Source organism: Sphaeramia orbicularis, chromosome 6, assembly GCF_902148855.1.
Source record: "Sphaeramia orbicularis chromosome 6, fSphaOr1.1, whole genome shotgun sequence".
Classification (NCBI taxonomy): domain Eukaryota; kingdom Metazoa; phylum Chordata; class Actinopteri; order Kurtiformes; family Apogonidae; genus Sphaeramia; species Sphaeramia orbicularis.
The window spans coordinates 33,000,489-33,072,130 of NC_043962.1; the positions used below are offsets into that span (position 1 = coordinate 33,000,489).

The 71,642-nt window shown below is 38.0% G+C and overlaps 4 protein-coding genes across 9 annotated transcripts; 3 read left to right on the forward strand and 1 right to left on the reverse strand.

Moving 5' to 3' along the window:
• The first annotated feature begins 15,543 nt into the window (after positions 1-15,543).
• ftsj1 (FtsJ RNA 2'-O-methyltransferase 1) lies at positions 15,544-42,464 on the forward strand. Of its 3 annotated transcripts, XM_030135921.1 has the most exons (12): positions 15,544-15,550; positions 16,742-16,744; positions 36,378-36,505; positions 36,965-37,034; positions 38,142-38,262; positions 38,445-38,523; positions 38,615-38,667; positions 38,758-38,811; positions 39,627-39,729; positions 41,336-41,419; positions 41,578-41,681; positions 41,850-42,464. In XM_030135921.1, the coding sequence occupies exons 3-12, from the start codon at positions 36,385-36,387 to the stop codon at positions 42,018-42,020; spliced, it is 960 nt and encodes a 319-aa protein (XP_029991781.1). In that variant the 5' UTR covers positions 15,544-15,550; positions 16,742-16,744; positions 36,378-36,384; the 3' UTR covers positions 42,021-42,464. The 3 variants fall into 3 exon arrangements, with proteins under 3 accessions (XP_029991781.1, XP_029991780.1, XP_029991779.1); XM_030135920.1 differs by lacking the exons at positions 15,544-15,550; positions 16,742-16,744 and adding an exon at positions 35,769-35,871; XM_030135919.1 differs by lacking the exons at positions 15,544-15,550; positions 16,742-16,744 and adding an exon at positions 35,823-35,871 and having other exon boundaries at positions 36,375-36,505.
• kbtbd13b (kelch repeat and BTB domain containing 13b) lies at positions 20,169-22,928 on the reverse strand. The gene is made up of 2 exons (XM_030135916.1): positions 22,839-22,928; positions 20,169-21,888 (listed from the first exon to the last, which is right to left on the reverse strand). The coding sequence occupies exon 2, from the start codon at positions 21,736-21,738 to the stop codon at positions 20,299-20,301; it is 1,440 nt and encodes a 479-aa protein (XP_029991776.1). The 5' UTR covers positions 21,739-21,888; positions 22,839-22,928; the 3' UTR covers positions 20,169-20,298.
• LOC115420567 (serine/threonine-protein kinase pim-3-like) lies at positions 27,380-33,660 on the forward strand. 2 transcript variants are annotated; one of them, XM_030135917.1, is made up of 6 exons: positions 27,380-27,644; positions 28,395-28,504; positions 30,317-30,367; positions 31,254-31,617; positions 32,082-32,258; positions 32,727-33,660. In XM_030135917.1, exons 1-6 carry the CDS (start codon positions 27,563-27,565, stop codon positions 32,912-32,914), a joined length of 972 nt encoding a protein of 323 aa, XP_029991777.1. In that variant the 5' UTR covers positions 27,380-27,562; the 3' UTR covers positions 32,915-33,660. The 2 variants fall into 2 exon arrangements, with proteins under 2 accessions (XP_029991777.1, XP_029991778.1); XM_030135918.1 differs by having other exon boundaries at positions 27,380-27,639; positions 28,393-28,504.
• Positions 42,465-43,596: 1,132 nt separating the features above from the next.
• LOC115420565 (bromodomain-containing protein 1-like) lies at positions 43,597-55,504 on the forward strand. 3 transcript variants are annotated; one of them, XM_030135913.1, is made up of 12 exons: positions 43,597-43,905; positions 45,229-46,619; positions 46,727-46,883; positions 46,969-47,100; positions 48,094-48,222; positions 48,502-48,814; positions 49,373-50,125; positions 50,270-50,396; positions 50,486-50,616; positions 51,624-51,718; positions 51,958-52,103; positions 53,974-55,504. In XM_030135913.1, exons 2-12 carry the CDS (start codon positions 45,247-45,249, stop codon positions 54,161-54,163), a joined length of 3,546 nt encoding a protein of 1,181 aa, XP_029991773.1. In that variant the 5' UTR covers positions 43,597-43,905; positions 45,229-45,246; the 3' UTR covers positions 54,164-55,504. The 3 variants fall into 3 exon arrangements, with proteins under 3 accessions (XP_029991773.1, XP_029991774.1, XP_029991775.1); XM_030135914.1 differs by lacking the exon at positions 51,624-51,718 and having other exon boundaries at positions 50,258-50,396; positions 53,974-54,126; XM_030135915.1 differs by lacking the exon at positions 51,624-51,718 and having other exon boundaries at positions 53,974-54,126.
• The last annotated feature ends 16,138 nt before the right edge of the window (positions 55,505-71,642 follow it).

Below are 71,642 nucleotides of genomic sequence, written 5' to 3' on the forward strand. Positions count from 1 at the left end.
GTATCTCACGGGGAAAATACGAACTGGCAATGAACAGGGGAAAACACAGGGCTTAAATACACAAAAGGGAGGGAAGACAATGAGACACAGGTGGAACAAATCAGGGCGGGGACAGGTAATCACACAGGTGAGACAGATTAGGGAAAGGAAGCAAAGACACCAGACAGGACACAAGAGGAGAACTTAACAAAATAAAACAGGAAATGACAAACACACAAGACAGACAAAACCAGACTAACGTCTGGTGGCAGGCATGACAGAGGTTTTAAAACGAAACATAGAAATGTTAATTAAATTAAACATAGGTGCATTTATTTTTAATTTAACATCTCACAGAGTTCACTTTTTTGAGTGTGTGTCTGTTTGTCTGTGTGTGTGTGTCTGTGTGTGTGTGTGTCAGTTTGTCTATCTGTGTGTGTGTGCGTGTCAGTTTGTCTATCTGTGTGTGTGTGTGTGTGTGTGTGTCTGCTTGTCTATCTGTGTGTGTGTGTGTGTGTGTCAGTTTGTCTATCTGTGTGCATTTGTCTGTCTCTGTCTGTCTGTGTGTCTGCGTCTCTGTGTGTGTGTGTGTGTGTGTCTGTCTGTCTGTCTGTCTGTCTGTCTGTGTCTGTCTGTGTGTGTGTGTGTGTGTGTGTGTGTGTGTCTGTCTGTCTGTCTGTTTGTGTCTGTCTGTGTGTGTGTGTGTGTCTGTCTGTCTGTCTGTCTGTGTCTGTCTGTGTGTGTGTGTGTGTGTGTGTGTGTGTGTGTGTCTGTCTGTCTGTCTGTCTGTTTGTGTCTGTCTGTGTGTGTGTGTGTGTCTGTCTGTCTGTCTGTCTGTGTCTGTCTGTCTGTTTGTGTCTCTGTGTGTGTGTGTCTGTCTGTCTGTGTCTGTCTGTCTGTCTGTTTGTGTCTGTGTGTGTGTGTGTGTGTGTGTCTGTCTGTCTGTGTCTGTCTGTGTGTCTGCGTCTGTCTGTGTGTGTGTGTGTGTGTCTGTCTGTCTGTGTCTGTCTGTGTGTCTGCGTCTGTCTGTGTGTGTGTGTCTGTCTGTCTGTGTCTGTCTGTCTGTGTCTGTCTGTCTGTTTCTGTCTGTCTGTGTGTGTGTGTGTGTGTGTGTGTCTGTCTGTCTGTCTGTCTGTTTGTGTGTGTGTGTCTGCCCGCGTCTGTCTGTCTGTCTGTGTGTGTGTGTGTGTGTGTCTGTCTGTCTGTGTGTGTCTGTCTGTCTGTCTGTGTGTGTGTGTGTGTGTGTGTGTGTCTGTCTGTCTGTCTGTCTGTTTGTGTGTGTGTGTGTGTGTGTGTGTCTGTCTGTCTGTCTGTCTGTGTGTGTCTGTCTGTCTGTGTGTGTGTGTGTGTGTGTGTGTGTGTGTCTGTCTGTCTGTCTGTCTGTGTGTGTGTGTGTGTGTGTCTGTGTGTGTGTCTGTGTGTGTGTGTGTGTGTGTGTATGTGTGTGTGTGTGTGTGTCTGTCTGTGTGTGTGTGTGTGTGTGTGTGTATGTGTGTGTGTGTGTGTGTGTGTCTGTCTGTCTGTCTGTCAGGGCCTTCTTGTGATTGTCACTCACATCACTGTAGGCCATTTTGCACTGAAAAAAAAGGAAGTTAAAGGGAAAACATAATTAGTTTTATTGAAGAAAAAACAAACAAAAAATATTAATCCATAAACAATGCCAAAAAGAGTATAGAAGACATATAATCTACTCAGTGGAGTTTTTTAGAGAAACATACTAAATCTAACACGACCTCATGGTGGAAGAAAAAAATAATAGTGGAGGGGTTTACATTTCAGTCTGACTACATACACAGCTGTTCTCATGTTAGCTGGTATTGTCCTGGTCTGCAGCTGCTCTGGGCTCCAGAGGCAGAGCACAGATACATGCAGTGGGTGAGTTTGATCTGACAGTCTGAGCTGAACTGCAACACAGACAGAATGGAGCAGAGAAATGAATGAGCAATGCTAGCTAAGCTAGCTATCTGCGTAAAGGAAGCTATCAATTCCTATTTCTTTCTATTACGTTCTCTCTGTGTTATAACATTAATACTGTAGTTTAATCTAATGGGCTGGATCTGCCTGTTTTGAAGAGCCAAGTTTGCAACCAGTTAGCTCGTTTGTTAGCCACCACACAGTTAGCCTACAGTTACAGTTTAACAACAGTAACCTCAAGGAAAACATCAACCTTATCAGATGTTTTAATGAGACAATGACAGAAAATCTGATTTTATAATTAACCTTTACTAAGTATACATTTATCATATTTTAATATGTACATACCTCAGTGTTGATCATGCTTTTAAAATGAAGTGGGGTTTTCTTCTGGGTAGAAATTCCTGCTCTTTGCGCAGTGTTTTGGCTTTACAGAAATATGCCAAAACGCAAACAAAACGCATCCATTTATGGAATAAGATGTTGCCTCTCTTTAGTCAATCTTCAGGCTTGCCATAAACATGCCATACCATCCCTACACCTGCTCCCGCTCTTTGCCTAGTGTTTTGGTTAACCAGACATATGCCATAACTCAGCCATATATTGCTGGTGCCTCCATATCAGTGGCGATTTCTCATAGACTGCAAGGGAAGCCCTGCTTCCCCTAAAATTATGAAAATTAAATGGTTAAATATGTTCGGTTGTGTTGACATTTCATTGACTACAAATGTGTTAGAACATGTTCATTTCAAGGACAAGTTTGTTCAGAATCAGCTTTATCACAAACCAACAGACTATGTTGTTCACTTCTCATACATTCCTGTTGCGCTGTTTTCTCATACGATCTCTGCTCAGTGCATTTGTCTGTAGACGCTCAGCGTCCATGCACTTCAGTGGGACTGAGTGGAACAGTTTTTTCAATGCCTCAAAACTGGACAGTAATTGGATAAATGCCACAATGTTGTCCTGCCCCCGGACGCCCAGTGTCTCTGGGAGTTAATGGAGCTGTGGGCGGGGCTCGGCTGGGCTGGACGCCAGGATTCCACGTGCTGATTGGAGGATCAGTCAAAAGGCTGAATCCTGTTTGATTGACAGCTATTTTGGAATATACTCCTTCACCGACAGAGTTCAGTTTAATACCGTCGCTCATTCCGCTTGTGAAATCAAGAGAGAAACCTCTACGAAATTACTTGTTAATTTCTTGCACTGTAAATAAAACACACTCATTGTACTTCCTTGTTTCAATTTAACATAATTTCAGTGTTTTCTTGTTTATTTGGTACAATAAGGTCACTGACCATTTTCTTAAAAAGGAATGGAGGACCAAGTTTATGTTTAAATAACCTGACTTTTTTTTTTTTTTTTTTTTTTTGATGTAAACCGACAAGGAGCCTCCCCTCTCTAAAAGACGAGCAGCCGCCACTGCTCCATATCTATTATGGATAACCTTAATCATACCACAGTTAAGCCTGAAGGTTTTCATAATGCTAAAAGAAAGCCAAAAATGCCAAATGTATGCCATAATACTGCCAAAATATTTACTATCTGGGTAGAAGTGGATGGTACTTTCACTGGAGGAGAACTCACCATATTAAATCAAAGTCCATGTATGACTTCCTATCAGTGCTCTATCAGGGACAGAGTGAAAAGTACAACAATCTGTCAAAGTCCAGAATCGACAGTCATCTGATGTGGTGAATCAGAAAGAAAATGTATTTTAAACTGAAAATAAATTAACTACTAGCTTTTCTTTTGTTTCTGAAAAGAAAATCCAGTTACCAAAAGATACACTGACCCGAACAGAAAAAAAAATCAACACTCAAAACTAGACTCTCGTCACTTTGAAATGCAATGGTCTCCTAGAATACTTCAATCCTGTAACAGCAGCATAAACCCCCACTGGGCAGAATACTGTAGGAGCAAGAGACAGACTGTTATTCTATTCTAGTTTTAAAGGCTACTTATTATTACAATTTATTAGATAGATTTTTCATTTTTTAGAGAGAGAGAAAGAGAGAGAGAAAGAGAGAGATAGAGAGAGATGTTTCACCATTTCATATGGTGAGTCTGTGTGAAAATATGACTGAAAATATCAGCCAAGCACATACACATGCTTCTCCTTAGACTACATAGACAAATAGTCTGAAAACATTAAGAAACAGAAGCAATCAGCAGCAAAGGAGATGAGTGGTGAATAGTTGTGGTGTGTCTCTGCTCTGTACCTGTTGGGTGATGACAGTTCAACTTTAGTGTGTGTAAGAGCCAGAGGGTGGAGATGGTTAGAATATAGGAAAACGCCGCTTTTAACACCCGAAGTGACACAGCGGTATAGTGTGGCTTATTTTCCGGTTTCTTGGACGGGTGTCTGTGTAATTCCCACAATGACTCTGTAATGCCCACAAAGCACCACGTCTCAGGTTTCACAAACCATTGGAATGTTTCCGATTGGACAAATAATACTAGAGTCACGGTCATCTGAACATGTGTAAGGCACAAGGGCGAAGGGCAGGGGGATGTCAGACCCAACAAAGTCAGATCAAACTGGATCCTAAAGAAAAAACTACTAATGCAAAACTTTGTAACGCAATACTTCTGCGTAGAATTCAGCACAGACCTACATTAGGAATAATTTACAAAAATACACAGTCTGCATAGAATTTCCATCCTAAATACTCGTGCCATGTCGATATAGCCTTTATCTAAATTTTACTTCAAAGTCCAAAAATCATCACATTTTTGGGATTTGAGTTGGTTAACTTACGGAGAAGAACCACGGTGAAGTCACTTTGATGTTCGATATTTGACGGATATCCATCCTCTGCACAGGCAGCAGCAGCAGCAGTCTGCTCAGGCTGATCCTGGTTCAGTAGATTGATGACTTCCCTTACCAAAAAGAAGTATGTTTAAGTGTACCGCAAGTATACTTTGTTTAAACTAAAAATAATAGAGTATGCGTTCAGTTTACTTTCTATGCACTTATCAGAGATATACTTAACAAAGTTAATGTTAAGTTACTTGGCTTGTACTAAAAATTATACTAAAAGTCTAAGTATATTGTTAGCGTGTTCTTTTGTTGGAAGCTCCAAGAATAAGTCCGGATTCTTTTAGGTTTCAGTTTTATTAATTTATTGTTGACTTCTTCTGATCAAAAACAAAACATAACTCAGCTGAGGATCCACACCCCAAGCAGGGAAAATGGATCAAGACATTTCAATGCACATCACTTTTATAATCCTTGTAAACTGATCTCCACACTGTGGGCTCACCCCCTTGTACTAGATGGGTTGGGTCACAGAACATAGACTGGTGTCATCTGACTCTAAAGTCAAGCAGACGTGAAACCTCAACTCTATGTAAAACCCCCTATTTACATTACTGGTAATATTTGTTTCATGTTTTCTCATTTTCTTATGCTTATATCCCCTTTGCTAAAATAATATTGATTTTTGACATTGCTTGCAGCTATTTGACTAGAATTCAGATGTCAGATAACCACAAGAGGTGGATTCACAACGTACTAAAAATTACACATAGTGTTGTGTTGCAAGAATGTCTAAGGACAGAGAATTACAGTACAGTACAGAACATACTATGTGTTAAAAGGTTTAGAACATAGTTCTAAATATCAGATCAATTTTATCTAAATCTCTGTTAGGAAATGACTTAATTGGTGACTATAAAATTGACATTTTGACTCTCACAGAAACTTGGCTTCAGCAGGAGGAGTATGTGTTGTACATATATGTAAGGGTAGAGACTGCGATCTGGTAGGATCGGCGATTCTACCAGTAGAAACTCCGATCAGAGTCTCTACTGGTAGAAACTCCAATCCTGCCAGTAGAAGGGTTAGGGTTAGGGTTAGGGTTCGGATCGGAGTTTCTACCAGTAGAGACTCTGATCGGAGTTTCTACTGGTAGAGACTACGATCGGAGTCTCTACTGGTAGATCCTACCAGATCGCAGTCTCTACCCTGACATATACATGTGTCAAGTACATGTTTTCTTGACTTGTGAATTTATGTCAAATATTTCCAACCATTTTTAAATTTGGAAAAGTCTATGCTTATTACATTACCGGTAATATTTGTTTCATGTTTTCTCATGTTCTTATGCTTATATCTCCTTTGCTAAAATAATATTGATTTTTGACATTGCTTGCAGCTATTTGACTAGAATTCAGACGTCAGATAACCACAAGAGGTGGATTCACAACGTACTAAAAATTACACATAGCGTTGTATGAAGAGAATGTCCAGGGACAGATAAATACAGTACAGTACAGCACATACTAGGTGTTTAAAAGGTTTAGAATGTGATATTTATCATTTAGCAGTGAAGCTGCAGATTGCAACCAACACAACTGTCTCAAGCTCACCTACAGTGGTTACTATAAACATAAAACCTAATTACCTAATTAAAGCTTGTGTTTGATTTATCAGTTCTGGATATTTCAGTTTAGGGATAGTAGGAGCTATTTGTCAGTTTAGTTTTTTGTTTAAAGTTAATTTACCTTTTTGTTTACTAACATAGTATTTTTCGCAAATTGTTTACTTTTTGTTTGTTTAATATTTAGAATATATATATATATATATATATATATATATATATATATATATATATATATATATTTTTTTTTTTTTTTTTTTTTTTTTTTTATTTTATTTTAATGGTTATTGCTTTCATTCTTTAGTATTTAGCACCTTTTGTTTTGTGTTTTCTTATTGGTTTAGACCGTGGGCACCTGGGTATAAACAGGGAGGACCAATTTAGACCAGCATGCACCTGGGTGGGCCTATGGTTTTTTATCAGACAGCCGGACAACCAGATAACCAGTCATTCAGACAGGATGAACAGGAGAGACAGCACAAAAGGCCTTGGTTGTTGTTTGCCTGCAAAATCCTGAAAATAAACCACTTTAAATATATCTACGGAATGGACATTGTATTTTTGACTGCGTAAACCACAAACCCATGGTGCATCTAGTGGTTATTTGAGTTATGATGAAGTCTTAAGTTCAGTCACCTTTAAGTTGATTTAATTTTGACGACAAATAGCCGCTGCAGGTATAATAACACAAACATTTCAGGTTATTTTAATTCTGGATGCCACTGGACATGAAACAGAAAAGAAGATAAGAAAAGGTCTGGTCTGATGTGATTATTGACAGTATTAACTTTCTGCAATGTCAACCCCCTTTACCTTACATACAGAACCTTTGAGTACTGTATTTGAACAAAAGTACTAGATCCCATCCCTCTAGTCCTACCTGAGCCACAGTTTGCTGCCTGGAACTGGTCTGAGGCTCCACAGTAACCCCATTGGCTCCACACCAGAATAAGTCCCACCCACACTGTGATCCTGAGAAACTGTAAAACAACAACAAAACATTTATGGATTTGTGTGAGTGAAACATGTTCCTGTACATTTCAGATCTGCAGTGAGACCTAATTCACACCATTTACTGTTCCAGTGGTGTCTGCAGTGTAGAGACCAAATGCCTCCCAGCTGTGTCCGTCTTCACTGTGGTGGAGGGAGTGAATGGTCAGGTGGCAGCTTACCGAGAAACCTTAAATTAAGCAAAAAAAAATCTTGAATTAAGCAAAAAAAAAAATCTGCCAGTGGAACAAGTGAAAATTATCTTGGTAAGATTTCTTGAAATATGATTTTTAAGATCTATTGTCTAAAAATAAGTTCTTATATCTCACTGAAAAGTTACTCTTTAGGTGATTTTTTCTTATTTTTTCTATTTCTTTGACTAGAAATGAAAAAAAAAAAAAAAAAAACACTTGGTAAGATTTAGATTTTTGCAGTGCTGCCTCAAGAGGCTAACCCACAAAGCAGTGGGGCTATTTGCCCATTGCTGGGGCTGTGGTTAATGGGCGTTCGAGCGTGTCCACTGTACAGTGAGCCTGCACACCACATCTCTGTGGCCCACTGCTGCTCTGAGATCCCCTGCAGTTCAGCTCAGGACTGTGAGGAACCCAATTACCATGGATTGCCACGAGGGGGCACTGCAGAAGTCTTGGTGGTGGAGGAGGCTTATGCACTTGGCTCCTGTTTTCACCCCATGAGGAGGATAGTCAGCAGTGGTGGCTGAAAGCAGAAAGATGCAAGCGTAGAGCAGCATGCACCTACTCCCAGCACCTCTACACTACTGCTCTAGACACTTCACACACACCCTATGTAATACTACACACACGCACAACTGAATGGTATAAAACCTGTATATGTCATTTCTTACATTTCTATTTGGGACAGGTGAATGGAAGAGATGGAAAATGGAAATATTAAAGAGTTTGTTTTAAAGTATTTTGCTAAAAAAGCCTTTATAACCTTAATTTGCCACAAGAGAGCGCTATAACCCTACACTTTCTGCCCATGCTCTATGACACAGGTATCAAACATGTGGCCCGGGGGCCAAATCCGGCCCGCCAAAAGGTCCAGTTGGGATCCCCTTGGGATGAATTTGTGAAATGCGAAAATTACGTTCGAATATTAGCAATCCTTTTAGTTCAAATTCCACATTCAGAGCAATCTCAAGTGGATGGGACCAGTGAAATACTATCATAATAACATATAAATAATGGCAATTCCAAATGTTTCTCTTTGTAAATGTAAATATTTTCATGTATTTACACTAAAACAAAGTATAACTTTGTAAAAAATGTGAATAACCTGAACAAATATGAACAACCTGAAATGTCTAAAGAGAAGTAAGTACAATTTTAACAATATTCTGTCTGTTACTAAATGTTTTGTGTATTTGTGGAGCCACTGTGATCTGTAAGTTCTAACGTGTAAATGATAATATTGTTCAAATTACACTTATTTTTTCAGTTTGTTCATGTTATTCACATCTTTTGAAAAGATAGTTTGCAGATGTAAACCTTTTCATAATGTAAATTTACTTTTTTTGCTCTAAAACACAGAGAAAAGTTTGGAGTTGACATTATTTATATATAACTATGTTATTATTTTACTGGTTCGGCCCACATCAGATCAAATTTAACTGAATGTGGCCCCTGAACTAAAATGAGTTTGACATCTCTGCTCTATGAGGTTTGTAATTTTGGATATGAAAGTTTTAACTCACTTTCCGCTCCTATTATTCTTTCATCTCACATGTTAAATTGTGGGTAATATGTGTAATATATATTATGTTGAATTATTTCATGTTAGCTTTTAATAAAGCTCCAATTTTTCCATATGACACAAAATCAGAGCAAATCTAATTATTCTATATTATCATCATTATAGCTCAATTTTTATTTCATTTTTGTTTGCAAAGTTACAGAAAGCTTCACTGAAAACAAGTAAGAAATGTAAACAATTTAAACAAACACAAGTCATAAAGTATTGGCAAATAAAATATGATGACAGAAATAAAAACTCAGTCAGTCTCCACATGGCCACACGCCCTCTGACCTTTGACCTCTGGAGAGAATAGGGTGGTTGTTACTCGACTGAACGAACAACAACAAAGTGTCGTCGTCTGGTTGTCAGTCAACTCCAACACATGCATCTGTCCCCTGGGGCCCTCTGACCGACGGAGGTGAAATCAGCGTGTAACATATGTTGTTATTCATCCAGCTCCTCAAACCTGATTTCATCTTTGTGAAGCTGCACCAATGTTTTCCTCATTATTTCTCTTTGCAACTCAGACAGTATTTTGTGTTGCCTGTGAGCTGGATCTGATGTCCAAGGCATTCATATGTTTTGCTAAATAACTCCCAGTACCTCTTTCTTTATTGTTTTTCTTTCTCTATCCCACAGCGTCTTTAAATGAGCTCTGATTTAATTCATTTCATGGGGAAATAGCTCTGGAAAAGAAATGGATATAAAGACTGTCACGACAAGAGGGACTTTATAGTATGTGTGTACGTATGTATGTTTATGTTGAGTGCTGCGTTGAGTCAAAAGCACAAAAAGTACTGAAAATAATGGTGTGAGTGAATCCAAAACATGAGGCACTCATTTGGGACAGGGTTAAATCAAACAAGCCAAGGTATTTATTTATCCATGGGGTAATACAGGAGTTATTGGACTCATCTTTTATTCCTACAAACCAGAAGAGGAAGAGATACATTTACACCTGGGTGAACATGTTAAGGAACGAGCATTTTATAGCACGTTTTATACACAATGGCAGTTCAATGTGCGGTGTGTGTGTGTTGTGTGTGTATTCATTGTTTAAGCAGTTTTGTATTTTTTTTATGCGTTTATTTCCTTCCTTCCATTTTGCAGGGTACATAGAAACGTTTTAGAAAAGTATAAATGAAAGTATAGTAAAAAAATAAAATGCATAGAATAGAATAGAATAGAATAAATAGAATAGAATAGAATAGAATAGATAGAATAGAATAGAATAGAGTAGAATAGAAAGAATAGAAATTATAGACTTCATTCATAGGCACATGAAAGGAGAAATGTTTTCTGCTCGGCTCTACTAACACTTTGTTCCAGTTGTTTTCAGTGCAGTATTCAAAGACTGTTCCTCCATGTTGGTGTAGATGTATTATAAATGTATAAATCCCACATCTGTACTCAGATCTGAGTGAGTTTTCAGGGTGTGTAGTCATTTAAGTAAAATTGACTGAGGGGACTGTGTAAGACCCCAGCTGGTGTCATAGATATGATACGTACAGGTCTGAAATAATAAAATAATTCAATAATATTTGACTCATTTCATGTGAGATGATTGCAGAGACATACATTTCCCTCCAGGATTGTTACAGTGCCTTTATTTGGTTCTTTACCTCCTTCATAACACTCAAACGGGAACTACTCAAGGAAATGCAGTAATGCAAATGATTATTTTGACTCTCACAATCCAAGATGCTGCAAAGGCAAAAGTTTAAATGTTTTAAATTTTATGTGTTAAGATGAAATTTTCAGCTTGCTGATGATAATAATGAATTGTAAACTTGTTTTTAGCCTACCGGCCGACAGGCCATAAGCTATTGTCGTCATGCGGCATCCGTTGGCGTCGTCTGTCGTCTGTTACAAAAATTTCAATCGTCTTCTTCTTCAAAACTACAATTCCAATCGACTTCAAACTTGGTGTACAACTTCTTTATGATGATGTCAACAAAAGTTAGTGAAATTATTTGGATCTGGATCTGATTCTGGATTTGGTGCGACTTTGAAAAATGTCCCCATTATAAGTGATAGGAAGTGGATCGATGCAATAACTCAGTAAATATAAATGATATCAAGTGTAAATTTCTCCAGTCCAGCCCTGATGGGGAGATGACCAGAACATAATGGCCACATGCTGATCAGGATCTTCTTCTGGATCTGGGAACTTATGGAAAATTTAACATGGGCTCTTATGGGGGAAAAAAATTTCAATTGTCTTCTTCTCCGAAACTCCAGTTCTGATTGACTTCAAACTTGGTATACAGCTTCTGTATGATGATGTCAACACAAGGTATTGAAATTACTTTGATCCGGATCTGATTCTGGATTTGATGCGACTTTGAAAAATGTTCCCATTATAAGAGATAGGAAGTGAACTGAATCAGTAAGTATCAATGATGTCAAGTTGGAATTTGAATTTTTTACAGATCTGATTGGAATATGACCAAAACATGGGCTATTTCTGTAATATAATAAATACACATAACTGGGTGATAATAAATGGCATCTGGATACATTTCCCAAAGCTTTTAATTTGGCCGGTAAGCTACAGGGTCATTGGTCCTATTTTAATTTATGTATGTATTTTGTGACTGTATTTGTATTTTAACGGACCCCAGGAAGAGTAGCAACCAGTATGGTGGAAGCTAATGAGGATCTGTGTAAACAATAAAAAATAAACAATAACCACATTTATTTATATCAATTTGGATAAAATTTTTATGAGGCAGAAAAATCAAGATATAAACTGAAACCCAGATACATTTAGAGTCACAGTTTACATATTTCTGTCTATTCTATCAGCTGTTTACAACAAAACACACATTTACTCCAATGGGCAGAATAAGAATATAGATCCTCTCAAAAAGAACAGAAAACATTAGGATCAGAAGACATTTCTGTGCCAAACCACACCCATCAACTTTTGCACAGTTTACACTTGGAATGAGGCTGTGATAATATTAAAGCGAAACATTTCTTGTTTCATTTTTAAAGCTGTTTAATAGTGAAGAAACTGGAAGCTTTTATCATTAAGGAGCTGTTGGAAAATGTTGTATTTATTTTTTTCAACAGGGACAGAAGACTACTGGTTTTGACTATGAACACTGTATCAATCAATCAATCAATCAGATTATATTTATATAGCGCCAAATCATAACAAAAGTTATCTCATGACACTTTACACATAGAGGTGGTCAAAACCAGACTCAGATCAGCTGGTGCTAGTATAATAACCAATAGCCAGAACAAATGTTCGTAACTGTTAATACTGCTACTACAAGAACAAGTATTGGCAGTGGATATATAATACTACAATAAACACTATCACAACTAGAGGTGGGTAATCCCAGCTCCATAGAGTAAAAATCCAGCCATGAATTGGTTCTACCTGTTCTCTTGACACAGGTGATTCCATTAATTATCCCTTCATCTACCTGGATGAGGAGTTGTGCTCATCAAACTGGGCTGGTTCAGTGAGTGGTTGGAACAAATACATGGCAGGACTTTTACTCTATGGAGCTGGGATTGCCCACCTCTGATCACAACTGTATAAATGTTGCCACAAAAAACACATTTACACTGTGTTAACCCATAAAGACCCAAACAGCCACCGACAACCAAAACCATGTAAAGTGATCTGATCTAAAATGTTTAATAACTTCTGAACCATTAATTCTATCAATACATGTAAATAATTGGTGTAAAATACAGTTTGTCATCTTTTCATGGTCATCAGATATGACCCATTTGGACATTCAGAGGCTCCATAGTTACCGTGGAAACACCGTCATCTTCTACAACATTGATTCACCAGTAAAACCCATGGAGTTGGATCAATGACAGTGGATGGACACACTGTGTTTATGTTCAGTAAATGACAGATTTGCTGATGAAGTCACTTTTTCTTCAGTTTTCCATATTTCTGACATAACCCTCAAATGTTTTCTGAGCTTTCATGAATATCAACATGATTAGCCTATTGAACATGATTAACCCTGAGCTGAAAAAGATGCTTTTTCTTTAGTTTTCTCTGTTTTTGATGTAATAACCCTCAACTTTAATCTGAGCTTTTATGAGAATCTTTATGATCAGCAAATAAAATATAAGAAAATACCTGATGTTCACTGAAAAAATGCAAAATACAGAGGATAATGTCATAATAAATTGTGACAAATCACTTATTCATATTTTGGAAATGCCACAAAAGTAACACTGGGTCTTTATGGGTTAAAGTCACTAGATAAATATGGTGCTTCAATCTGATAAATGATGATTAATCAAGTCGTGAATAAGCAGTTAAAATCACATTAGAAGGGCAACAGTGAGTAACTGCTTTCCAAATAGTGAGATCTTAAATTTAATAACACAGATTTAAAGTGCAGACCTGGACAAATCCAGAATCGATGAAAACCTGTTATAACTTTGTCATGATATTCTTAGTTATTGCTGTGAAATCCTCCATAAGAACAGTGTAATTGTAAGTGGTTCCAGCTGTTTATCTTTTAACGATTCTGAACAAAGACTGATTAGCATGATTAGCATCGTAGCGTTCAAGAGGCTGCTGGAATAAAGCCAATAACAACTCAGTGTGAAGAAAACATATTGAGACGAGTTAATAGGTCAGAGGTCGACTGCTTCCGTCACACTGAAAAATGTCTCTACCCACGCCTCCACGCACACACAGACTGGACAAAATAAATCAGACTGAAACACTGAGCTGCTTTAAAACAAATTCATATATTTAATATTCATGGGAGTCACACATCATTGTCTGCTTATTCAGAGGGTTCGGGAGGGGGGATTTGGGGGGGTGGGAGGGTGTCGTATTCAAATCAACGAGACACAAAGGATGGGACACCTGTTAGTATCAGGACTGAGACGGCTTGAGTGTTTCTGGAGGGAAACACGACAGAAATTTAAATGAAGTGATGCGTATAAAAACACTGAACCCCATGATTTTTTTTTGTTTGTTTGTTTTTTTCATTTGTTTTTTATAGTTTTTACACAGTTAACAAGCCACTATGAAACATATCACAGGACTAACACTTCACCGTGGACTAATAGCAATTTTTTTTATTTATTTACATTTTATTTAACGGGGATTGTACATACAAGCATTGTTACATTTAACAACCAGTGCAATGTGTATAGCACTTATAGCCATGGCAGCTAATTTGTAGATAGCAGAAGTGTAAAGCAAAGAAGTACAAATACTCAATTACCTTACTTAAGTAGAATTTTTTTGGTTATTTATACTTTGCTGGAGTAATTATTTTTCAGCTGGCTTTTTACTTCTACTCCTTAAATTTTCATGCAATTATCTGTACTTTCTACTCCTTGCATTTTAAAATACTTCATTCCGGCTTGTCATTGTTCAAATAAAAACATAACTTTCCAGATAAATCGCCCCATCCAGATAGAGTGAGTTTGATTATGGTTGGATGAGAAGTGTAAACATATACCATTCCAACACAACCCATGACACCTGACTTTTTTGCATCATTCCAATACTTCTATTCAACTAGTCATCATGTCTTCTGCTCCTTGAATCACATGTTAATGTTCAGTAGTGCACATATATGGTTCTTTAATACATTTGCATTGGACTCAAATGTGTTCATTTTTAATGGGCATATATGTGGCTGAAACAGGTAGACTAGTGCATCCCAAATGTTTCAACATTAACATTTTAATAGAACATTATAGTCATTATAACCTTCAGAAACATGTTTTTTTGGGGAGGTGGGGTAGTGCACTATAGGCCCCCGTGGCACCGCCTAAGCTTTTGTCCTTATGGCATTTTTTCCCTTACATTTACTTTTATACTTTAAGTATTTTTGAATCAGTGCTTTTACACTTTTACTTGAGTAAAAACCTTGAGTTGCACAAATGTCATCAGCAAAATCAGACTGAAATTGTCCCTTCTCTCTTCCTGCCCTCCACCTTAATATTAAATCAAAATTAATGCCTTAATATGATTTATTAACGCCTGACTTGACTTGCCCATAAAGTTGGAATAAATTTATTTTCAGACACATTACTGTTTTTATTTCTATTTATACACATCTGTACAAGCATTTCATGAGAACAGTTTAAAAATATTTCAGTCCAACTTCATGCAGTTAAACGCTTAAGAAATATGAATTTCTTAAATACAGTGTTAGCTTTTTTTTCATTACAATATTTTATTACAACTTTCTATTTCTGTATGTGATGTTGGCCTGTCTTGTGTTTTCTGCTGTGTAAATTCCAGGAATAATTGTACTGGGGTGATAACTGATGGATATCTTTAATAAAATACACATTTTAATGATTAATATATCTATTTACTGTATGCTGAGACAAATATCCATCATTACTACTTCTCCAACTTCTCCAAACTTGTTTATGCTTCTTGTGTGAAAAGCTGAACTGCCAGTCTGAGAAAGTCAACATTAACGTCAGTGATCGTCATTGCTCCTAATCCTTAATGATAAGTTTGTTTAAAGAAGAGCAACTTCATGTTACGTCACTCTGCAGTCTATAAACAGGCTGTTTTTCCCCTCAGAGATGCTGAAAGCTGAACGTCTGAACACTGGGCTCAGTGTTGAATCTGTAAGGAGTCATTGGTGAGTGGTGGGATTTATCTCCTGATGGATGAATGTCTTTACTTCTTAGTTCAGACTTGGGAAAATACTCACTTGTTCCTTGTTGAACTGTTCTTAATGGAGCAGTTCACGAATAATAAGCTAATGAGCACTAATAGGCACAACCTGCTAGTCTCACTGATGATGTGATTGAATTATATGTATTTAACACATAAAGAGCCAAACAGCCACTGGTGACCAAAACCATCTATTGAAAATGTTAATAACTGTTAGTAATAGTAGTAGTAGTAATTTATTCATCCATTTAACAAAAGACGATACATACATACAGTTTGGATTTCTATATTAAACATGGGCGAAAAGGTGTAGGCTGAAGCAACAGCTTATTTATGCCTACCCTATTTACAAGAAGGAAAGTTGCAGAAACAAAACAAGATAACAAGATGGCACAGTTTTAAACAATAATATAGATAAAACAAATAATATAACCTAAGCAAAATCTTAGATTCATATTGAAAATTGGCGTACTTTATCCTAATATTTTATGTTTATTGAATACCTTAGTTTTAAACATCCTTTTAAATTGCTAACTGTTAACTGTTTAACTGTTGATCCACTTATCCTATCAATACATGTAAATAATTGATGTAAAATAGAGTTTGTCATCTTTTCATGGTTATCAGATATGACCCATTTGGACGTTCAGAGGCTCTGTAGTGAACACGGAAACACCGTCATCTTCTACAACATTGATTCATCAGTAAAACACATGATGTTGGATCAATGACAGTGGATGGAGAAACTGGGTTTATGTTCAGTTAATGATAGATTTGCTGATGAAGTGACTTTTTCCTCAGTTTTCTATATTTCTGACAATCACCCTCAATTTTTTTCTGAGCTTTATTGAACATCTACATTATTAACAAATAAAATCAAGGAAAATACAATATTTTCACTTTAAAAATGTAAATATCAGAAGATAACATTATAAGAAATGTTGATAAATCACCTAAGAAAGGTTACAAAATAATTGCCACAAAAGCAGCACAGGGTCTTGATGGGTTAATCTATGAGAAAATTAAGTATAATGTTGATATATTGTATGATTTGACACAAGACCAGAGGGTAAAATTGCTATTTACTGGAGCTGTTACCACTCCTCAGTGCTTTTTAAATACTTCATAAAGGACCTGTTCACTCTATCTTGTATGTTGTTCTTTTACTTTCACCAGAAGATGTGGTTTGGAAAGATGAGAAAAAAAAAAAAAAAACACACAAGAAAATTTTCCTCTAAAGCCGATGAAAGATGCCGTGAGAGACAACTGTACTGTATGTCAGAGAGGTCAGGGTGAGGATCAGGGTCGACAATACGACAGCAATGACATCATCCCCTCAGACCAGCAGTTCATGTGTGTGGAGGGGCTTTATTTACAGTGACCTACTTCCTATGCAGCGTTGTGTGAATAAAAACACACTGCATGTAAACACGCAGATCATAACCTGCCATCGTCACCTCTCTGACCTCAGCCTGCCATCAAAACAAAGACGCTCGCATGTTATCAGCGTGTGTGTTCATGTTGTTGTTTTTTTATGAAATTGAATCATCTGTTATTGTTGAAAGACTTTCCTGGAAAAAAGAAAGAAAGAAAGAAAGAAAGAAAGAAAGAAAGAAAGAAAGAAAGAAAGAAAGAAAGAAAGAAAGAAAGAAAGAAAGAAAGAAAGATAGGCAAAAAGGTAGGTGAGTCAAACAGTCACTTCATGTCCTATTTGGGCAAAATCCAACATGTGAGATGAGAACTTGACCAGGGTTACGCAGAGCCAAAGGGAAACCACAAAGTACAAAACCTTCATTAAATATGACATTAATTTACTCAGAGACTGTGGTGAGGTGAGACTGACCCAAATGTTTTCTAGAATAATGTGCTGAAAAGTTATGCTACAAGCTGTGCATTATTATTATTATTATTATTATTATTATTATTATTATTATTATTATTATTATTATTATTATTATTATTATTATTATTATTGTTGTTGTTGTTATTATTAGACTTTTATGTAGATTTTCAGATCATATTTAACCCATAAAGACCCAAACAACCACTGGCAACCAAAATCATTTACTGATATAAAAAGTTAAATAACTGTTGATCCACTAATCCTGTGAAGAATGTAGTTCATCATCTTTTCATGGTCATCAGATATGACCCATTTAGACGTTTGTAATGTACATGAAAACACCATCATTTTCTACAACACTGATTCATCAGTAAAACCCATGGAGTTTGATCAACAACAGTGGATGGAAACAATTGATTTTATGTTCAGGTAATGATATAGTTTACTGAAAAGTCACTTTTCCCTTCAATTTCTCTGTTTTTAATATAATAATCCTCAGCTTTAAGTTTTTATGGACATCAATCTTGATCAGTAAATTAAATGTAGAAAAATACCTGATTTTCACTTAAGAATGCAAAATACTGATCATATTATTAGAATAAATGGTGATAAATCACTTAAGAAAAGTTAAAAATAGAGAGAAAAATCATTTGGGAACAGCCATAAAAGTAGCACTGGGTCTTTATGGGTTAAGCAAATCATTATCTGAATAAATTGAACATTTAGTCAACCAGGTGTTTAAGCATTGTGGTGGTCAGTCCTAAAAGTGTGTATTCAGTTGTGAACTATACTTCTTTTTTTTCTTTTCATTTTACTGGCTATGAAAAAAAATTCAGACCACTTTATCTGTAGAAATTATAAATTTGTTTTATGCTTTAGAAAACGCATTATGGGCATTGTCCGTAAACAAACATTTTTCCATATTCTCTTTCTTTTTCTCATATTTATCCAGACCTGTAGACTCTATCTGTTTCTGTGCTAATTGACCACTAAATTAGTTTAACAACATAAAAAGGTAAACAGACTATATTTTCACAAACCATACAAAAGAAGAGAGAAGTACCTCATTTTTGCAGGAATGATTGCAATTTCAAAAAGTGACGGAGACCTAACTGTCAAACTTGCCGTTTGTCAACAGCCCACTCTAAATCCTGGCCCACAGTTGCTTTATTACATTTAAATTATATCTTGTTCATGGGAATAAACATGAAGCTAATGCAAATTTAAAACATGTTAAATAGAATTATTTTACTTTAAGCCTTAAAATAATCCAACCTATAGTCTCTGACCAAATAAAAAGTGAAGCAGTGCAGTTTAATCGTATTAAACTGAATGTCGTGTCTGAATGGTTTGCAGTCAGACAGCAGACTCACCCATCCTAACCTGATTAACCACCACAGACAGATACTTTTCACTGAGTCAAAGCTCTGGTTACTGCTTTTCACCCAGAGGTTACAGGGGACGCCAGCCTGTGCATCGTGTCCTGGCCTGACCCTGGCTTTACTCTCTCTTCTGGGTCTGATTTAGCATCGCTGCCTGCTGCTGGCATCCAGCCCAGCTGCCCTTCCCCGGTGCCTGGCTCTGCCTGTCGTTTAGCCCCGCTCCTCTCTCCATTCTCCATCATCATCATCATCACTCAGTGCCAACAGGAAACAGAAACAGAAGCTCTGTGTGAGAACAAATACTGAAGCACTGAGAAATACACTGGCTACATAAGATAAAACAGATTTACAGCTAAAACAGCGCGAGAAAAAGCTATGTAAATGCCCTGTCATAGCAACTGTCTCAGACATCAACTGGTTCCTGCTGTAAGAGAACCTATACAAATGGTAGAGACTGACAGTATATGTCAAATATTCCAAAAGATGAACAACTGCCTAAGGAATAGATTTGATTAAAAAAGTCAAAAATACAAGTACTGTATGTGTGTTTGTGTGGTCATTTAATAATAATAATAATAAAAAAAAAAAAAAAAAAAAAAAGGTAACTAAAACTCCCATGATGCACTTAAAGCTCTAGGTTCTCATATGTGGTCTACTAAAGGTCCATGGAAGCTTAAGATCACAAGGGCTCTTAAACTGAAATGCAACCTGCAGCTTCAATCAATTCATTTAGAAAATTCTCAGTAAGATTAAAAAAATGTATAAAATAAAAAATATTTTCAGTAAGAATGGCATATTTTGTTCAGATTTTAATTATATTTTCACAGTTCTAGTATTTTTCCACTTTAAAATCCTATATGCACACCTCAAACAGTAGATTTTGTAATGTAAATAAACTGCTTTACAATCCAACTATTAACCATTATGTCACATTCTGACTATTTACTATTATGTTACAATTAACTTCCAGAAGATTAAAGTCAGTGAATATTCTTCCTAATTCTATCTTACAAGTTCAGTAATTAAGGAAGATCTAACTGAAAACAAGAATAATATTCATTATTATTTTTTAGTGTATAATCACAATATGATGTGTTGTTTTGTTCTTTTCCATGGAATCAGCTGTTCATATCTATCTGCACAGGGATAAGGTCAGTTGCTCAGGACAGACTTCTTCTTTCTTTTGTTTTTTTTTATAGCCAATACTAGAGTGAGGAACAGGGAATTCAGTTATTTGCAATCTGCAATTTCACCACTAGTTGCTAGCAAACATTACGCACTGAACCTTTGACACTTTTTCAGTGTGCACACTTTTTTTTTACATTTACAGAAGAAAATTTTTGAAGAAAATAAGCCTATAAATGTGAAAAGTCTGATGGATTTTACAATGTTGGGCCACTACTGAAGCATGAGAGCTTCGGGCAATCTGAGCAGAAAAGTCCACACAGATCCACTTCTGGGGAAACCTTTCATCTGTCGTCGGGGCTTCCAAGTTTTACACTCTATGGTGTACTCAAGGGTCATGCTTCTGTTTAATGTCAACGCTGTGTCACCTCTCACCACAGAAGTGAAGAGTGAACCTTTACTGTTAGCAAAGTGTCCTGGTAGAGATGACCACTGGCCTGAGGTCAGATTGTAACAGTCCATCAAGCATCTCAGGAAGTCATCTGAGGGTCCGTTTCTCATGATGTACAGATTGTCTTTGTGTCCAACCATACAGTGGCCATAACTCTGCTGCCTGATCAGTGTCGTCACCAGCTGCCACGTGTTTTTCCCTAAAACATATTCATAGATATCCGTAGTGTCCATTGGTTTCCATAAACATACAAAGATCCGACCCATGGCTTTGGTGCAAGCCACTCCAGCTGCAGGTCGAGGCAGGTGAGCCACAAAAGCCCACCTCCCAGTTTCAACATCATAAGTTTCAACGGACGACATCATGATCCGCTCATACTCTCCTCCAATGGCGTAAAGACGACTGTCAACGCCCACGAGGCTGAAGTTGTACCGCAGCTGAGCGGGACTAGCAATTTGGCTCCAGCTGTTGTTTTCAACACTGTAGCAAAAAGAAGTGTCCACGACTTCTTTGTGGATTCCATGAACACCACCGATGATGTAGAGTTTATTATCCAAAACTGTCACTCCAGCCAGAGAGGTACTGGCCTCTAGTGGAAGATCTGTCAAAACATTCCAGTTATTTCCAGCTTCATCCAAGTAACAGACTGTTCTGGAGGCAGCGTGTACGGTTTTGTCAACTCCGCAGGTCACATGGGCACCTACAGCCACAAAAACACTTGGGGCTAGAGACTCTATGTAGGAGATCAGCTCAGGCGCTAACGTTTTCCTGAGCTCTTCCTCCAGATCGCTGTACATGTTTCTGATGAACAGCGCAGCGGCGTGGTAAAGGTCCATCAGACCGAAGGTTGCAGCGGTGTGATACATGAGCAAACAGTTATCTGAGTCAATGAGGTTAATGAGGTGTTTGGTAAGCGGTGCCACTTGTAAGAAAGCAGCACATTCAATGGCCTCAACAATGTCATCACCATCCAGAATGGGCATTTCTCCTCGTAAAACACCCAAGGTGATCAGGAAGCCCTGAGCCCGCAGACACTGGAGGTGGATTTCCTCTTGGCGACACTCCTTCATCCCAGAGCGATAAAGAGCTTGGAAATAGTCACAGCTCTGAATGAGTAACGTCTTCTCCTCAGAGAAGTGGGTGTCTCCAACCACAACAGTTAACTTAGCTGAGATGACCCCAGAAGTAGAACATGGCAGACATCTCCCCTCATCTGCACCATCATAGTCGCTGTTCTCTGAGTTACTGCTGTACAACGACATGACCGCTGTCCATGACACGCATGAAAAGTCCAAGAGAAGTTGAAGCGTTTCCAAAAGCCTTGAAGAGGAGCTGGAGAGAAGTGACTCTGTACAAAGCCGGTTTACTCTATAGGGAGGCTCAGTTGTTTCACAGCTTTAAAATAGAAGCAGCTAAACATAGAAGAGGACAAATGAACAGAGTCATATTCATGCTGAAAATGCAGCACCCTCATTCATATCAAACAGTGAGTAAGGCAATACAGCAGGAATGCTCATGGCAAATGTAAGGTCCTAAAAAAGCCTAAAATACCATTCCTATTAGATCAGGGGTGTCAAAGTCATTTTAGTTCAGGGGCCACATTTAGCTAAATTTGATCTGCAGTGGGCTGAACCAGTAAAATAATAACATAATAATAGATAAATAATGTCAACTCCAAACTTTTCTCAATGTTTCAGAGCGAAAAAAGTAAATTTACAATATGAAAATGTTTACATCTACAAACTATCTTTTCAAAAGATGTGAATAACATGAACGAACTGAAAAAATAAGTGTAATTTTAACAATATTATGCTTCAGTTCATCATTTACACATGAACATTATAACTTACAGATCACAGTGGATCTACAAATACACAAAACATTTAGTAACAGACAGAATCTTGTTAAAATTGTACTTACTTCTCTTAAGACATTTCAGGTTGTTCATATTTGTTCAGGTTATTCACATTTTTTGCGAAATTATACTTTGTTTTAGTGTAAATACATGAAAATATTTACATTTACAAAGAGAAAAATTTGGAGTTGTCATTATTCATATGTTATTATGATAGTATTTTACTGGTCCTGCCCACTTGAAATTGAATTGGTCTGAATGTGGAACCTGAACTAAACCAATTGTTCATATCTTAGTATAATTTTTGCATTTCACAAATTCATCCCAAGGGCCGGACTGGACCCTTTGGCAGGCCGGATTTGGCCCCCAGCCTGCATGTTTGACACCTGTGTATTAGATTATTGTTTCTTTCAAAAGTCAGAAAAATAACAGAGTAAAATGTCTGCCTATGTCCAAATATTCATCTTCACAGCCCCTCCTTAATACATGTATCTTTACTGATCTGACCTCTACAGGTAGCAGAGGTTGGTTATCTCAGATCACTTTGAACACCACCAGCAGGTCTCTTTATCCATCTGTCTCTTTACATTCATTTACAGTTAGTGGGTGGAAGGGTGGGTGGGGGACTGACCTACATTTGGACTCAGTAAGTCTGACATAATACAGCAAGTCATGTGACGCGGCTGCTCCCTCCTCAGTCAAAACAATCCCATCGGCTCCAGCAGTTTGTGAGCAGACTGGAGGGATTATGGGAACGCCGACGCTGCTTTGATCTTTCTGAGTGGCTGCAGGTGATGATATGATCCCTGTGTACCATGGGAAAACAGACAAATGTTAACAATCATAAAGACATATGTAGGCCTGCATCAATGGAAACACCAGAGTATAATATGTAAGAACATGACGACAAAACACAAGTAGCAAGTTCAAACTCACAAATGAGACCTACCCACGTCATGTGTAACTTTGATGATATTTTGTCCTCTTTGTCTCTCAAATCCCATCATGCACAGATCAAAAGATAATGCAGTGACCCTTCTGATAAATACTGTCGATCTAGAGATCAGTTATACTTTGCAAACTCTATTTTTATCAAACTAGCAGACTTTCAACCTCAGATCTGACCCAAATCCACAGTGAAGAACCAGAAATACTGCTCCATTTCAGACTGCTGGACTGTTCATCAAGGAATAAATGAAATGTTTGTGTCCCTCCTTTATTTTGTATCCTGTGTTAGAAATGGATAATTAAATAAATTAAAATAAAGACCCAGTGCTACTTTTGTAACAGTTCCCAAATTAAATTTCTTTATTTTTAACCATTCTTAAGTGATATATTACCATTCATTGTAATATCATGCTCTGTATTTTGCATTTTTCCAGTGAAAATCACTTATTTCCCTATATTTAATTACTGATCATGTAGATGTTCATAAAAGCTCAGATTAAAATTTAGGGTTATTATATCAGAAACAGGGGAGAATGAAGAAAACGTGACTTTTTCAGTAAAATAAATCATTAACTGAACATAAAGTGTCTCCATCCACTGTCATTTGTCAAACTCCATGGGTTTTACCGGTGAATCAATGTTGTACAAGATGATGGTGTTTCCACGGTTACTACAGGGCCTCTGAATGTCCAAATGGGTCATATCTGATGACCATGAAAAGATGACAAAGTGCATTTTACACCAATTATTTACATGTATTGTATATATGTATATATACATGTATATGTATATATTTGTATGTGTAACTGATTTTGGTCGCCAGTGGATGTTTGGGTCTTTATGGATTAAATAAAACTTGCAGCACCTTTTTAAACACAGATTGCTTTAAATAAATAAATAAATGTCAAAGATTCGATGACACTTTGTTCACTAATTCAGTAATTCAATCACTTGGTCATTGTCAGTCGACGGTTAGGTCACTTACTGTATATAATCAAAGATGGGCTCTAAATAGTTCACAACATGAAAGATGTAATGCATTATACATTACAAATAGTTAAGGTGGAATGTAAAATACTTTTACTCAAGTGCTGCCCTTAGGTAAAGACTTTGGTGTGATACTTTTAATTGAATAGTAATACTTTTAGGCAGCTCTATACTTATACTTCACTACATCTCAGAGGCCAGTGCTGTTTACTCCAACATATTTGTCTGCCAGTGTTACTTTTCATGTTTTTATCCCCTTCCTGTCCAGTGAAAAGGATTATTTTTGCATGTTTGTGATCAACAGAAGACATTCTGTTAAATGTTGTAACCCTTTGCCATCATGACAAGACACAGCCTTTAAAACCCCTATTGAATCATAACTGAAAAATCGTGTCAAAAAGCTGAAACCATCTGTTTTACTTAGCTCTAAAAAGTACATTTTTTCAGTGATATGTTCTTCTCACACCACAGCGATGCTACACACAATATGATCTTTTGAGACAATGCTCTAGATTAAACTAGTTACCTCCGCCAAGGAGGTTATGTTTTTGCCAGGGTTTGTTTGTTTGTTTGTCTGTTTGTCTGTCCGTTAGTGTGCAACATAACTCAAAAAGTTATGGACAGATTTTGATGAAATTTTCAGGGTTTGTTGGAAATGGGATAAGGAAGAAATGATTAAATTTTGGTGGTGATCGGGGGTGGGCGGGCCCACGGGGGGGCCCATTTCCAACAAACCCTGAAAATTTCATCAAAATCTGTCCATAACTTTTTGAGTTATGTTGCACACTAACGGACAGACAAATAGACAGACAGACAAACAAACAAACCCTGGCAAAAACATAACCTCCTTGGCGTGGGGGGGCCCACGGGGGGGGCCACTGATCAGCCTTGGCGGAAGTCTGCGCTCTCCGAGTGCTTCTAGTTAACAGCATACATCACACAAAGTAGGTGAAATGAGTTCAGTCTTTAACATCTACAAGCAGGAAAATGCATCAGATACATAAACACAGCAGTAATATGAATCTAAGAACATTACATTGGCCCAGCTTTCTGACCCAAAAGTGGGTCACAGATTCATTTTAAATGAGTCACTAAATGTGTGGTCAAAAAAGCTTTTTAATTGTGTATTGCTTAATTGCTATATAACATCATGCTTTTATTATGACAGACATGTGCCAAAAACATATAATTAGCTGTTGTCATGGAATTGCAGATATTTGTCTGTAAGATGGCTAAATTTATACAGCCATTTATAGGGGAAGTTGTAGTGTATATATGAGACAGTGACAATAAAAAGGAACTAAAACACAAGTGTGTGAAATGTCACAACCAAAATATAAAAATTGAAATGTCAGTAAGAACTGAAACACACACCGTTTTCACTTAATAATGTGTATAAAGTAAAAACTGTTTTTTTTTTTACCCTAATTCTTTTGTGTATAAATGAACCTGTGATTTACAGTCAGTTTATTATTAGAGCCATTCTCTGAATACAATGAAGAGAAGACGTTTTTTTTTTCTTTTTTCTTTTTTTTTTTTTTTAGAAAAAAGCTGGTTAAAAATGTGTTTCATGTCCTATTTTTCAAGAATCAATTTGCTTGGTTTGAATTTCTATAAAATTGGGTTGCAACTTGATAGGCATGGGAAAATGTGGGTCACAAGGTGAGATCAGCTGAGGACCACTGACAGAATGTAAACCTAAACCACTTACAGTGACCATATTTGTGCACAATGACTACTTGCTTTGCTTTGTCATGAGGTTCTTTCTGGTGATAATATTTACACACTTTTGTGTTTGAATAAAATCAGTGATGAATATTTCCATATATTTGAAAACCATAATGATCTGATAAACTGCAATTATGAACATTCTTTTAACCATCAAAGACCTAAACAGTCAGCTGTGACCAAAAGCATCCACTGATCTAAAATGTTTAACAACTTTTTACCCACTACCCTATTAATATATTTAAATAATTTGGGTAAAATACAATTTCTCAGTTTTTTCAGCAGCATCAGATATGACCCATTTAGACGTTCAGTGGGTCAACTTAAACAAGCATGAATCAATATTTTTTTGTTCAAACGTGAGGTATGAAATGGTGATCAATATGGCAGATTTAGAAATGTAAAGAAAATATGCTGTAGCTCAGTTCTGGATTATATTCTGGATAAATGAGAAATTGGTTTTCAGAGCAAAATCTGAAAAAGTCACTCTTTCTTCAGTTTTCTCTTTTTGAAATAATAATCCTCAAATGGAATCTCAGCATAATGATTACAGTACGTGGTCAGTAAATTAAATATAGGAAACTAATTGATTTCCACTGAAAAAAATGCAAAACAGAGAGGATGATATTAAAATAAATGGTAATAAATCACTCAAGAAAAGATAAATAGAGAGAAAAAATCATTTGAGAACTGCCACAAAAGTAGCAATGGGTCTTTATAGGTTAATGATATATATATTTCTTTAAACTCACTTTTTCCTCAGTTTCTCTGTTCTGGTAACAAACAAAGTTCTGAACATCTACACGATCACTCAATCAAATCTAGAAAAATACTTGTTTTTCATTGAAAAATCCAAAATACAGAGGACAATGGTGAAAAACCACTTAGGAAAGAAAAACATTAATTGGGTAGTCGCCACAAAAACATTTTAACTGGTGTTAAAACAGAACAAACTGACAAAGAGTGAAGGACGCTTTTCATTAATCCACATACTTCTACTTAAAGTGTCTCACGCATTAATTTTCTTTGAAATCTAAAAAAAACAAAAAAAAACAACCTGAGCCACTCTGTGCTGAGCTCATTTTGGCTCCATGTTAATTAGGCTGATTACTGATAACACAAAGGCGCACTTCTGTTCTCTGATCCGCGTCCCCATTCGCTACTTACTACGTTAAAGTAGTCCACGCGTTTCCTATTTGATTTCCATCCTTATTTTTGTTTTGAAGAGAGGAAAATTACCATGAGCGGGTCCAACTTACTGCGATAGCATTTTATGGTATGTCACTTTGTTTGGGAATTGGTGGGATTTTTATGTTTTTTTTAATGTTGATATACGGTCAGGCGGAAGGATCTATCCGGTGTGAGTGTGTGAGGTGGCTGTGGTTTAAACAGTTGCAGCGGCGGAGTGGAGCGGCGCAGGCGGGCAGTGTGTGTTTATGTGGATATGGCACAGATACTTACTGCGTTTCACCGCGTTTTTTCTTAATTCTTCCGTGAGATGCGCTTTTTAACTCTAGCGCCTGTTTTGGACACATTTTCGGGTGGGTTTAGGGGTCCTCTGGAGCACTATGCTGCTCTCTAAGGTGGGCTCTTTTTCTTACATCTCGCCTAGCATGGATCTACCGGCGAAGCTCCAGCTGCAGCAGCAAGGTAAATAAAGAGGTCAAGCCGGTGTTAAAGCGTGTTTCTGTGACCCAATAAACTCTGGGACCAGATTACCTTCCCTTTACTTAACATACCTTACCTTTATAACCTCTAAAGTAACTCCTAATCTTACTGAAACGTCTTTGATGTAATTTAGATTGGCTTTAAATTCACTTAATTTAACGATATAAACTAGACAATGGGAGTGTCTGTATGGGGTTTGGATCATGTTAGCTAGCTATTTACACTGTAAACAAACCAATATGTGCTCACCGAAGAGCTGCGTTTCGTTCAAAATGTCAATGTTTTCGTCTTTTGTTAATAAAAATGTGATTTAAAATTAAAAAGGCCATATTCCAATCTTGTTCCTTTTCTAAATCATGTTAATACACCAGACATGGTTAGCTTGGCTGGAGTTTAAACAGCGGCCTTTCTCTAATCAATAAATGTTGTGTTTGTTTTGGGGACGGGCTCGTGCCCTCCATTTTTAAACCGCCGACCCCAGAACAACAGGAGTCATTTTAGGACACTTGCTGGTGTGTTTTCGGTTGTTTAATCCCAGTTTTAGACCGTTTTTTATTTTCCAAACGTGTTCATATAATTAGCCGTTCAACCAAATGACAACATATAAAGTGTAAAACGAGGTCACGCGGAAAATGAGGCGGTTTGTTTTTTTTTTCACCGCCTCACATGGTCTGTACTCTAATCACGAGTCTCTTATTATTTTGACCTTTTTCTGTTGTTTTTTTTTTTCAGCCAAAGTGGAAAAGCAGCCTTTTGATAAACTGTACCGGCTGGACTCGGTGCTCGGCAGTGGAGGGTTTGGCACCGTCTACTCGGCTGTTCGTCTCTCCGACGGTCTGCCGGTAAGAGCGGGACAGGCTTTGTTTTGGTCCCGGCACATGGCCGCGGTGCGTCTGTGTTCAAATTACAAAGAGCACAAACACACAGCAGCGTTTCCGCCTCCGGATCTTAGAAATAAAAGCCTAACCCGCTAAACGTATTCTCGAACATCCCAAAGTGTAGTGCTAATATTTTTTGCAGAGCTGAAACAAATAATTATTTTAGTAGTTATTTCTATTTTTCTATTTCAACTGATTTCTGCATGTATTTGAAATTTTAACCCTAGCCAAACTCTACTATAAACTTTTTTAGCTTTAACTCTTTCTAACTTTGTCAAACTTTACAACTTTATACTATATCCATTTATTCTTTAACTTTATTTTTGACATTGACTGATCTCTAAATTAGACTGTTTTATATTGTTCAACTAGATTCTCTCATTGTAACATTGTTTTCAGCTATGTTCCACCAAAGCTTCAACTCCTCCTATTTAAACTATTTGTTAAAATAATATTTTGTTTTTTTATGGTGTCTTTTGTCATCAGGCCGGGGACTACAGCAGGATACTAGCTATGTTAGCTAAAGCTGCCCTATTTACTATTATTGATACAGTTAATTATATGGGATTGTCCATGATATATTAGTTGGTTTCAGGTGTGGAAGGTTGTTGGTTGAAAACTGTTTGGGAATGTTATTAAAGTGGTGTTTTTGATAAGTAGTGACCACCAGGGAAGGATTTTCCACTTTCACGAAAATGGCTTTTTTGACTCTAATCTCACACTATTTGTCATCTCTGGCCAATATTCTGATATTGCTGTCCATGAAGGAGTGTCCTCTTTCCTTGTAAAGATGAACTGCAGAAAATCCTTCCCTGAACCCCCCCCCCCCCCCCCCCCCCCGCCTGGATTTGGACAGTGACCCACCCATGTGGTCAACGACCCTGAAACTCATACTCAATACCCACCAATGACCCTACTCCAACCCCTCTATGACCCTAACACATGAGTTGGGAGTAACACCCACATAGACCACTCCCCCTGCAGGTTTATAAGTCCACTTTCTCCCACTAGTTATTAGAAGTGAAGAAGTCTCTTAGATGAGAGATGATATGTTTTCAAAAGAGTTAACCAGTCCAGTTGAACTGAGAGGAACTACCAAGAAGAACGATGACCTGGGCAAATGAGAACCTACAGACATTTAAGAGTACATTGATGTTTGTCCTTTTGTCAGCATTCAATTTTTACAATTTCCATTATTTTTACATTAGTCTTTCAGATCGCGTAGATACTTTTAGTATTTTTTTAAAATAAATATAATAGTAATTTTTCAGTCACCATGTGAAAAGCTATAATTTATAGAACCAGCAAAGGGCAGGACTCGGAACTATGATTGAAAATGATAGTTTATTATAGGGCATGTATTGTACAAAGGTACACAACGTTGATTGTGCTTCACGTTTTTCAAAGCTTTGGTTTGTTTTTATTTCAGTTAATAAAGTGTTTTTTCAGTGTGTGCTGTCGCCTAATGACTGTCTTGATATTATCAGAGCTGAAGACAGCAGGTTTATATTTATACATTATAGCTTCATTGTGCTTTTATTTTGAAGGGTGCAGCTTTTAACTGTACTTCCAGTTTTTGGCACCACTTCTGTACCTTGACACAGTTGGTGCTGTGTGGCATGTGGTGATTGTTTACACAAAGAAAGTGGAAATGTATGCTGCTCTTCTTTCAGCCCATATTAACACAAATTCAGTTTTTTCCATATCAGTGTTTTAACTGTTGCATTTTCCTGCTATATCATATATTTAATATCTTTTATGTGGATGGTTTTGCAGGTAGCGGTGAAACACGTGTGCAAGGATCGAGTGACGGAGTGGGGATCTCTGGTGAGAATGACTTACCATAACCTTATTGAAAAACTTTGTGCTACTTGAACTACTTTGCATGATGTGTAATCAGATACTGTATTAAATAGACATGAAATCAGTCATCCTCTGTCAATTTAAAACCATTTCTGACAGAAAACTGACAACAAAGTATTTGATATTTTCCTTTTTTTCAATGTCAGCTTAATATCTATGGGTACTATACAGTTTCCAGGCAAAATAATACATTAATAGATTATAAACCTAGTAATCAGATTGTTTCAAATAATAAAAATCTATAACAATTTAATTAACTTGTATTTATTGTATTTTACAGTTTAAAATAAATCTCTGTGCCACCTGGGTGTCAGACTGAAATGTTAACACTGGTTCTAAATGATGATCTGTGGTAAAACCTCTGTTCATATATCATACTTTTCTTTTTATTTGCGACTTTATTTGAACTTTTATATATACAGCACCTCTTGTGTATGGTCGCAATAGACGGTGCTTAACCATTGACATATAACGCAAATTCTTACATATTCAAATGTTTTTAATATACATACAAGTGTGTATTTTGAAAGTAGAGCTAAACTACTGCACTCAACACCACGAAGAAGAAACATAATCATAATTCTTTGAAAAAATTCTGCTTCTTCATACAATACATTGTTATATATGATAAATGGCGATTATACATGAAGTTAATTAGTAATGGGGGGGGGGGGCTACAAGGACTACACAGCATTTATATGCTTTGGCCAATGTCCCTCATTTTGATTTGAGCTCAAGCAGATTAAAATCAGATTTGCTTCTGAATGTAACACACATATTGACATCATTTTAATAAAGATAATTCTGTTCTAACTTAAGTACTAATGAACTGATACTTTTACTTCCTCAGACCAATGGCGTTGTTCCTTTAGAGATTGTGCTATTGAAGAAAGTGGGCGGAACCTTTGGTGGTGTGGTGCAGCTGCTGGACTGGTGGGAGCGCCCGGATGGCTGGTTGATGGTGATGGAGCGTCCTGATCCGGCTCAGGACCTGTTCGATTATATCACAGAACGCGGCATGCTGGGTGAGGCGGTGGCGCGTGGCTTCTTCCTGCAGGTGCTGCAGGCGGTGCAGCACTGCTTCAGCTGCGGCGTAGTCCACAGAGATATCAAAGACGAGAACCTGCTGGTGGATCTGAGGACAGAACAGCTCAAACTTATCGACTTTGGCTCCGGGGCCATCCTCAAAGACTCTGCCTACACTGAATTTGATGGTTAGTTTGGTGATATTTGTCATGTGTAATCATCATAATAAGGGGTAATAATACAGGATTAGGAGTATACTACTGAAAAACACCAAGAGTTTTTATACCTTGGGAGTAGGGGTAAGTGTATATGTGAGAAATACTAGGAGTTAAAAACTGGTGATGTTTTTAAAATGTGTGGACATTTTGATTTTTCTGCTGATGGCATTTTATCACCACAGCTTCTCATGGTTATTGACAGTAATCATTGTACTGCACCAGCCGTAAATTACTGTTAGCCTTGTTTAGCAGTTAGCATTTGTAAACTATAATTATGTGACTGTGCTGCTGCTGTCTTGGCTGGGTCTCCCTTGAAAAAGAGAACCCTATCTCGATGGGACCAACCTGGTTAAATAAATAAAAAATAAAAATTTCTGAACTCTGAATAGATGACAGGGCAGGTTTGTTAAACCCTTCCACTCCTATCTCGTCAGGTACTCGAGTGTATAGTCCTCCAGAGTGGATCCGGCTCCGGAGGTATCATGGCCGTACAGCCACTGTCTGGTCTCTGGGTGTACTGCTGTATGACATGGTCTGTGGGGACGTCCCATTTGAACAAGACGAGGAAATCCTGAGGGGGTGCATCAGCTTCAGAGGTCAAGTCTCTGCAGGTTAGTGAGAGGATGCACCACTGAAGCTAAATCACTGGAATAATTGGCCCTGAATTATAAAACTGTGCGGTCGATGTAAACCCCTATCTAGAGTCGGAATATTTATGCTGATAAGTCTGTTACGTTCACTGTTACGTTCACACACATTAGGTTTTAGCCAGTAGAAACCTTTTCTGTGACACATCATAAGTCACTCAATGAAATGATCTTGGCATTTTAGCAAGCTACTGATTTGGTGAATGTGGAAACATGTTTTCTTAAGTAAATGGCTTAATTCCTACGATGTCTGTAATTGTTTTAAGTAATGATTTCATGATTTGCTTAAAATTTTCTGCTGATGATTAAAGAAAAAAAGCAGTATGTTATGTTATTGTTATTCAACACCTGCCCCACCTACGTTACCAATAACAGTGTTCTGTTTTGCTGTAGTGTGACATAATTTCCTGCTTGTGTGTGTGTGTGTTACAGAGTGCCAGCAGCTGATTTGTTGGTGTCTGAGCCAACAGCCATCTGAACGGCCAACCCTGGAGCAGATCCTTCTTCATCCTTGGGTTTTGGGGAGTGATGAGCAGCAAACAGAAAATGGTAACATCATGCTCCACACCATCACAGCCTCCTCTTCCTCCTCATCATCCTCAAGCCAGGAGGACCTGTGACTGGTCTGCACAGCGTCAAATAATGAGACACTAAAATGGACTTTAAAATGGATTACATGGCAGAGTACTACAGCTGAGGATGGCATTACTGATTTGGAGTGCCTTGACTTTGAAACCATGACACTGTGGGTCGGTTCTGGAGGATGAAGGGGCACAAACACACCTAAACCTTTTCTTACCAAACCTACAATGAGACCAGATCTGATGAACCATGTAAATTTGACTCAGATTTTACTGCTGACTCAGGTTTTCAGTACTGACAACCCGGAGGGAAAACAAGACTTGTTTTCTAAATTAAGATCTGTAAAATGTTTCTTGCATCATCCAGGGCCTCAAATTATATCGGCTGTGATTCTTTTAGTTTTGATAGTTTAAGGAACATACATGTTTATTTCTGTGTGACGCTCTGTCTTGTTATGAGGCAGTACTGGAAATTGAGACGTCCTGAAAGCATTATGTTAAATGCACAGTCAATGCAAACATTCACTTTTCTATTTTAAATGTCTGATTTTTATTTGTACATTTTTGTACATTTGTGTTATTTATTTCGTAATATTCCTTGGATCTTCCTGTGGATATTTATTTCCAACTTTTTTTTTTCATTTGTTTTTGTTCCTGTGAACAGAGAATTACAGAAGTGGGGTTAAGGAGTTGAAACTTGTGACTTTTTGATGTAAAATATAAGTTTTTGAAAGGGAAAAGTATTTTCGTACAAGATTTTTCACATTAAAAGTTTTTGTATATAAGCTTGTGTATGTGATTTTTTTCACTACTATCTTCGTGCCAAATAATCAAGTCAGGTTCAGACAGTTTTGCCGCCATGAATACAAATAAAGTTGGTTAGAAATGAAGAGGATTTTGTGAAGATAGAGATGAGGACCAGTTAAAAATGAACCTCAGCACGTGATTTTTGTTTTTTTTTAACATACAGCAATTATAAACAAGATTATTCGCCTTTGAAATCTAAATGAAAATGTGTAAGTGGTAATGGTGAATTTTGAGCTGGTGCTGTGGGGGACACCTTCGTACATGGGTCCTGCCATCAACACCAGAACATGTGTAACATGTAACAGAACAGCAAATAGTGAGTAAAAGCTTTTGTGCTTTAATTTTACACAGTTACACAGTTGTTTGGGTTAAATTTGTCTAGTCTTAAAATTAATGTTGGTGTCAGACAAGCTCAAAAAAGCATGAAGATGTGGACTTCAGAACCATGGTCTACACAAATTGGCAGCATCAAAGTGTTATTCTATGATTCTACTCAGTATAAATTCAAAGAAGGGACTTTCTTTTCATTCGGAGTATTTCAAAAACATCACAAACCAAATGTTAATTGTGAACTCCAATTTAAGATGACGGGAAAATATATTAAACCAAGACCACTTAAAAACTTGATCCACCAGTTTCATTTGTATTTGACATTTTCTTGTGAACAGCCCTAATGTCCATCTGTGGAATAATGATGCTGTCTAGTTCATCTTGGAGAGGAATATGTCTGTGTACATAGAAACAGGTTCATATCTTTATTTAAGCCCCAAAAAAAAATGAAGCAAACATGAATGTGATGCGTTGATAGTTTTGTTCAGTGTTGTAGACATAAAACACAACAGACTGAGATCATGAATAATTATTATAAATAGAACCTTTATTTTCATTCTTTAATACAGACCATTTATCTTTGATGGGTCAAACCTGCTTCTTGCTACTTATGGTTTGCCTGTTCGAGTGTCATAATACTTGTATAACCTCAACTGATTTATTCACATGTATTTTTCCAGGACGACCTGTGCAATTAGAGCATATTTGTGACCTGAATTAAGCAAAAAAAAAAAAAAAAAGCCAATGGAACAAGTGAAAATTATCTTGGAAGATTTCTTGAAATAAGATTTTCAAGATCTCTTGTCTAAAAATAAGTTCTTCTATCTCACAAGTTACTCTTTATGTGATTATGTTTTATTTTAAGTGTGATGAAATATTTTGACTAGAAATGAGAAAAATACACTGGGTAAGATTTAGGTTTTTGCAGTGTATTCTTTGCATTTTTCTTCCTTTATCTCAGCTGCCTTTGTATCAATGTCCATCATATTCCATATTCAAGTGCAGACAGCCTCTGTGCTAAAACCAGCCTTTTGTAAAGACAGGACTGATCTCTGTAGACAGGTTTCACTTTGTGCTTTGAGTCTTTTGGCGGCAAATAATCAGCTGAGCGACTACAATTCCTCTGACGTCACGTCTGGTCCCTCATCTACAAGCCATAAAACGAATAAAGATTTCATATACATCAAATCAAATTTTATTTATATAGCACTAAATCATAACAAAAGTTATCTCATGACACTTTACATATAGAGTTGGTCGAAACCAGACTCTAAGCCATATATACATATACATGGCCGTGGAATGTGTAGACAAGACTGTAGTCATATAGACCAAAAAATAACACGAAATAACGATATAGGATTTTTCAGTTCGTTGTTTTATAGTCGGATATGACTTCACGGGTAAGTGTCGTGCTATGTTGTTTTTGCCATTGAGATGCCAAATTATGGGATACGGTCTTATCTATGCCTCTTAGACGCTTTGTGATCCAGCCTTCAGTTGAATGTGTTGTGGAGATTTTGGAGATTTTTTTTTCTAATCCAACAAATCCAACATCACCCCTGTAACTGTCTTCTGTGATCTTCACTAACATTAGTAGCGGCCCTGAATGGGCCTGATGAGAATCACACGCAATACAGTCATATGTAAAGAAAAACATTATTTTCGTCTGTTCTGTATATTTTGATACCACTTTAATGTACTGGTGAAGTGCGGAAAAGATGAGTGCACAAAAGAAACGAAAGTTTGGTTTGTAAATAGAAATCGACAGTGAATTTTGAACAGGCGCTGTGGGGTCAGCTAAGTACAGGAGTCCTTCCACCGTAAACACCGGAACAACACGTGAACATCATTTAACAGTGAGTGAAAATAGTAATACTTTTTTGTTTAACACGGGATTTATACAGTTGTTTCACAAGTGTTGAATTTATGTAGACTTAAATGAATGACTTAGCGTCTGACAATAAGTTCAGAAACGCATTATGGTCTGCACTTTAACAATAACGGCTAGCTACAGACATGCTAACTGGCACCATTCAGACGTTCTTACAGTACAGTAAATTACAGTATTAAAGAGTAATCACACAAACACGTGTGGGATTTTCTTTAATCATGCATGCAATAGACCACAAACCAAATATTACTTGTTATGACCGATTTGCGCTAAACTCAAATTTAAGATAATATAAAAATGAATTGAACAAAAATCACCTAAAGCTGTGGTCAACCAGTTTTATTTTTATTCGTAAGATTGAACCTGCGTTTGATGGCATTGTAGAAAATTCCACTGTTGCAAATATCAGATAAAATACCCTGCGTAACAAAGAATTCCTTTACTCTGTGTGTGTGTTTGGACTGTCAAAAGGATCAGGATGGGTCGCTCTTCCAAAGACAAAAGGGACATTTATTACCGTCTGGCCAAAGAGGAAGGCTGGAGGGCGAGGAGTGCCTTCAAGCTGCTGCAGCTCGATCACGAGTTTAACTTGTTCACAGGTAAAACTCAGCATATTTGAGTCTGATGTGTACGGTAGTGTATCTAAATGAGCTTTCAGCCCTTGACATGTTCTCAGACAGAACTGGGGGACATCTTTTTTAGTTTCCCATTATGAACTGTAGGGTTAAGATGCAACCCAGACCATCAGTGCTTATGACTGATTCCATATATGCATGTCTCAGTGAGGGAAATCATACCTAATTGGTTACAAATTCTTAGAGTGATACATATTTGCACCTTTTAAGTAAAAATAGACATTACAGTGACCTTTAAAATTGACTTCTGTCTCCCAAATAAAGAATTAAAAGCTGTTACGACACCCTGAAGTGATGTGTACTTTGTACGGCACTTTTTAATAACTGAATAAATGATGAGTCAAATAAACTGTGTTATAGTCTTTTTTTGTCTTGTGATCTGTCTAATTTGTCTTGTTTCTCCCTTGTGTCTTTCCCCTCCAGGTGTGAATAGAGCTGTGGATTTGTGTGCAGCTCCTGGCAGCTGGAGTCAGGTCCTGAGTCGGAAGCTCAGGTGAGTTTCAGCCTTGTCTCCTTTATGTGAATATTCATCTAAGTAAAAACAACACAGCTGAAATGTAATAACATTTTGTTAAATTGGTACATTTTTGTGATTTTATATCCTGTGACAAAGAAATGTTTTGCAAGTTCCATCATAAGCCGTTGCTTAATATAAGCAGCGGTGAGATATAAACAATAAGTATAAGCACTATTACTTTTCTGACAGTTTTACTCGTCAAATTACAGTTTTCATCCCCTTCAGTCCAGTAAAAATCACATGTCCATAATATGTACATTTTGGATAATTGTGATAAACTGAACAATTAATTTTACCTTTACCTGTTGAATTGAAAAATCTTCAAAAACAAATTAAATTCTTTAAAATCCTGTTGGATTAGCTGGAGCTCATGAAAAGTTAATTTTTTTCAGGAATGCAATTCTGGGACAGTAATGCTAACAAACTTGTTAGATCTTGTATAAAATGACGCAGTCATTTAGATTAAACTACCCAACAGAAAAGTAATTCAGATCATCTTAGCCTTAAACATGTACAACTATGAAATGTAATTTTTACATTGAAGAACCAGGGAAATACGTTGAAGAATGATATTTTCTTTTGCAACATGTTACATGTTTCCTGTAAAAAGAGGAACCATGGGAGACTATCCCCTTCCTGAAAGGCCCACTTTGCTCTAATGTGTCATTGTAGTGAAAAAGTCACAAGTAATGTTAATGTGATCTTGTTAAATGGGGTTAGATTTAACCCTATCAACAGGGAACCAAATAAAACAAACAATGAAAATTTAAATACTGCAAGTATGCAACTCAAGAAAACATCATACATGTGAGTTTGGAAAATCACAAAACGATCTCATGGGACATCAAATGCAGTGTGATATAGAAGATTTTTAGGAAATGTAAAAAAAAAAAAAAAAAAAGTAATACTTTAACAATTCCAACAAAAGAACGCTCTTATTATTTTATCATTATTGGCCCAGATATCAGTCTTATCAGTGATGTGTAGAGGAAGACAAAGCATAAACATGCAGAATTAGAACTTAAGTAAAGGATCGGAATACTTCTTCCTCCACTATAAAAATGTCTTTGTGTTTCCACTCAGAGGTCGGGAGGAGAAGGTTGAAAAGGGTGAGGGGGGTGAGGAGGTGAAGATTGTGGCTGTGGACCTGCAGGCCATGGCTCCTCTACCAGGAGTCACTCAGATTCAGGGAGACATCACCAAGGTGACCATGTGCAAAATTACACCTCTTCTTACTTAGACTGCAGAGGAACACTCGCTTTTCCTCCTAATCTGTACAGGATTTAGTATTGTTTGATTATGTCCATCTGTGCATCCTCTTTATATTAAACATATCAATCTGCACTGACTTAAAATCATGACCTCCATTGTCATCTGCCTGCTCAGGTGTCGACGGCTCAGGAAATCATCCGACACTTTGAGGGTCAGCCGGCCGACCTGGTGGTGTGTGATGGCGCTCCAGACGGTGAGATGTTTCCTTTCTACTTGTTTTCACTTGATCTCATGTTTTTGTTTTTATTCAGCTGTCTGATTTACAACCTATTTTGTTTCCATAGTAACGGGACTTCATGATGTGGACGAATACATTCAGGCTCAGCTTCTATTGGCTGTGAGTACACAGGTGTGATTGTGTTTTACCTGATGTGCTGTGATTATTCACACTGACCTGTCTCTCTCTCCCTCTTTCTTTCTCTCGCAGGCCTTAAACATCACTACACACGTCCTGAAACCTGGTGGAACGTTCGTGGCCAAAGTGAGTTCAATATATTAGGAATTATTTAGTCACTGAACCATTAGAAAAATATCACAAGAAGCATGATGTTCTAATCAGTCAATAAATGGTTGTTTTTGGAGTGACTTTCCAGAGACACATCCTGCCACTCATAATAGTCTCTGAAAAATAATTTCCACTGTTACTTGTGTGTTAACTTGTCCATAGCCGCTAATACAATGGGTAAGTATTATCTGATATTCCAGTAGTTGGCATTCATTATGTAGTCGTTCCAGACTAACCCTTTAAAACACCAACAGTCACACAAGAACAAAAACAACTTATCTGATCACAACAGCGGTAGTTCTGTGAGGTAAAATTGCCAATTGTCAACAGTTGAAATGCACAATTGTTCTTGAAGCATTTCATAGTATTGCTCCATTAACATTCTATATTACTGCACATGACTTCATGTAATCATTTATGGTAACCAGTCTGGGAAAGCTCATCTCCCTTTTACCTGTATTTAGAAACTACTTTGCATGACAAAGTGCAACAGTTGTAACAAGTAATTGTGTGAAATTTTACCAGCTTTACAAGTCAATTTGATTGTAACATCTGCATTGTAATTGAATTGACTTGTAAGGCTGGTAAAATTTCACAGTTCTACTCCTCTTGTTCTAAGTACCATCTGCTAGAAACAACACACTGACTATGGATAAGATTCTCATACAACCTTTCATCAAACAATCCAACTAACCCTTTAAACATTCCTTTCAGAGGTGTACTGGAGTACACTGGTGCATTGTGGGTCATAAACAGACTGTATTAACCCCTAGCTGTCCTTTGTATGTCAGATCTTCAGGGGGAAGGATGTGACACTGCTTTACTCTCAGCTGAAGATCTTCTTCAGCGGGGTCACCTGTGCTAAACCTCGCAGCAGCAGAAACTCCAGCATTGGTGAGCTGTCAAAGTAAACCAAACACATGGCTCAGATGGTAGACAAACCCCACCTCCCCTATAGTAATAAGACTCCATTAAAAAATGTCTTATAAGAATTTCACTTGAAGGAGTAACTTCACATTTTTGGACATCCTCTTATTGTTTTTCCTGCAGAAACATAAGAAGTTGCAGCCCATTAGTTAAGGCAAGAAATTCATTATTCTCACTAAAACCAAAATATGTGAATTTACACTTCTGCTTTTATACAAATGAAACAAACTTGATTTAATATTCCCAAAGATTCGGTCACAGGAGACACTGTTTAGCTCACCATGGAACCCTCGAGATGGAAAAAACAAACCTGTAACTCCATCTACAGGCATTTTTTGTGTCCTTCAAAGTTATGCTGACGTGTACTGGATATGTAACATGTATACTATATTTGTTAACAATAATCACACCATGATTTTCCAAACATGTCTCTTTGAAATGAGATGGTGATGAGATTATGCAGAAATGGCAGTAAAAATCAGCAGAAACATCATGACCAACATTACTCTTAACATAATTCAAAGAGGCAATGGTTTTCCATTTTTTGAAAAGAGTGTCCTCAAATAACTAAACAATTCATTGGGAAACATTGCTTTAAAAAAGCTGTTCTGGTTTTGATCTAGAGTAGTAGTTTTCTCAACGGGGGTGGTACTGTCCCCCAGGGGGCGTTTGGGCAACGTTGGGGGACATTTTGAATGGGAAAGCTGAATAGGGGGCACTCAGGCACAAATCAGGGGCGTTAGTCACTGTTATCAAAATGTATAAGTATCTATATCCAATGTATCCCCAATGGAGGATTTCCCTACTGGTGCTTCCCCGTTTGAAACTCTGCAGGAAAAAAAATCACCGCTTTTGCTGGAATACAAACCTTCATCTTCTGCATTGTAGCCCGTAGTGTAACCTACTGAGCTATATGCCAGCAGTGGTACTGGCCGGCCTATTTGCTATCTGTTTGTTTTGATTCGTATTGGGATGTGACGTTTATTCCTGTGGGTGGTGCTTGGTCTCCTATCTCTTGTATTGGAGGACAGGGGAGGTCTACTGCACACATGCCATTTATAACTAGCGTTTATATGGTAAAGGGAGTTAAATCTAAACTAGACTAAAGTCTAATAATCATGAAGAGACAACTGTCTGTTCAAGCAGCATTTGAGTCTGAACGCCAGGAATGAATGAATGAATGAATAACTAAATAAATGTATAGGTGTAGGTCTGCTACACATTAAAAAAATTAATTTACAATGAATTTGATCACGGACAATGTTCCATAGACCTGGCAGCATTTCAGCACAATAGCCTAACTACTTGATGTTTTTCCTTAAACATAGACTACATTAGGCTATTCATAAACATTTCCAATACTTAGACAACTATTATTAACACTAAAATGAATTATTATTAACAATAATATTACCATCTTCATCATTAGGCATGTTAATAGCCCCGTTTTTTGAAGGGGGGTGAGGGTGGGGGCTGGAGGCTCACGATGAGGTGAGGGGGCGTTTGTTCAAAAATGGTTGAGAACCACTGATTTAGAGATAAATCTCTCTGTCGTTTTGTTGTGTCTGTACAGAGGCGTTTGTGGTCTGTCAGAATTACCAGCCTCCTGAAGGTTATGTCCCCAACATGTCCAACCCTCTGCTGGATCACTCCTATGGTAACTACAGACTTAAAATTTCCCCCTTACCTCATATTTTTCTGTCATTGTGCAGATCTCTGATTGTTTGTATAAGTGGTAAAACACAGTTCAGTCTGTCTACAGTAGTTATTCTGTGATGCTCCTGGTTCAGTCTGATTTGGCTGTCTGTTCCTCAGATGTGGATTTTAACCAATTAGAGGGTCCAAACCGTGTCATAGTGCCTTTCCTGGCTTGTGGGGACCTCAGTGCCTTTGACTCGGACAGAACCTACCCTCTGCAGGTTAAACACACAGACCACATTCACTCAATCACTCCTAAAAAGTTTAATCAATAGTGAGCTGTAAATGGAGGCTGCATTTAGCATTATAACCTTCACTGACAGCTCTAGAATTACACAATATGAAAGGTTCATTGTGTGATAAATTGCTCTGATGTTTTCTGTTCTTAGCTGGATGCTGGTAAACAGTACCAGTACACCCCTCCCACCCAGCCCCCCATCCACCCGCCCTACCAGCAGGCCTGCCACCTCCGGAAAAACAACTTGTTGTCCAGAGAGGACGCTCCAACCGACTGTCCCAACCAGAGCCGAGACCAGGATCCATCAGCTGAGTCCTCATGACCCACCAGGCTTCGCCTGAAACAGATGGAGATATCAATAAAGCAATATTTGCTTAAATGATTCCCACTGTCTACGGAGTTAGAAAAGGAGGTTGGCTACAGTGTGAAGAAAGTGTGCTATGTGGTGGACAAACTCACACACCATAGCAACAGAGAAACCCTGCTCCAGATCTCAGCCTCAGATCTGTCCTGAAACCCACCAGCAAAGGTCGTTTTAAAGAATGACCTACTTTTGTTTTTAATGTGTCATTTTGTGTAGATCTACCATTTTAGAATGTTATAAGGCTACAGGTTGTAACCATCTCCTGTCACATCTATATGCTGCTGTATGTATGTGCAAATAATAAAACTAAACATGTATGCGCAGGCTGACATTCTTTCACTGAACCCATAGTCAGGTTGATATGTGACTTTTTAAGGGCTTTTAGTTAATTATTCTGATGTTTGAAAAAAACACATCCCAAAATGTAAGAAACTGTGATGTGGTGTGTTCTGGCTTCTTTCTCTTTTCTCACCATATTTTAGATTTGGCCTTTATTTCAGTTTGTACAGTAAGCACTAAGATGACTAGATGCAGTATTCACCAGTGGTAACCACTAGTCATCCAGGGTGTTCTTGAAACGCCATCTGGTGAAGTTTTTATCCTCTCTGAGCTTATAATGAAGAAGCCATAACTCAGCATATGTGTGTATGTTTGCACCTGGCACAGCAGCAGCAACTTCATTCATTATTAACGTCATGAAGATCCAGATTCCAGACCTGGTGACAGGATCTAACTCATCTGTGCATCAGGCAGACCAGCTGATGAACAGACTGGGGCCTGGTCCTATTGTTTTCACGCTAAATTGCCCATTACATTTTTTTCTGTATTGTCAGATTAACAATTAAATTCACTGGCTCACTGGTTGAGGCAAATACACCAGTTTCACCACTTCTGGCGCAAGTACAAAGAATGGTGAAGTTCCGCGCATGTAATGTCCCTTAAAAAATCATAACGCACTAGATAATGCCACATAATTCACTTGGACAACAGAGCGCAAAAAAGAATGAAGGAACACTTGACATTAACTTCTGGTTAAAAGTTCATGACTGCCAAACAAGGTGACTCCTATTTCGTGTTAACATATGGTCACCTTCGTACAGTAACTGCCTTTGTAATTTTCCCCCATGTTTTCGGGAAACGAGAAATCGAGTATTTGATGATTCAGGCAGTAAGTCATTCTTGTCAAAAAGGACTTATTTTAGGGAGGTGAACATATTCATTAAATACGGTGTAATACCGGTAGGATGGCTGTGTTTTCTGAATATCGCACTGATGTAAAATGAATTCCTAATATATTCAATGGCTTAACAGTTTTGCATCCAGTTATTATGTTAACATTCTTTTCACTCAGTAATAGCCTAACCTTCCAGTCCAGCCCAGTAGGTTACTAGGTGTGCAGAGTACAGAAGGACGCGTTAAAGATCGTCATAGTAAAGCCTTCATGCGTTTTTGTTGGACGGAGCTCTACACTGTGGTGTGATCATTGATAATTTACACTGGCTTCCTGGTTTTCGTTTGTACGCGGTGACGTCACGTCATAACGACTCTCAACTGCATTGTTGTTGGGGGAAGAGAAGCTCGGGCAGCCGCCGAGGTCTGCTACTTCTATCAACCTCTGAACCCTCGTATCGGTCGATATTCACCCTAGCTGAAGTATAACACCTTAAACCGCCTCCGTCGCCCTGGATACCCGTCGGTCACTTTCAGATTTCACACGGTTCGTTCAGTGCGAGCCGCGGCCATTGGAGGAGCTGACTGAATGTGGAATTAGCTGCCGCTGTGCTCCGCAGGCCGCGCCGCCATTGCTCCTGTTTTTATAAGCTGATTTCTGGAAAACACCTAGGTAAGTCCTTCCTCAGTTTGGCCACTCATTTAAATATTTGTTCCTTACAATATGGACGCTTTTGACCTCAAAGGTGACCCGGTCTGCTCTGAAGAACGACCAACTTTTTCTATCGAGTCAGTTTCTTGTTGTGTTGGTCGCCATATTTCCTCCCCCAGTGGGGTTTAAGGCTAACAGGCTAATGTTAGCCAGGTTTGTGGACGGAGTGTCCTAATGCGTTTAACGGGCCACCAGAGAGGCCGGTGGCTGAAGAGGGGGCACCACCGGGCCGTCTAGTCAGGCACCAGGCCCATGGTTGCTAAAAGTCGCTAAAGCAGGCCCGATTAATCTCTAATTTTAACGCTGTAGTTCGGTTAAGCCGAGCTAACGCTAGCCATGACTAGCACACACCGTTCATTCAGAGGGAAACACTTGGACTTAAAACTGTTGTTAGCCGATGTAGTGCAGCTCTCAGTGGCTGCAGCCCGTCTGATGGCAGCTGGACACTCAGGGTAGTCATGTGGCTGTGCTGCACCCGAAACATTTCTCTCATTCATCCATCAAGCATGATTACAGTCAGTGTTCTATTTCCGCCCCCTGTGCATTACATTACAGCAACAGAACAGCAGCATGTCCAGCTCATACATGAGCGCTCCAGTCACTGGGGCTTCCCCCTTAAAGCAATGCTTCATGTTCCTGGAAGGTTACATTTGGAATTTTGATGTCATTAAAATATGACAATGAGATCAGGGATGCTGCGAATTTAAAGCCTAAGTCAGCAGTTAGCTAGTACTACATTTTTCAAATTGGTACCTACAAGAGGCTTTATTCAAAGCAGGTTGGTCACAGTTGCAGCCTGATCTGCTTAACATAGTCATAAATTCTCCTGATCTGATTTATATTTCCTTCTGCACAAACACAGAATTCAATTCAGTGACTGTGTTCATCAAACAGACTGGTTAAACTGTCAATACATGATTGTAATAATTAACATTGAATTGAATACTGTTTATTTTCTAAAGTTTAGTAATGGCATAAGTAAATAATGTCATTTGAATAGAATGGATTGACACATGTGCCTGAGTCATTACAATGATACAAAGTGTTGTGTTTTAGTATAGCTGAAAGGCTGGAGGTGTTCTAAAGCCTTTATGTAAACACATTAACTGGCTAACACTGTTCCTGCAAGACTGCTTTGAGGCTCAAATCTGTTACTTATTGAACAGCATGTCTACTTCAGTATACTCTGCTTTATCTCCTGGTGGTTGCATTATTGTAATAGTTAGTGCTGTTCTTAAGCTACTCAGCCCATTTGCACGATTTTATCATTTGTTTGGTCTTTAGGGTCCTAACGGTTTGAATATGAGGAAAAAAGGTCGACAACAACGCCCGACAGTCTTGAAGCGAGAGTCTTCACCCATCAAGCCGTCACCAAACCGGGAGACATTGACGTATGCGCAGGCTCAGCGCATGGTGGAGCTGGAGGTGGATGGACGTGTGCACCGAATCAGCATCTATGACAAGCTGGATGTTATCACCGATGATGACCCCACAGCTCAGGAGATTATGGAATGCAACAGCAACAAGGAGAACAATGAAAAACCCCAGCAGGTCCTGGTGCGCTCTGTGCGCCTCAAAAACAACCAACAGAAAAAGAATGCAGCACTCATAGCCTCTCAAGGTGCCACTGGCACCCATGGGAATGCAAGTGGTCTGCTGGAGCCAAAAGTCAGGACGGTTGAGTACAATCTGCCGGTGGTGCCGAAGAGGCCAGTGGCATACTACAAATATACTGAAAGGACAGCAGAAGAACTGGATGAGGAGGTGGAGTACGACATGGATGAGGAGGACTTCGCTTGGCTGGAATTCATGAATGAAAAGAGGAAGAGTGAGGGCATTAGCCAAGTGTCGCACAACCTTTTTGAATTCCTCATGGATCGCTTCGAGAAGGAGTCATACTTGGCCACGTTAGGCCGGAGTGACCTGCAGTCGTTGGTGGATGAGGATGCTGTTTGTTGCATCTGCATGGATGGAGATGGAGCAGATAGCAACATCATCCTCTTCTGTGACTCATGTAACATTGCAGTTCACCAGGAGTGTTACGGTGTGCCATACATCCCTGAGGGTCAGTGGCTGTGCCGCCATTGTCTACAGTGTCCATCACGGCCTGCCGAGTGTGTCTTCTGTCCAAATCGTGGTGGAGCCCTGAAGAAGACGGATGATGACCGCTGGGGCCATGTGGCGTGTGCCCTGTGGGTGCCAGAGGTTGGCTTCTCTGATACGGTTTTTATTGAGCCGATTGATGGCGTCAGTAACATCCCACCTGCACGCTGGAGGCTCACCTGTTACCTGTGTAAGGAGAAGGGCATTGGTGCATGTATCCAGTGTGACAAGATCAACTGTTACACAGCCTTTCATGTCAGCTGTGCCCAGAAGGCTGGCCTCTACATGAAAATGGACCCTGTAAAAGAGGTGACTGAGTCAGGTGGCACCACCTTTTCTGTGAAAAAGACGGCCTATTGCTGTGCCCACACGCCAGAAGGATGTGACCGCCGGCCACTTAATATCTATGAGGAACCACATCCAAAAAATGGAGCCTGCCACAAAAGGAATGAAAAGAGAGCAAAGGCCCGGGCAAAAGGGTGGGCAAAGAAAAAGACCAAACGAGTTGAGCCAGAACCAGAGCCAGAACCTGAAACCCCAACTAACTCTGGACCAAGTATCACTGCTTCAAGGTAGGCAGTCAACCAAGACTTACACAGTTCATCAACTACTTCTGAATAATAATAAATAAAGTGTTTATTAACTGACATCTTCGTCTGTTTCTATGCCTGCAATTTAGTTTCAACACCATCCTGAACCAGGTGGCAGTCCAGAGGAAACGCCCGTTTGTCGAGCGGGTACTAAGCTACTGGGTGCTGAAGAGGCAGTCTAGGAACAATGTGCCACTTATCCGACGGCTACAGTCCAACCCCCAGCCACCAAAATCCAATCAGATGGTCAGAGGTGTTTGTAGACTGCAGCTTTAAACAGTTAGGAATCATCTGTTAAATCCCATTCATGGAAATGGTTTGTTTTTTGCAGGAGCACCGAGCAGAGACAAACCAGGCGCTAAAGGAGCAACTTAAGGAATGGCATCGCCTCCGCCATGACCTAGAGAGAGCCCGCCTACTCCTGGAGCTCATCAGGAAGAGGGAGAAGCTGAAAAGGGAGGAGGTAGATTCATTTATTGTTACTTGTCTTTTTTTTTTTCAAATTTCAGTTCAGAGACAATAAACATGGAGCGAGGTGATAAAAGAGCTATCATTAAAAAAAAAAAAAAAAAAAAAAAAGAGGCATCAAGATCTTACTTATTGTGTTGTGGTTTTCAAGGGACATCTTGAACAACACTGTAAGTCATTGTTCACATTTTCTTTATGTCTGTACCGTGTATATAAAGATGAACACTGAATCACCACCTCCTTCTGCAATGTAAAATTTAACCCACTTCTGTATGACGATTGATGTATTGGAAACAATGAATAGTTGTGGGGGCGGCTGTGGCTCAGGTGGTAGAGCGGGTCGTCCAATAACCGAAGGGTTGGCGGTTCGAATCCTGCTCTGTCCTTGTCAGTCTGTTGTGTCCTTGGGCAAAACACTTCACCCTCCCTGCCTCCAGTGCCACCCACACTGGTGTATGAATGTTTGGTGGTAGTCAAAGGGTCAAAGGGCCACGTTTCTGTCAGCCTGTCCCAGGGCAGCTGTGGCTACAAATGTAGTTTACCACCACCAGAGTGTGACTGTGAGAGCGAATGAATAATGGGTCGATAATGTGAAGCGCTTTAGGTGTCTAGAAAAGCACTATATAAAGCCAATCCATTATTATTATTATTATTGTTATTATTATTATAATACTTATTGAAGCTGCCAGTCATCTTTTTATTACAGTAAATAACTTGGAACAAACAAGCTGTTATGCAATTCTGTTTTGTTTTTATTTTTAAACAGAATTCTGCATCTTGAGATCTGTTGGAAAAACTATCGTAGAATTGTAAGGTGCAGTTTTTTGACCTATACTGCATCCATCCTCCAGGGGAAGAGTGAGATGTTTTGTCTTCCTTAATGAGGAGCTGTGACTGTGTCAGTCTTTACATACAGCCTGTAGTTGAAACATCAAGTTTTTTAAAAAATTGTCTTTATGAACACTGGTGGTCTTTTTTTTTCGGCTAGATGAAGCTGCAGCAGTCGGTCCTGGAGGCCCAGCTGACCCCGTTCAACATCCTCCTGAGAGCTGTGCTCAGTCAGCTACAAGAGAAGGACCAATACAGCATCTTTGCTCAGCCCGTTAGCGTCAAAGAGGTCTGTACTTGCTCATCAGTCTGCTCAGTCAGGTCAAGTTTATTAGGCACACTGAAATAAAACTCAAGTGCTCTATTATCTCTGCAGTAATAACAGAGTACGTCACTGTGGCTATGAGAATCAGATTGTCTATTTTAAAAAAGTGAAGGAAACTATTAAATAATACCCTTTAAGATTTCAGATCATTTTTAAGACAGTGAAGAAATGATAAAGATATTAAGGCAGAAAATAACAGACAGCTGTCCAGGACTTTGACCTATTTTTTTTTTTTCCCTGCAGGTTCCAGACTATCTGGACCACATCAAGACCCCTATGGACTTCTCCACCATGAGGAAACGTATAGATGCTCATGGCTACCAAAGCCTGGGGGAGTTTGAGGCTGATTTCAACCTCATCATCACAAACTGCATGACATACAATGCCAAGGACACATTCTTCTACAAGGCTGCGCTGCGAATGCAAGACCACGGTGGAGTCATCCTGCGAAGGGCCCGCAGGGAAGCTGAAAGGATCGGGTTTGACTTCCCCAGTGGATTGCACCTGCCCGAAGCGCCGAAGATTGAAGCTCTGCCCCCTTTTACCTGGGAAGACGGTATGTCATTTAGCCGTCACTGTGTTTAGGTCTGTTTTTGTCTTGCATTTGAAGAGCTACATAAGCAGACTGAAGAATAAATGTATTATTGACAATTTTGATTAGCCTGAAGACATTATTCAGCACATTATATTTACGAACTAAAATCATAAGTTCAATCAGGAGCATTCATTATTCTTCCCTTATAATCTGTTCATGTAATTGAACCATCAAAATATAATCTAGAGGGTCTGAGAATAGACAGTATTTTATACTATAGTCATCAATGTAATATAGTTAATTCGTATAATATTGGTAATAATTCTGCCTGCACTTAAGGTTGTTGTAGCTCATCCTTCATGAAAAATCCCTGATCCACAAAACATATCACAAACGTGAGTTACAGATCCCAGTAAAAATCATCTCTTTTAAAAAAAAATGGTCAAAAAGTGTACAAAATTGATCATTCCTACTAAAATCATGGCTCATGTTGTAATTGTACTAGACTTTTTTTGTGTGGTTGCTTAAAGTGGGAGTGTGTCTGTCATAATTGACTGACTCTGCCTGTCTCTATATTAGTGGACCGTCTGCTGACCCCCTCCTACCGTCAGATGACCCCTCTGGAGGAGCAGCTGAAGGAGCTGTTGGAGAAGTTGGACCGAAGCACGGCCATGAAGCACAGCCCGTCTCGCAGCAAGAGGCTCAAGTTGCTAAAGAAAACCATCATGGAGGTCCGCAGTGAAATAAGCCTGAAGAAGACCCTCCCATCACCATCTGTCTCCCAGGACCCTGGCCCTCTGCTTGTCAAGTCAGAGGAAAAATCACTACCTGAACCTCCGGCAGTGCCCCACACAAAGGAGGAGAAGTCTTTACTGTCACCAGCATTAGAAACATTACCTTCATCGCCGCAGCTCCATAGTTCATCTAGTGTGTCTGACCCACCCGCCTTGAAACCCATCACACCCACCGTAGATGAATCTCCCATGGAGCTTGATGGCGGCATCGACACATCTACCTCACTGCCTCATGATGCCCCCAATGGGCATCTTCCAGATCAGCTGCTCCCAAATGCTGACCTCCACACTGAACCCTCTGATGCTGGCAATCGACGGACCAACATTCTCTTCCGTAAGTCCAAAAGCGCCAGTCCACAGAAACCACCTAAAGTAGCAGAGGCACCTGCCGGTTCACCACCCCCGCTGGGTGCCAAAACCTTCCTGTCAGTAGTGATCCCTCGTCTGGAGACCCTCCTCCTGCCAAAGAAAAGAACCCGCCGCAGCAGTGCAGACAGCGAGGATAATGACGAGACACCCATTAAACGTCTAGGCACAGGTAACTGCTGTATATATATGTAACATTTCATAAAGAAAAACATCAGTTGGTCGCATTTAAGCCAGTTAAATTTTAGTATTTAGTTACACTATTACACCATAATAGTTCTTGCTAAATAGTTACTGTTACTAGCTTTCTCTTCAGGAATCATGAATGGTTTTGTGGTGGAGGAGGAGGAATCATCAATGCCTACTCGTACTCTAGAGCCTCGACGCCGCTGCGCATCTGAGTCAAGTATTTCCTCCAGTGGGGATGTCCTCTGTGGTACCAGGTGTGTACAATTGGGGAAAAAAAATCTGCATTTGTATAATACATAACTTGCAAATATCTAAAGTCTTGCAATTATCGGTTCTGTTTCAGCACGAATGTGGTTTCTAAAAGCAGTAAGGGGCGGCCCGCTGCAGCTCGTAGGAGCACCGTGGATGATAAAAGCTCTCTTATCAGCTGCATGGAGAACGGAGAGTTCACCAAAGCTGCCAAGGTGTCTTCAGGTAAGGAGAGCAGGAGCCTGACAAAAGGTCAACGATTGAAAGTGCATGACACGGCATGGCATGCTTTGATTCGTCAACTCTTCTGTCTGCAGCTGATGGTCACTGAACATAGTAATAAACACTAATGCTATCAGCAAGCACTTTTCTTGTTTTCCTTTTGAGTTCACTGTTTACTGCTCCACCTGTTTGATATCTAATACGGTGGGACAGACAATTCTGAACATTCTGATTAAAGGTACAATGTGTAACAACTCGACAACACCTGTGTTTTGAATTTTGATTGCCTTCACTTTTCATATTTTCCTATATTCACGATAACTGTAGACTGATTTTAGGTAGAGGCTTGTGTCTGATTATTCAGGAATTTCTTAAGGCTTATTCCTGCTCCCCTCCTAATGATTCAGGACCCTTTTCCACTTCTGGATGTAAGAGACTCTGAAACTTGAGCTATCTTTAACTTAGAAAAGGAGTCCAAGGAACTCAAACCCCAGTAAAAATGCAGGCATGAGCCACAGGATACTGCCTGCAGTTCAGTAAACAGTCACTAGTGTTTTAAAAGACCTGGATTTACTGAATATCACATTGTACCTTTAAATATCATGCAGTGTTTACTCTGGTAGTGTGTGTTGTATGTGTGCGTGTGTCATGTATTTTTTTTTTACATTTTCAAATTCATACGTTTCATTTTGTCATAGAAGAAGCCAAATGAGAGTATAGCCTATACTTAGACCTCAAGAACCCATTGAGAGTACACAAAGGAACAAAACTCAAATAGAGTAACCGATCTGAAGGTAAGAAACTCAACATAATTTGGGGGAAAATATGTAGGAAGGAAAATTTGAGTAAAGTGTAAAAGGTAAAAACTAGGTTATCTAAATCTCTGTTGAGCTACTTCGTGTGTGTATATTGTGTGTCTGTTGTGCTGAAGTGAGGTTACTAACCTGACTATAGCTGTGTGTGTGTGTGTTGTTGCAGTGATGTTAACCTGCCTGTTGTTGTTCCTGTAGCTGTGTGGAAGCCTTCAGACACCTCTGCATTTGTTCTGGAGCCTCTTAAACTAGTTTGGGCTAAGTGTAGTGGATATCCCTCCTTCCCTGCCCTGGTGAGTGACTGTCAGTCACCCTCTCCCTCTCTGCCGTCATGTTTTGTGCTTTCAGCCGTGGAGCTTCAGCTGGCTAGTGGCTGACTGCTTGCTGTGCATGTTGAGGTGGACTTTGCATGCTTGTGTCTCTGTGCAGTCGCTGGGGGCTTGTGGCGCCGTCGCCTCAGGATTTACTCCACACACACTGCGATGAATGTGAAGTTGCCTCACTCAACCAACTGATGTTTGTGTCTTCACAGATCATGGAGCCCACACTGCGGAGGATCCACAGCGGGGTGGATCTTCCCAGGCCGCCGCGGGACGTTCTCAGAGCCGGAGAGCGGATGCAGTTCAGGTCCGAAGAGAAACTCTTCCTCGTCCACTTCTTCGACAGCAGACGCAGCTGGTGAGGGTCTGGGCATGCTCTGAGACCGAAATGACAGAAACACAGAGAAAAAAAAAAACGGAAAAAGTGACCATTGCTAGAATTACCTGCATTAAATGAAAGTAGTGTCAGGTAATTAAAAACTGAGAGGAGAGTCTTGAGCAGAAAATCAATGAGAACGTGAAAAAATGAGGAGTAACTTCAGGCTGATCACTGATCACGGTGTCAGTTACAATAGTCAGTCTGTCAGATGTATGTGTGTGTATGTGTATATATATATATATATATATATATACTTTTTTTTTTTTTTTTTTAACCCCCTTGTCAGGATGTCTGTCCGTCTGTATGTGATACATTATGTAAACACTTGAACTCTGTAGGGAAAAAAACCCCAGCTGGAACTTAAACATTTTTTACCATCTGTACATCATGCATAGAGTTTGGACAAGTTCTGAAATGGATGACCTTGACCCATTTTGTGAACAACATTTCTAAGGTCAAATGTCTGAAAACACTGTAACTCCTGTAACAAATGTAGAATGAACGTCCTTCATTTGTACAGGAGGGGGCGCTCCATTGTGTGTGACCCAGTAGATTCAGGTGAAAATGAATGAAAATCAACTCTTTACTTCATTCCAAGTTCTTATCATATCTTTGCCTGATTTTCAGGCTGAGGGGGTCTTGTTGTTCTGTTTTTTTTAATAGTCAGTCATTAAATCCATGCCGTGTCATAGTTGATTGACATGACTGCACAACGTATTACTGTATTTCATGTGTTAATAGAAAGGGGGCGCTAATGATGAAAAAAGTCAGTTTTGAGTAAATAACTTCAGTCACACATGGTCTCTGTTAACTGCTTTTATGGGTAAAGATAAGTTGCAGAAATGTATGTCACTAAAACATTCCATATCCTCATGTACGGGGTGGGGAAGCAAAATTTACAATATTTTGAGGCAGGGATTGAAAGACAGTGTATGACCAATTAGTTTATTGAAAGTCATGAGAATTTATTTGCCACAAGAAAATGTACATAATAGAAAATGTTTTATTCTATGTGTCCTCCTTCTTTCTCAGTAACTGCCTTCACACGCTTCCTGAACTTGCGCAAGTGTTCCTCAAATATTTGGGTGACAACTTCTCCCATTCTTCTTTAATAGTATCTTCCAGACTTTCTTGTAATAGTTTTGCTCATAGTCGTTCTCTTCTTTACATTATAAACAGTCTTTATGGACACTCCAGCTATTTTTGAAATCTCCTTTGGTGTGACGAGTGCATTCAGCAAATCACACACTCTTTGACGTTTGCTTTCCTGATTACTCATATGGGCAAAAGTTTCTGAAAAGGTATGGATAATAGTGTTAGGTATGATTATGACAACAATATATGTTTGGTTTCAAAACAATTGACGTAGTGCCTGCTGAGAAAAAACAACTAAATGTTCATTGTAAATTTTGCTTCCCCACCCTGTACATGTGGGCTGTCAATCCTTTAAAGAGAGCTAAAAGTAAAAATCATGGTCTCTTCTCCACGTTTACAGCTGTGAAAGGCTCAGTGCTTCATACTCCTAGTGATCAATGTTCCAAACGTATCAGACCCTACTGTGGAGGATTCAAACATGAAACACCCTCTGGACATCATCATGTGGTGTTAAAGATGGCTCCGCCCACCTCAAACCACGGCCTTAAACTTCCACACCCTCGTCCACCAGCCTGTCATCTGATTTATGGATTTTTTTTATATTTACTTCCAGTGGTTCTATTACTGTTATGACCACACTAAGGTGCACATTAGTCAGGATTTGCACCAGGCTACATTTGTTTAGGAAACTGTTATTAAATAAAACACATCTGGATCTTTAACACACACTGACCTCTCTCTTCTCTTCCCTCAGGCAATGGCTTCCTAAATCCAAGATGGCTCCATTTGGGATCTATCCGTCTCTGGACAGACTAAAGCTGATGGAGTCGTGCTCCCCCTTCCATAGAAAAGCTGTGCGGCTCGCCTTCGATCAGGCCATGGACCACTTGAGCCGCGTCTGTGGCAAGCCCATGCCGAGTAATGCCTCGGTCCTTACAGACTGAACTCCCTCCCTCCCATCATCCATCTGTCTTCTTTGTTTTCAGTTGTTTGTTTCGAAAACCGAATGCCGCAGAGACGCACAAGCACACACTCGTCATGTTTACCATTTCCTGTCGACTGGAGCCGGGTTGCTTTCATGCCACATCTGTCCTAAACACTGTAGCTTGAGACGGTCACCTTGTTTTGTCCAAGAGCTATGCAACGAAAACAACACAGTTAGCGGGTGAAAAAAAAAATCCAACCTGGGCTGTGAGGACCGAAATGACGGGTCTAAACCTGATGAATGTGTCAGAGGTTGACCTCTGACCTCTTTTAATGTGCTGCAAGACTGCTGCAACAATCTCACTGCCATAGTGCGTCCATCAGTGTGTGTATGTGCTGCAGCAGCTCCTGTAAATACAAGGCCTGACACTAATTTATTCCTTTTTTTTTTTTTTTTTCAGCTGTTCATCACATATTTATATGGTGGGAGGTGTGGGTGTTTCTGCTGGTGCTATCTCCACAGAGAGACAAACTAAACTAACCTGCATACTGTTTTTATTTCACCTCCTTTTTTTACCGTTTTTGTAACTTATTGAGTTGTCAGCTTCAAGTTCTCTTTGGCATTATTTTTTTTTTTGTTTGCGTGTGTGTGTGTGTGTTTATTTTTTTTACTGAATGTTTTTACAGGACTTCTTTAATTTTTGTTTGTACATATTTATATAAAATCTATATAGAAGTTTCAAAGTTTAAAATGCCTGAAGTGCATCATTCATACCGAAACCAAAAAATCTGCTGCCCACAAGTTTTCCACTAATGTGTTTTTTTTTTAACCATCTTTTTTTAAGGGGTTGCGCCTTTCTCTGTGTGTTTGTGTGCTGTGGTGAGTTCAAGTGTCTTCTGTAAAACGTCACATGGTCATCTTTTCCACATGAACAACAGTCAGCTGCAGGAGAGAAGAGAACGTGCCTGAACTAATTTATTGTAAAGCAGAAATTGTTTATGCATCACTTTATAGAGAGTATGTAAGAAAATACTACGGGCACAGTGGGGGCCCTCCTTAGGAGCCCCTCCTCTTCTTCTGTTGTTTTGTGAGGTTTTTAATTTTTTTCTTTTTTATTTTTCGATTGATAGCATTAATCTGAACGGTGAGGTGGTAGTGTTTGTTCTGTTTCTGTTTCTTTTGTTGGGGTAGTGTTGGCTGGACTTTGTGTTGTCTCAGCCCTCTGGATGACATTGTGTGTAAATACATTTGGTACTTTAGCTGATTCTCTGGGAAAAAACCACAGTTATAGCCAACGGGAGATGCTGGGATTTTTTATACTAAAACACTGAAAAATTAAAATATGTTATTGAATCACTGATCTGTCTTAACATGGTTCATTATGATTATTTTTGTTTATATTTTCTTGTCTTTGTAAAACAATATATTTTTATTTTATTAGGCTGTTTTAATTTAATTACTTTTTACTTTCATTCTCATATTTAGCGCAAGTTTTCCAGGATAACTCCCCACACAGGTAAGTGGACTGCATCTCTGAGTAAAACTCCAGTTTAACAGGCTATTGATCACAACAGTAATGGAAGTTAAATGTCAATGAACATGTTAAAACGTGAATGTATCAAGTATGTCATTCACTAAAAGGATTTGGTGAGTTTGCATAAACAACAGGAGCATGTGGTAGAAAAAAGATTAACATATTACATTTCATGGCACAGTAGAAAAAGTGCATAGGTAAAATTTGTATAGTGATTTTTGAGTAAAATGTTATTGAGAACATGTAGAAATAGCAAATAAAAGAAATGAGCTCAGTAAGTGCATAGAAATATAAAAATTTAAGATTTTTTTTTTTTTTTTTTGAGTGTGCAAAATGTAAATACAAAGGGTGCACATTTTCAGATCTTGATCATTAACTCAGAAATGTTTAACTGTATGTAGATAATGTTCAGTTTGGATTCTACCAACCCAGACCCTACTGGGGTTCTGTTTCCCATGTCAGGTGTACTCTGGGTCTCAACCCTCCACTGACCTGTAGACCACTGTAGAACCTGAAAGCAGTGTGAAGTTTTTACAACTGGAGTAAAGTGGTCTGTGTCAAACTCTTTGATTTGACTGATGAATAAATGAATGAAATGTTTATTTTGAACATGTAGACAGTGAAATCAAAACAAAAATCAACCAACAAAATATAAGTACTGGTACATAAGTGACTGATAAGTAAACAAACAAAATAAATAATAGTAATAGCAAATAAATAATAAAACAAATGAAATAAAATTATACATGCTCAAAAAGGAGTAGGACTAAGTAAAAACGTATGTACTCCTACTCCCAATTTCTATTCCTTATGATCATTATATAGCAATTATTTTGTATGAATATTAATATAATAACAATAATAATAGTATAACAATATCACACATCCTTTTTCCTATATACACTAATATGATAATATGCATTTACAACTTTTCCTACCAGATATTAATAAAAACTAAAAAGAACAAAAATACATATACATACATAATATAAATACATATAATCTTCTATATTGTCCTATACAGGGTGGGGAAGCAAAATTTACAATGAACATTTAGTTGTTTTTTCTCAGCAGGCACTATGTCAATTGTGTTGAAACCAAACATATGTTGATGTCATAATCATACCTAACACTATTATCCATACCTTTTCAGAAACTTTTGCCCATATGAGTAATCAGGAAAGCAAACGTCAAAGAGTGTGTGATTTGCTGAATGCACTCGTCACACCAAAGGAGATTTCAAAAATAGTTGGAGTGTCCATAAAGACTGTTTATAATGGAAAGAAGAGAATGACTATGAACAAAACTATTAGGAGAAAGTCTGGAAGATACTATTAAAGAAGAATGGGAGAAGTTGTCTCCTGAATATTTGAGGAACACTTGCGCAAGTTTCAGGAAGTGTGTGAAGGCAGTTATTGAGAAAGAAGGAGGACACATAGAATAAAAACATTTTCTATTATGTACATTTTCTTGTGGCAAATAAATTCTCATGACTTTCAATAAACTAATTGGTCATACACTGTCTTTCAATCCCTGCCTCAAAATATTGTAAATTTTGCTTCCCCACCCTGTATAGTACTAATATATTCATATATCCATATTTAAACTACATATTATCAGCGCATTTGTGGCAAAGCCCCACTATGAATTGAAAGGATTGAAGTATTTCTTTCGAATATGGATGTAAAAAAAAAGAAAAAAAAGAAAAACAGATAAAACATTTAAACATAAGACATAAAATACATATTCGAAAAGGAGTGAGAAGAAGTATAACTTCTAAACTCCCACCCCTTCTCCTGAAATAAATAATAACAATAACACATTTCCCTGAACTCCAGAACTGTTCCGGTTTCATGTGGGTCCAGTTAGTTCCATCTGACCTTGGGTTAATAATATCAGTTGCATCATTTGCAGGTGATGCTCGTGTCTTTTTCCCGCAGGAGAACCTTCCAGCGACATCTGAGATCATCTCCACACCGCGTGTCTCTTGTTACAAACATGCGCAGTTGAAACAGGTCCGTTCACTGTTTTGTGCAGTTCACCACCTGACCACAAGGGGACGCTGTGGCTCTGCGTTTGAAACAGGTGGGGCTTCAGAAAAGACACCAGAGCAGGTCGAAGACTACTGACTCATGTTACGAGTTCAGTTTGTTTTAGGACAAAAATTACATATTCAGTAGGATACTTTTTTTATGTTATTCAAATTGTATTATTATTATTATTATTATTATTATTATTATTATTATTATTATTTATTGGTTTAACTGCAGTTTTTTTGAGCTGGTTATTTTTTATGCCTGTCAACAAGTTTTATTCTGTTTTACTCACTTATGTTCTATGGATTTAATTTATTTGTTTTATAAATTTATTCTAGTTTTCATCACTTTATTGATTTTTATGTTTTAATTTGTTGTATTCATTCCGTTTTATTTGTATAGCGGCTAAAATTTACTTAGGGGGTCAAATGAGTGGCCATTTTTGTCCAAAAAAAAAAAAAAGTTGTAAGAAATGCATAGAACTGTGTTGAAATAATGCTAATACATGTGTGCACAGACTACTGATATTATTTGACAGTGGAAGCTATATTTTCAGAAATATTGGATTTGGAATAGCACGTGTATGTGAAAACTTTTGCTGGTGGACGGACATGACATTACCCATGATGATCTGGTCAGTACCAGTACTTTATTAATGATAAACTTATATACTTACTATTGCTAATTCTCCTCTTATTCATAAATGTTAGTATTGTGGATCTAAAACAATAACAGCTGAACAAAAACACAAAATGTGGCAGTGGACGGATGTGACATGGTTGTTACAGATCCCATCATACTGATGCTCAGCAGCCATGTCACCGTTTCCACAAATGATCCCTGTGCAAAAACTAGGATCAGAATTATTTATCGTATAGGTTATCATCATACTAAAGAGTAAATAACAATATAGAATTGTTATTTCTTTGTAAAAATGCTTATTATTAGAAAACTGTTGATTTAAAAGGTGACATGTGACATTCTTAATGTATGTATTGGCGTAATATAAGCAGGACGGATCAGCACCATACTCCATATTGCAACCTGTAAAAATAAAACATGTGATATGTAGGATAGAATCTTATAAGAAAAACTGGGGAATCTAAAAGAATAGAATATTTGTTTTTCAGGTAAATTCAGTTAAAATATAACTTGGCCATTTGTGACATGAAAATATAGCATTAATTGTGATGAAATTGGACATTTTTGAGCTGAAAACATAGTTCATATGACCATCAACATGTTACAACAGAACTGAAATCCTGTAAATCTGCATAAGTTGCATTTACCAACACAAAGTTCCTTTGGGGATTCACTTATATAGATTTCTTATGCACAAAGACATAAATAAGACCTCTAAGCAAATTTTTGCCGATATATATGTTTTTTATGTATTTGTCATTTTAATCTATCATGGTTTCTTCTGCCTTATCTTATAGATTAGCTGTGAAGCTCTTAATATGTAGCAAAATACAAATAAAATAGGATTACTATGTCAAATATTAACAGGGATCACTTTACTTTAACAGCTATTTCAACTTTTCATACATTGAATGCATTTTGATGTTAAAACCTTACAGCCTTTTACTAACGTTTTTGTTGCAGGCTTTTTGCATGTATGTAGTGGAGCATTTTTCCAGAACAGTATTGGTGTTTTTGAGGAATTTGAACATCAGTATCAATCAATATCAGCTTTGTTGATTCATCAACTATCAGCAAAGAAGAAGTTTTTCCACCATTAGGGGCCTAAAGCACTTAAAAATATGTTTTCTATAGATAATGAATATTTCTTTATTTTATCAAAGGGAAGAAAAAGAAAAAGGAAATCAACATAAACAAAATTAAAATAATAGTATCAGCCCAGGGTGTCACAATTGCACCGTCCCTGGTGTTCTTGCATCCCAAAAGAAAATTACACAGTGGTTACTTCAAATGCAACACATCCTCACCTGGATTTGAGAAGTCTGAGTCCTCCTGGAGCCAGACCTGAGAGAAGAGCTGACTTTGAAGGTAAAAACACCTGTAAAGTTACAGCCAGACCAGATTTGACTGTAAAATCCTGTAAAATCTAAACCCTGTATCTGCTGCTGCTGTTTCACTTTGCCTGCAGGTCCACATTTCACAGCCCGTATCCTGTGTGTATTTTGCTGATGAGTCATCGTTATCTTCCAATTAGCGGCAGATATTTTGGGCGTCCTGATCTTGGCCACACAGCCTCTCCGAGTCTCTGGGGGTAAAATGTTTTTGAAGTTGGAGATAATTATCCACGCAGGCGGATAATTAACAGTGTCCAGCTTATAAATAAACACATTTCCTCTGTACACACATCATGTCAGCAGCTGGAGCTGGAACGCCCAGAGCCTACATGAGGTGTCTGCAAAGTCCTTGATGTCTGGGACCCTTGGACACAAATTCGGAAACATTTTATGCAGCTGCATCAGTTTAACTAGTATCTTTTAAACGATTCACATATTTCTGTGATTCTGACCACCCAACATTTGTCCAAGTGTCTAAAAAGTTTTCATCAATGACCAAAAACATTACTGACACAAATCCTACCAGTCAAATTTTTTACTCCTTGTTTTTTTTTTCCTCTCTTTATTAAATGTACATGATATAATATCTCAGTGTTCTATGAAAAAACACACCTTCTTTTAGAGATATAATAAATGTATCTTCTGTTCTAGTTGTGGATGTTTCTAGTCAGATTTTCCTCCAGTTTTTTGGGGTTTCAAAAAGGAATCATGCATTATTTTAACCTCACACCACTGCCGCTTTATAACTACAAATTAGAAGTCTGTTACTGTAATATTTGGTCTTTTTTTTTTTCTCAAAATAGTGTGTAAAAATTAATTAAATAACACAAAATTAGAATTTTACCACATAAGGATTTCTTTTATTTTAGTAACATGACAATATATAAATTCACTACAGTTAACCCACAAAGACCCAGCACTACTTTTGTGGCAGCTCCCAAATGGTTTTTCCCTCTATAGCAGGGGTGTTCAACTCATTCTGGTTCAGGGGCCATATTTAGCCCAATTTGATCTCAAGCGGGCCAGACCAGAAAAATAATGACTTAATAACCTATAAATAATGACAAATCCAAGTTTCTCTTTTTGTTTTAGAACAAAAAAAAAAAAAACAAATTATGAAAATATTTACATTTTACAAAAAAGGTATGAATAACCTGAAAAAACTGAAACTTCATTTGGAAAAATTAGGTAACAGGCATAATATTGTTAAATTTTGGAGTTTCAAACTAAAATTTGAACAATTTCTACAATATTACGTCTCTTATTATTATTATTAACACAACTCCAAATCACAGTGGATCCATAAATGCACAAAACATTTAGTAACAGGCAGAATATTGTTCAAATTGTACATTTCAGGTTGTTCACCTTTGTTTTTATTTATGTATTTATTTGCGTTTTATTGTGAAAGAATAGTTTTGTAAATGTAAATATTTTCAAAGTGTGATGTTAATTTTTTCACTTAAATTTTTTCCATATAATTTTTCACAAATAAATTTTGTCGTCATTATTTATGGGTTATTGTGTTGTTATTTTTACTGAAGATCCCATTGGTCTGTATGTGGAACCTGAACCAAAATAATTTTGACGACCTGGACTGTTCAGGTTAATTTTTGCACTTTCATCCTACGGGCCGGAATGGAACCTTTGGCGGGCCAGATTTGGCCCCCGGGCTGCATGTTTGACACCTGTGCTCTATAGTCAACCTTCCTTAAGTGATTTATCACCATTTATTGTAATATTAACTTCTTTATTTTGCATTTTTCAGTGAAAATCAGTTATTTTCCTATATTTAATTTACTGATCATGTTGATGTTCATAAAAGCTCAGATTAAAGTTGAGAGTTATATCAAAAACAAAAGAAACCGAAGAAAAAGTGACTTTTTCAGTAATAATATCATTAATTGAACATAAACCCAGTGTTTCCATCCACTGTCATTGATCCAACTCCACGGGTTTTACTGGTGAATCAATGTTGTAGAAGATGACGGTGTTTCCACATTCACTACAGAGCCTCTGAACGTCCAAATGGGTCATATCTGATGACCATGAAAAGATGACAAACTGTATTTTACACCAATTATTTATACTTATTAATAGACTTAGTGGTTCGGAAGTTATTAAACATTTTACATCAGTAGATGATTTTGGTTGATCCTGGATGTTTGGATCTTCATGGATTATACTATCAATAGAAAAACACATATAATAAAATATGAGAAAACTGTCAAACAAATCAAAATGAACATTGCTCATGAACCTTAAACATTACAATAATAACAGTCCTTTCCTCTCATGTGAAATGAACATAAATTTGGAATTTTTTTACAAAGAAAGACAGTCGAAAATATCTGGGCACCACAAACCTATTCCACTCCATGTTATACCATTTGCCACACAGCTTATTCACAACCAGTACCAACACTGAACACACTGACAGTACTCTGACCACACACAGGTCACAACACTGACACAAAATGTGACTGTTTTGTTTTTTATCACAGTGTATTTTCACTGCACACTGCCTTTGCTTTTCCTGAGGCTGCTCCGCCTCTGTTGGAAGGGCCAGTGACACAGTCTCAGTTGCCTCATTCATTTGCATGTGGTCGCTGCCCAGTTCCTTACACAAGTGCAGTTTTACATTAGAAGTAATGAAGGTCAAAATAACCTCATGGCAGTTCTAGGTAAAACCACTCTATTTTTCTCTCTCCAGAATTCCATAATCCCCAAAACACGTAAGATGATCTATAACACACTTTTAGGAAAAGTCTTCCTTTCTGTCTTTCTGCTTATGTATGCACATTTTTGGCTCATTATAATGATATATTGTAGCGTGATATAGTGCAAATAATCCATGAGAAGGCACTGAAACATCAGTCAATCAATACTTTTATTTGTCAGTAGGAGGAATATATTTACAGCCAAGAAAGTTCAAAAACCCAAAAACCTAATTTCACATACACAGTAAATAATATTTTCCTCCTGGAGTTCTCGAAGGAGTGTTTAAGATGGTAACAGATGGCAGAAACTGAAACTATTGATGTACATGAAGTAAACAATCAGACACGAGGGGAAACTGCTTCCTTTTATAACAATCTGTTGCAGTGATCCTGCAGAGCTGCCTTCACAAAACATAGGGTCTGGATCCAAAATTTAGGTCATTGATTATCAGAGTAAAGCACACAATGTGTTATGTGAATTAATCTTTCTAAATATTTTGATATGGCAAACACTGTTCGGAAATGAACAGAGTTTATTTTTGATATGTATAATACTTTTTGTGTTTTGTGCAGGATTGTTTAGATTTTATTTTGACATGTGTAAGATTTGTTAAAGTACTTTGAAGAACTGACATGGGACTTTGTGATCAGTAGAAACAGATGGGATAAGGGGGCGGGAGTACACAAAGTGTACTTCATCCTGCTCCTTTTCGAATGTTTTTTTTTTTTTTTTTGATATTTGAAATAAAAAAATAAATTAATTAATTAATGTAATAGAAGAAGAGTGTTCTCTGGAAGAGCTAATGGTTGTTGACCTCAACGAAGTCGATACAGAGGACAGGAAATGACCTAAATGATGTAAAGTGACAAAAATTATGTTAAAGCTGGAAAAAAAATTGTAGAATGAAACAAAATCAAAAGGTACTTGCAAAGCTAAAAAATGTCAGCCATGTTTTTGTGTCTGTTACTATTTGAATTGTTTATTTCAAGTGTTTGATGGATTGCATTCCTTTCCTTTTACTTGTCAGTGTCAGATACAATTGTTATGATTGTGATTTACACACTGACATTCCAGCAAAGTGCTTTTAACTCAGCATCAGTTTGACAAGGAAGATTCAAATAAAATATGGCAATGCATGACATATTTTTGTAAATGTCAGTCTCAAGGAGGCATAGGATGAATTTTAGGGTCTTGAGGTGTGAAAGTTTAGACTCCACTGCAGTAAAGTTTTCTGTGCAGGACTATGCTTATGTCACTGCAGACCTAAACCACCTCATTGAGAACATTTTTTGTCTTTGAGATACTGATAGGAGCAGATGAAAGAGAGTGTGAACACAGACCCGATGAAAGATCGATAAAACCTTGTCATCAGGGACCTGTCGACCTGGAACTTAAAGTTTCATGAGTAAAAAGAGACACTACTGGCTTTTCTTGGCTCCTGCTGCTGCCAGTCGCTGCATGCACCACTGAATACATCCAGTCCAACAGAGTCCTTTCCTACACTACGTTTATACAGACAAAGGGTGGGCTTGGGACACCTGCTTCAACTTTCAAGCCTCACTTACTTTCTATAGTTGCTTTTCCATTGGACATCTGCGCAAAACTTTACCGATATTTACTAAATGTCGAAAAAACAGAAGTGTGTATTGTCAGTTTTTCCGTTAAATCAAAAATGTGATAATTTGTTTATTTATTATCGCGAGATGACATGAGAAGTCATTCCATAAACATGATGACGAATGTAAATATGGTGTTGATTTACAGATATATTCATTATTATTATATATTACCCCTTTATCTCGTTCTAAATTAAAAAATGATTGGGTTTCCTGGTGTGTCCACACATACTGCAACATGTTTCTTCTTCTTCTTCACTTGTTGTAACATACATCAACATCCGTTTTTTTAATTCACATGACTCTATGTTGAGATATATTCTTTTTTCAGTGTACTCAGTTGATATAATATGTGATACACGACTGTAACGCAGTTCTAATGAAGTGTAGTGTTCTGTTTTCACCACAGTGTGGTACAGGCCAAATACGTTGGGTCAGTCAAGGTCAGAGGTCATCGCTCAGTCTCAGTTACTAGAAGTGTAAGCTCATGATCAGTAAAAAGAGAAGAATAAAGTGGATGCTCTAAGGCTAAAGATTATCATTGCCTCTGTCAAATTATTCCTCAAGTTCAACGCTGGTGACGCTGCAAAGCTCAACACTCTAGTTGTGAAAAAAGGTCTTTCGATTGCAGTTTTGTGTGATATACCATTTGTGCTACGCCCGAAAAAACCACCTCTTGCCAGCACAAAAACTTTTAATCGAAAAATGAGACTTTTGGCAAAATTGTTGTATTTCCATTTGGTACATTTTTATGTGCAAGTAATATTTGCGCAATTTGAGGGTCAATAGAAAAGCGACTAGTGTTGCAGGTGGACATATGATTGCACCCTAAAAACTTTATAAAATAGTCCCCTTTTATGAGACGTTTAGGGTGTAGCTGTGAATGACTGATGTATGATTGATACGGTTTCATCAGCCTTTTAAGTTTATCAGCATCCACACTGCGCAACATGGATCTGGTATATTTGTGACTCATGTGCAGACTGTGTGATCATAATACTTACAGAGTCTCCAAATGTCGTCTGCATACATCACATGACTGTAAACAATGAAGCTAAGCTAATGATTGTACTGTTACAGAAGTGGTATTATCCTGTAGCCCTATAGCAAAACCTCCAAAGTTGAGGGAGAGAAGACTGACCACCCAGTCATGACTCAAAGACAGCAGGTCAAATTGGCATGAAATTGTCCACTATGAATATTTTTAGCAACACAAAGTTATGTGTTGCGTTGATAACTGCGTCATAAATTACTACTGGTTGTTGATGTCGCACTTAAACTACATTCCTGATACTGGCTCTTCTTTCTTTTTTGTCCAAGTTTATCTGTGACATCACCCTTTCTGAAGTGCTGCGTTGACACTAGTAGTTAGTGACTTGGTTGACACCATGTTAGCTTTTTGAGCTTGAAGTGACCATATTTGGACAAAAGGGACAGAACTACAGGAGCACAAGGGGTCAAAGGTGAGTTTGTGCTAAAGTTGTTTAACAGTCTTCTTAGTGGAACCTATTAATTACAACTACAGTAGGGCTGGTGGGCAGGACAGACGTTTTATTAAATAAACCAAAACCCCAAACGTCAGACTTTTGACTACTTGACTTCTTCCCTGGGGCCTCTGTTCTTTATGTCCTCACAGGTTTTCCCTGGATCATCTCTGGACCTGCTGCTGTTGTCCCCATCAAGGGATGATTTGAGTCTCTGGATGATGTGAGTCACGCATGTGTAGAAGCATATGTCTCTGTTGGCCATCTTTTACAACTCGCTACAGAAGTCTCACTAGGACAAATGACTCACTACGGTGCCGCAGTTATCCTCCACCGCTCACTCTCCCCCAGATTTAGATCAAAACTATTGTCAGCTGGATAGGCTCTCAGCTGTGAAAGAAACCAAAAGCAGGCATATAAACTGACCCTCAAAACACTTCTGATCGCTAGAAAGATACTCCTCGAAGGTAAAGTCAAGTCTCTGTACTTTTACATAATTTGACTCATACAACAGTGATTTGTCCTAGCAAGGCTGCCATAGCGAGTTGTAAAAGATGGCCGACAGAGATAAATGCTTCTATGCATGTGTGACTGTGCATGTGAATCACATCATCAGTCCTTCTTCTCTCCTGCCTTCATCGTCATCACTCATTTATCCATATCGTTATGATAGTGTTTATTATATAGTTACATGGATGGTAAGGATGTAACGATACGAAAATTTCATATCACAGTTATTGTGACCAAAATTATCACAGTTAAGTAAGTAAGTAAATTTTATTTATAGAGCACTTTTCACAGACAGAGTCACAAAGTGCTTTATTAAATCAAATCAAAATCAAATCAAATTGACAGAAACCCAACAGAATCCTCCAGGAGGAAACACTTGTGACTGGTGACAGTGGCGAGGAAAAACTTCCCTTTAACAGCAGAAACCTGGAGCAGACCCAGACTCCTGGAGGATGGCCGTCTGCCTTGACCAGTTGGGGTTAAAGAGAGAGAGTAAAGGAGGAGAAAAGAGAGAGCGACAGAGATATAGAGAGACTGGGGGAGAGGGGGGAGGTAGGGGGAGACACATGGGGTACATGTAACACCGTAAAGTAGCAACTTTACATTGCGAAAAACATAAAACAGTACAAGTAAAATACAATTAGAATACCCGTGAAACAGTAAAGTACCATTAAAAACAGTTTCAAATATGATGAATATATAGAGTGCAATCAGTTTGTGGTGGACCTGAGTCAGGTGGGAAATTAAAAAGCCTGTTATCCGGTTATCATTATTATCGCGGTATTGTTGAAATTGTGCTCAAAATGTTCAAAAAGTACTTATACACGAACTGAAATAATTTAACCAAGTTGCATCCATCCATCCATCCATCCATTCTCTTCCGCTTATCCGGGGCTGGGTCGCGGGGGTAACAGTCTAAGCAGGGATGCCCAGACTTCCCTCTCCCCAGACACCTCCTCCAGCTCTTCCGGGGGGATCCCGAGGCGTTCCCAGGCCAGCTGAGAGACATAGTCTCTCCAACGTGTCCAAGTTGCATTTTGAAAAATAAAAACAAACAAACAAAAAAACAAATGAATAGGCACAATGTACTTTCTGTTGGCAGAAACATTCAAATATTCACATGTAAACATTAAACATACAAATGTGCATTAAAGATGTCACCTTATGGCCATTGTTTAACCATTTTCAAGTTTGAGTCTTTTTAGTTTCTTTTTCATAGATAGATCCAGGAAATGAGTACTGTGAGTTTTCAGAGTGCAGTAATCAAACACAGTTAGCGTGATAATTAGAATTTAAACGGTAATACTAACCATTAGGAATTTTACCACGGTGAATCGTTATACCTGTATTCATTACATCCCTATTTGATGGTAGAGGTTTCTATTATTTGTACTAACAGTTACAGTAGTAGCATATCCACTGTTAATACTTACATTTGTAGTAGTAGTATTAACAGTTATGGACATTTGTTCAAGCTATTGCACCAGCTGTTCTACTTTTTAACAGTTCTAGTTCAGTTTGCTGTGCATCCATGTGTCTCCCCCTACTTCCCCCCTTCCCCTCCAATCTCTCTCTCCTTTTCTCTTCCTTTACCCTCTCTCTTTAAACTCAACTGGTCAAGGCAGAAGACGATCCTCCAGGAGTCTGGGTCTGCTCCAGGTGTCTGCTGTTAAAAGGGAGTTTTTCCTCAAAACTGTCACCAAGTGTTTGCTCCTGGAGGATTCTGTCGGGTTTCTGTAAATTGGCTTAGAGTCTGGTTTGACCGGCTCTATATGTAAAGCGTCATGAGATAACTTTTGTTATGATTTGACGCTATATAAATAATATTTGATTGATTGATTGACTTACTCAGTAGTCACAGACATCAGATACTTCCATTTAACCACAGGTCTTAAACCCTTTTCCCTTTGTTTGATGTGGGAAACACTGCAATGTAACACAAAACAATAGAATAACTAACAGCAGAAGTGTCATTCTATCAAACCAAGTTATGATTAGAAAACAGCAAAGGTTGTACAAAATTTGTAATCATCACATCATATGATAGAACTTTTATTTTTGCTCTTCTTTGTCTCGTTCAATGAGTTGTAGCAGTCGAGAAATAATACATGCATGGTTGGATCTGATTAGTGTTATCTTAGCAGTGCAAAGTTTGTCACATTTGTCTTTTGTTTACGAAATTATTTGTGAAATATGCAGGTTGCAGACTGTTTGCCTGTTTTACAGATCTATCCATTTAAATGCTTGTTTTTTGGATTGTGTTCTGTTTTCCTAAAATTGGTTTTGTTAGTTTTTGTTAATCTCTGGTAATTTATTCCTTAATTTTAGGATAATTGTTCTAATAATTGCACTTACATTGCTTAGATTACAAAAAAAGAAAAAAAAAAAAAAAAAAACAGACTGCATTTATATCAGTTTGCCGTTACGAATGAAAGGGGTAAAAAAAAAATCCCCCCTCCCTTGGACTCCACTGGATCCTCATTTCCTCAGACCAGTTACTCTGGGAGATGATATTAAATTGTGGGAGGACGAACATCAAACCGAAACAGCTGACAAGTGTCCGGGCCGAGACGAGGAACCAGGCTTTGTTTTAGAGGTGAGGATTTAGCCGTGTGTTTCTGTGTGTGTGGAGGATTTCAAGGTAGATTAAGCCCGGTGTGTGCAGAATGTCTCATTTTGAGGGGATTTGGAGCTAATAAGCAGCACTCTCAGCCTTTTTCACCCTGCAGCTCATCGTCAGATTTATTTTCCAGGTAAATCTGCCTAAAGAGAAGAAGAATGAGGAAAAAGAGCAGCTGATAGGGCAGTCAGGACATTTTATTTTCAGCGTTGAAAACATAAAATGAATGCAAAGTATTTTAGAGATGGAAAAAGATGATTTAAGGATGAAGCTTTTATATTTTCTTATTAATCCTCCAGTTTAATAAATACAGTGGCTTGCTGATAGGAAATTATTAAGAATTATTTAATATATTCAGTAGAACCAGGAAAGTCTTGCAACGACCAGTTTGTGTCTTAGTCTAGTTAGTCTACAGGGTGGGGAAGCAAAATTTACAATATTCTGAGGCAGGGATTGAAAGACAGTGTATGACCAATTAGTTTATTGAAAGTCATGAGAATTTATTTGCCACAAGAAAATGTACATAATAGAAAATGTTTTTATTCTATGTGTCCTCCTTCTTTCTCAATAACTGCCTTCACACGTTTCCTGAAACTTGCGCAAGTGTTCCTCAAATATTCGGGTGACAACTTCTCCCATTCTTCTTTAATAGTATCTTCCAGACTTTCTCGTAATAGTTTTGCTCATAGTCATTCTCTTCTTTATATTATAAACAGTCTTTATGGACACTCCAACTATTTTTGAAATCTCCTTTGGTGTGACGAGTGCATTCAGCAAATCACACACTCTTTGACGTTTGCTTTCCTGATTATTCATATGGGCAAAAGTTTCTGAAAAGGTATGGATAATAGTGTTAGGTATGATTATGACATCAATATATGTTTGGTTTCAAAACAATTGACGTAGTGCCAACATTTTTTTTTATAATAACAACTAAGGTGTGTATCAGTGCTACAGTTCTTTTTTTTTGTCTTTTGTTTTTTCCTCAAAATTCAATAAGACATACTTGTTTTTCATTTGTTCATAGCTTCTGTTTCAAAGTAAGGCTGTTAACATGAAAATGGAGGTTTTTATCTAACAATGTCACATTAAAAACAACAAAAATCTTGAATGTTTTATTTATTATAGTCGTATCATCTCATAAATGCACCAAACTTTCCATTATTTTAATGGAAAAGCAAAGTTAAATAACTAATCCCAAATGGGCTACTGCTGAACAGCCTCCTCATGGTAAAACATAGATGAGTCTAAATATTTTTTTCATGGCTCCAGACAGATTTCCTTCTTCTTTTTCACGTCCAAAATGTCTCTTTAGATTGTAAAGCTTGCTGACCTCTGATGTAGGTCCTTTACAAATGTAAAACTTGTAGAAGGAAGCAGGAGATGACATCACTGCACAGTAAAAAACAATGTCAATTTAAGTCAATTGAGAGTTGAATTTAACTCTGTTTCAGATAACATTTGGTCCTACTCAAAATTAGAGTAAAAATTTACTCTATGGCCAGTGTCACATTTTCAGAGTTAATTCTACTCAATTCAGTGTCAAAATTAACAATGAAATGTATGAAAATATTTAATACTGTGTTGTTTTCACACTGTTCAGAGTAATATGATTACACTTTATAGAGCTATTTTTACTCCAAATTTAGTTTAAAAATGACTGTAATGTTCTAATATGTATTTCTCTGCAGTGTTCTTTTCTTCATCCATTTGGACCCTATGTTAATTGTAGTGGCTTTATCTTTAGCCACTACTATGGAGTGGAAGGGTTCAACCTGTTATATTTTTGACGCGTGCATGAATTAATGTCTGGATGGTTTTCTTTGTCTTTGAATATGCCAATCCATTTATTGACTGATATCAAGTCCAAGTGTTCATTATAGGCCACAATCGTTGTTCTATATACGTTCTATAAATAAACAACTTACGCTGCTTAACATAAAAAACACTGAAAACACCGACCAACTTAATTTACTGTGTGTCTCAGTCAGAAAATTATTTGGGGCTGTCCTCACACACACACCGCCCACCTCACACAGCAGGTGTATGTAACATTGCAACACCCATACCAACACCCATGATGAACTGCACATGTGGTGATCATCACAGCCACACCCACTAAACAATTATTAAATTAAGGTCAAAACAAAAAAGAGGAATAAACAAACAAAAATGTATTTTGGCTCCAACATTAACACTGGAACAGTGTAGAATAGCAGGGGTTCCAAAAGTGGGGTTTGTGAAGGGGGTAAGTTCACACTGTGGGTTTCATTCATCCTAGGACCAAGGTTCTAATAGTTTTGGATTTTTACCTCCGCCAAGGAGGTTATGTTTTTGCCAGGGTTTGTTTGTTTGTTTGTTTGTTTGTCTGTCTGTTTGTTTGTTTGTCTGTCCGTTAGTGTGCAACATAACTCAAAAAGTTATGGACAGATTTGGATGAAATTTTCAGGGTTTGTTGGAAATGGGATAAGGAAGAAATGATTACATTTTGGTGGTGATCGGGGGTGGGGGGGCCCACAGGGGGGGCCACTGATCAGCCTTGGCGGAGGTCTGCGCTCTGAGTGCTTCTAGTTCCTTATAGTTTAGTTTTATTTCGTTTTGACTTTTTTTTCTGTAATTCAGTTAGTTTTAATTTGTTTTTAGAGCAGGTTTGCTAGTTTTTATTAGTTTTCGTTATTTTCTAAACGCTTAGTTTTAGTTTAGTTTTAGTTTTTTTTATGTCTTTTATCTTCTTCGCGGCCATACTCAAATAAATCCCAGACAGGACTCTGCTGCTTTCTCCCAACTTTAGTCTCCATGTTTCCAAGTAGAGTGGGAACCAGAAGATGACTCTAAACGACAAGTGACGAGAAGTGACGGACCGTTAAATATCATATGGTGCCAGCAGCTAAAATTGCTTGAGGGAAATAAATTGAACTCATATCATTCGACACTGACAAAG

What these genes read in the sequence shown, in the direction of transcription:
- ftsj1 (XM_030135921.1), top strand. Translation starts at nt 36,385, where the DNA reads ATGGGTCGCTCTTCCAAAGACAAAAGGGACATTTATTACCGTCTGGCC. An exon ending in GTCCTGAGTCGGAAGCTCAG is followed by an intron (nt 37,035 to 38,141) that starts GTGAGTTTCAGC and finishes GTTTCCACTCAG; the next exon opens with AGGTCGGGAGGAGAAGGTTG. An exon ending in CAGCAGAAACTCCAGCATTG is followed by an intron (nt 39,730 to 41,335) that starts GTGAGCTGTCAA and finishes GTGTCTGTACAG; the next exon opens with AGGCGTTTGTGGTCTGTCAG.
- LOC115420567 (XM_030135917.1), top strand. Translation starts at nt 27,563, where the DNA reads ATGCTGCTCTCTAAGGTGGGCTCTTTTTCTTACATCTCGCCTAGCATG. An exon ending in TGCCTACACTGAATTTGATG is followed by an intron (nt 31,618 to 32,081) that starts GTTAGTTTGGTG and finishes CTATCTCGTCAG; the next exon opens with GTACTCGAGTGTATAGTCCT. An exon ending in CAGAGGTCAAGTCTCTGCAG is followed by an intron (nt 32,259 to 32,726) that starts GTTAGTGAGAGG and finishes TGTGTGTTACAG; the next exon opens with AGTGCCAGCAGCTGATTTGT.
- kbtbd13b (XM_030135916.1), bottom strand. Translation starts at nt 21,738, where the DNA reads ATGTCGTTGTACAGCAGTAACTCAGAGAACAGCGACTATGATGGTGCA.
- LOC115420565 (XM_030135913.1), top strand. Translation starts at nt 45,247, where the DNA reads ATGAGGAAAAAAGGTCGACAACAACGCCCGACAGTCTTGAAGCGAGAG. An exon ending in AGCCCGTTAGCGTCAAAGAG is followed by an intron (nt 48,223 to 48,501) that starts GTCTGTACTTGC and finishes TTTTCCCTGCAG; the next exon opens with GTTCCAGACTATCTGGACCA. An exon ending in GATGTCCTCTGTGGTACCAG is followed by an intron (nt 50,397 to 50,485) that starts GTGTGTACAATT and finishes GTTCTGTTTCAG; the next exon opens with CACGAATGTGGTTTCTAAAA.